General features: G+C 44.7%; 2 protein-coding genes and 1 pseudogene across 2 annotated transcripts; 2 read left to right on the top strand and 1 right to left on the bottom strand.

Moving 5' to 3' along the window:
- Positions 1-14,948: 14,948 nt before the first annotated feature.
- Positions 14,949-15,327, top strand: LOC123155920 (hydrophobic protein RCI2A-like). Its single transcript, XM_044574073.1, has 2 exons — positions 14,949-15,076; positions 15,181-15,327. Exons 1-2 carry the CDS (start codon positions 14,984-14,986, stop codon positions 15,316-15,318), a joined length of 231 nt encoding a protein of 76 aa, XP_044430008.1. The 5' UTR covers positions 14,949-14,983; the 3' UTR covers positions 15,319-15,327.
- Positions 15,328-23,687: 8,360 nt separating this feature from the next.
- Positions 23,688-30,942, top strand: LOC123158473 (patatin-like protein 2). Its single transcript, XM_044576450.1, has 5 exons — positions 23,688-23,915; positions 24,027-24,199; positions 24,526-24,711; positions 30,121-30,274; positions 30,403-30,942. Exons 1-5 carry the CDS (start codon positions 23,709-23,711, stop codon positions 30,940-30,942), a joined length of 1,260 nt encoding a protein of 419 aa, XP_044432385.1. The 5' UTR covers positions 23,688-23,708.
- Positions 30,943-34,629: 3,687 nt separating this feature from the next.
- On the bottom strand, positions 34,630-41,893 carry LOC123158471 (patatin-like protein 2; annotated as a pseudogene).
- Between the last annotated feature and the right edge of the window lie 30,196 nt (positions 41,894-72,089).

The following is a 72,089-nucleotide window of genomic DNA, read 5'->3' as shown; positions in this document are numbered from 1 at the left end:
TCTTGAAGGTAAACATGAATGATCACATAATCTTCTTCTTCAAGACATGCTTGCAATAAGCTCAACACTCACATGACCAATCTTTGGATAATTCCTTAATAGCACCTTGGTCAACTCATAAACTCCTTGAAACCAACACATGGACTTCAAGAAAAGCCTATGGAAAAAACCTTTAAATATAACTCAAGGCAACCATTAGTCCATAGAGATTGTCATCAATTACCAAAACCAAACATGGGGGCATCGCATGTTCTTTCAATCTCCCCCATTTTGGTAATTGATGACAATCACTTTCAAGAGAGTATATATAAGGAATTATGCATCACCATGCAATACAACAACCAATAGTGCATGCAAATGAGATGCAAATGCTAAGGAACAAAACCAAAGCAAGAGGAGACAACTCTCTAAACTTCTCCAGACAACTCTCTGAAACTTCTCCCCCATTGGCATCGATTGCCAAAATGGGCTAAAAGCTTAGAAGGCCAATATAAAATGTGTTCCTCCATAAATTGTGTATTTCTCAACAAGAGAGTGGAATGCAATACACATATCCAACGGTAAATACTTGGAGGAAGACAAACTATATTGAGGCCCAAAGATTGCAAAAGGAAGATATGCCACAAAGACATAATCAAAGAGAGAAACACGCAATCAAGCAATCAAAAGATACCAATTGAAGCAAGCTATCAAAAGATACCAATTGAACCAACTAGGCCAATGATCCTACGAGCCATATGAATAAAGGATATTATGATAAGAGCGGAGCAGTGTTCCAAAGAAACTAGAGAAGCTCCCCATGATTTGTGCACATCAAGAATTTTTGTATTTGGATACAAAGTGCACAAAATAGGATCATAGCTCCCCCAAAATCAATAGAAACTTACAACAAGTGCAAAGAGAGCATATAGGAAACTAAGCCTAGTACTTGCAACAAACACATGGTTAAGCAACAAGTAAGAGAGGCAACTTAAGAGTGGGCTCAACCAAAAAGATGTGTGTGGCTCAAGGCAATGCACTTGAGAAGACTAATGTACAGAAGAGCATTAAGCAACAATAAAGTCTTCAAAGAATGAGGAACACGGTGCAAGGCCTATCATTCCCACACACAACTAGCGAATGGGTTCACAAACTTACTAATAAGCATATAGAGAACCTATGCTTGTGACAACCCGCGGTGAAGATAGAAGATGAGAGGCTCATCAAGACGAGGGATACCAAAAAAAGATGGCAAAAGCCTCGTAAAGATAAGCAAGAGGAAAATAATCTTCACCACACAAGATGCAACGAGATAAGACCCGCACTCAAGCCACACACTTTCACGGAGCCACCAAAGAAATAACATGAGAAAGAAATGATGGACATGAAAGAAAGGGATATCAACTAGAGATGTACCTTCTATCAAGTGTAAAAGATTCTAGGTAGATGAAAATCATGATGATATCAATCCACAAAGAAGGATATACACATGAAATAGTTACAAAAAGGAAAGAACAAGATATCCACAAGGAAGTCATAAATATACCAATAAGAAATTTGCTTAAGAGCATAGCACATGGCTAGATATGGTCTTATTGTATATAAATGAATTCCAACCACACGAACATCAAAGACATCACAACTACCAACAAGAGATCATTGTTGGGATGCTTTGAGAAAGGAAACAAGTAACACAAGAAAGAATGAATAGCATGCCATGATACAACCTACACAAGGTTGATGCAAGAAATGTGTGCATGAAGTAGATGATGATACTTGTTACCGAGATACCATTGGAAGGATGTAGTAGATACCAATTGAAGGTAGATGGTAGTTCATTGATCATCCTAGCTTGACTCCAATAAGCACATGGTGGAAACACCTTCCTTGTGAGTGAGCCGAGCATTCAATGCATCTCCAAATGTTCCTAGAAGAACAACACAAACTAAACAGTACCCAAACTCATCGGGACCAAATAGTTAGAAACACCAATACATAGGACAAACTCCACATAAATATGTGCATATAGATATGAAAATGAATTTCATGCACATCTCATCCAAATTGATACTAGGTGGAGTTTCCGCTATATATTGAGTCAAAGAAATAAAGCATGCCAAATGAAATACATGAAGTAAACATGCATGCTCAAGACTTTCAAAACCCAAAACCAAAAGACAAGGAAATGCCAAGTGAAAAGGATACCAAATGGAGAAATCATCACTTGGAAGATATCATTAAAGATACATCAAGGAATGAGATATCCATTGATACACACTAAACTAAAGATGTCAAACTCCCAAAGAGAGGATGGTTCCAAACAAACCAAGCTCTCAACAAAGTTTCATGATGGCACAAAGTACCAAAAAGAAATGGCTTTCCTTCCACCAAAACACACTTGATAAGGATCACAAGAAGAGTGTTCTGAAGAAAATAGAATAGCTCCCCCACGAGTTGTGCATTATATAGGATTTGTATTTGAATACAAAATGCACAAGGTGGGATCACCGCTTTCACTATATCTAGAAAACACTAGACAAGAACAAGAAATAAACAAGATCCACAAGTGGTATGGAAGACAACGGGAGTTGACACAATCCTTGGCAAGAGAAAAGGCAAGTAAAACAAAAGCCAATGTAAAGATGATCAATAAATTCTACCACACATAAATGACTACCAATTGTCAAAAGACAAGAAGTAGATGGAAAGAATTCCCGGTGGTAGATAGTAAGGATATCCAACATCATCTTCACACCACACACAAGCAAATTGCAACTTGTAGAGCTAACATGCCACCTAGGAACAAGATAATCTACAATATCAACACTAGGTGACAACATCTCAAATGTACACATTTTCTAGGTTTATAATATGCACTTAGCATATTACTCCCCCATAAAATGATACCAATAAGAACTTAACAAGAGGCAATAAGAGGAACAAACAAGAGATAATTAATGGACTATTTAGAATTTGAATTTCTCACGAGAAATATACCACCAAGCGACTAGATAATCTTGTAATATCAATACTAGATGGTATTCCTCATGTACACACATTTATAGGATTGTGAGATGCACAAAGCATATCACTCCCCCAAAATGGGATATTCCATTAATCTCTCACATGAGCCAACTAGGATACAAACAAGAAGCAAAAAGGCTCAACGCACGACGCACATGTACATGATGTGCAAACCAACACACACATCTTGATTGCTCAAGATAAGCAAGTTGGAAGCACAACATATACAAAGACATGCAAGGAACAAAACCAAAACATGCAAAGGGGCAAGTAACTTTCAATGTAAACAATTTAAGTACAGGTTACCGCAAGGAGGCACATTGGATATAAGATAGAAACTTGACAACCCAATTGACTTGGCTTGAGACAACAAGAAAGATGAAGTCCCCTTAATTCTTCATAATGTAGCCAAGTCTCCAATGACCTCCAACAACACCTATTGATCAAGTTTGAGCTAGTTGGTCCCCAACCAAGTTGGGTCCTAAGAGATTAGTCACAATAGGCTTGGCTACCCAAATGGTCCTTTGCTTCAAACCATTTTGAGTACCAACAAAATTGGCAACCACATTGCCAACCTTATCCTTCCCAAGAGAATAGACATCATCAATAATAATTGGGTTGGATGAGTTACCAGTAGTGCATGAAGAAGCGAGGTGACCTTTCTCACGGCATAGGTAGCAACGTCTACTCTTCACTTTCTTCTCGCTTGGTTTCTCAACTTGAGAAGCATTAACTTGAGTCTTCTTGGGAAGAGGCATTTCTTCAACTTGAGGCTGAGCATGTGGTTGAACTTGTCCCCTCTTTCGTTGTTGCTTGACACTAATGGCCTTCTTCTTCAATGGGCAAGATCTAACATGATGCCCTTCTACTTTGCACTTGAAGCAAACAATCTTGGCCGAATTCTTGACTTGTTCTTGGCCCTTCTTTTTGTTCATCTTGGACTTCTTCTTCTTATTGGAGTTGAATCCAAGTCCACCTTTGTCATTGGGGGATTTTTGCACACTCAAGATATTGTTGAGTGTGGATTTCCCTTGATGACACTTTTCCAAGTCTTTCTTCAAAGAAGTGACTTGGGCCTTGAGCTCTTTGATTTCCCCTACATGGTTAGTCTCAACACAAGTACTAGAGGAAGTATAAGCTTCATCGTTAGAGCAACAAGGCAAGGAAAGCAATTCATCACAAGATGTGCCAACATTGTGAGTAGATGAATTACAAGGACTAGCACATGGCAATGTACTATTTTGACTAGAAGTAGTGCTAGTATCCACATGAGGCTCACTAGATGTTACCTTAGCAATCATGGCCTCATGAGCTATCTTTAGCACACTATGGGATAATAGAAGATCATCATGAGAGCTTGAGAGCTTTTCATGACTTTCTTCCAATTTCCCATAATTGAAAGATAGCACCTCAAGTTGAGCCCGTAGCTCAACATTCTCCTTCAAAATGGATGCTTCACAAGTAATAGAATTAGTAGCACAAGCATCATCATTAACAATAAGAGGAGAAGGCAACTTGGCAAGCTCTTTTAAATAAGAAGCTTCAAGTTGAGCATGAGACTTGGTGAGTTTGATGAGCTCACCCTTGATGACCCTTGAGCCATTTTCGAGGTGCTCAAAATCCTCAAGGAGTCTAGCATGAGCAACTTCAAGCTTAGCATTTTTAGTTTCAAAAACATTGGCCACCTCAAGAGCTCTATCAGTAGATTCCTTCACTCTAGACAATTCTAGAGCAAAAGTCTCCTCAAGAGATTCCTTGGTGGTTTGTTCAAGTTCAAGAGCTTGAGAGAGATCCGCAATCTCATTAGCGTAATCACGCCCATGACCTTCCATTTTATCAATGGTGACCTCATGCTCCTCAAGACGAGAATCCAACTCATCAATATATTTCTTGCTCTCAATAGCAATGGACATAATTTCCATGAAGTTGGAACGAGCAATTTTATTTTTATGAAGAGCTTTAAAAACCATTTCCCCCTTAATTTTTAAGGAGGCAACATTATCATTCTCTTCATCATTATCCTCATCATCATTAGCATCAACATCATCATCAAGAGACATATTGGGGTACAAAGTAGGAGATACCTTTGACGCCTTAGCCATAAGGCAAAACGCAATAGATGATGATGTAGGATCCCTTGAGGCACCATTAAACACCACATCTTGTTCCATGGAGTGTTCGGTTTCCTCTACATTGTTAGCACAACAATTCGAGGAAATAGATGCATTTTTATCATGGCAACAAGACATAGCAAGCATATCATCATGATATTTAGTCAAGCAATTTCTACATGATATGCAAGGACTATCAACACAAGCATGTGAAACATTTGGAGTGCTCGAAGTGTTAAAGCCCAAAGAGGGAGCATTGCAATAATATAGTGATGAAGGATCATCCACAATAAGCATACTATCATCATTGCAATGACCAACACTACTCACCATATCATTACCTTGTGGCAAACCACATGTAGGTGAAGTAGAAGAAGTTGAGAATACTATATGACCGGAGGTGGAGGGAGAACAACCATCCCCACAAATCTTGGACACACCATATTTATCTTGAAGCTTTGTTCATAACTCATGAGCATCCCGGAACGGCATGAGTTGAAATATAACTACATTGCTCAAAGCATCGAAAAGCACATTAGAGGCTTGAGCATTGAGATAAGAGTTTTTCTCATCCTCTAAAGATAATGTTTGGGGATCCTTTGGAGGAGAAAAACCCATATCTACAATTCGCTCTAAATTTGGGTCCATGACCCTAAAGAGATTAAGCATGCGAATTACCCAAACATCAAAATTTGTGCCATCGAAACTAAGAGTGTCAGAGAATCCTAATCCCCTAGTCGACATCTTTACTCTCTAGGTGGTAAAGCCTAATAAAGAGAGACGAGGCCCTGATACCAATTGAGAGATCGTGGATGTCGCCTAGAGGGGGGGGGGTGAATAGGCGTTTTAAAATAATTACGGTAGAGGCTTGAACAAATGCGGAATAAACCTAGCGGTTAATTTGTCAAGCACAAAACCTTACAACAACTAGGCTCACCTATGTGCACCAACAACTTATGCTAAGCAAGATAAGCAACTATGTGATAGCAAGATATATGACAAGGAACAAAATGGCTATCACAAAGCAAAGTGCATAAGTAAAGGGCTCGGGTAAGAGATAACCGAGGCACACGGAGACGATGATGTATCCCGAAGTTCACACCCTTGCGGATGCTAATCTCCGTTTGGAGCGGTGTGGAGGCACAATGCTCCCCAAGAATCCACTAGGGCCACCGTAATCTCCTCACGCCCTCGCACAATGCAAGATGCCGTGATTCCACTAAGGGACCCTTGAGGGCGGTCACCGAACCCGTACAAATGGCGACCCTTGGGGGCGGTCACCGAACCCGTACACTTTGGCAACCCTTGGGGGCGGTCACCAGTACCCGTCAAATTGCTCGGGGCGATCTCCACAACCTAATTGGAGACCCCGATGCTTGCCTGGAGCTTTACACCACAATGATTGAGCTCCGAACACCACCAACTGTCTAGGGCGCCCAAGCACCCAAGAGGAACAAGCTCAAGGGTACCAAGCACCCAAGAGTAATAAGCTTCTCAACTTGTAACTTCCACGTATCACCGTGGAGAACTCAAACCGATGCACAAATGCAATGGCAAGGGCACACAAAGTACCCAAGTCCTTCTCTCTCAAATCCCACCAAAGCAACTAATGCTAGGGAGGAAAGTAAGAGGAATAACAAGAAGGAGAACACAAAGAACTCCAAGATCTAGATCCAAGGGGTTCCCCTCACATAGAGGAGAAAGTGATTGGTGGAAGTGTGGATCTAGATCTCCTCTCTCTTTTCCCTCAAAAACTAGCAAGAATCCATGGAGGGATTGAGAGTTAGCAACCTCAAAGAAGGTCAACAATGGGGGAAAAAACGAGCTCAAGAGATAGGGAACCATTGGGGAAGAAGACCCCCTTAAATAGGTCCCCACGAATCTGCCCGTTATGTGCAGAATAACATAGGAGCGGTACAACCGCTATGAGCACCGGTACAACCGGTAACAGGCAATAAGCGGTATAACCGGCCCACAACCGCCCAACAACCGCACCACAACAGAAGCTAGTCCAGTGGTAGAGCGGTACATGGCCGGTACAACCTCCAGACCAATTCTGGAGCGGTACAACCGCTCCAAACACCTGTTGTACCGGTTAACCGGTACAACCTCTCTATGGGGCGGTACAACCTCTCTATGTAAACAGGCAATATCAAAACAGCCACAACTTTCGCATACGAGCTCCGAATTCGATGAAACCAAGTTTGTTGGAAAGCTAGCAACAAGGGCTAACACAATCTTGATAGAAATATCAATAAGATGCAAATGATAAAAGGCCCATAAGAAAATGGTGAGAACCCTTCCTTGGATAAGACCGGTAAAACCTCCAACACCGAAAACATCATAGAAGACGCATGCGAACTCCATTTTCGATGAACTCAAGCTTGTCATCAAGATGACCATAAGCTCTAAGACTCACAAAGAGAACCAAACAATAACAAAGAAACATGATGCAAGGATGCAATGGTTTGAGCTCTCTACTAACGATACGATCAAGCTACCAACTTGAGAGCCCCCCTTGATAGTACGGCAAACGATCCTATAACCCGGTCTCCCAACTACCACCACGAGACCGGTAAAATAGAAAACCTATCAAGGGCAAACCTTTGCCTTGCACATGGTCCACTTGAGCTAGATGAAGACGATCTTGACTCCCTCAAGTTGGACCACCTTTCTTGATTGCGTTGGCTCGATGAAGACTAGATGATTGCTCCCCCATAGTCCACTATGGGTGAGCGACTCTTCGGCACATCTTCACAAGTCCATTGACACCACAATGGATGGCAAGATTCAAACTTGATTGCTCCCCCATACTCCATTATGGGTGAGCCACTCTTCGTGTTGCTCCACTTGAACTTGCACACAGCGAACTTGATGATGATCACCACTTGATGTCATCCTCCATGGGTTGTATGGGATCTTCCTCTTGACACAAGACCATGGAAACATACCTAACCCCACAAAGAACTCTCACGTAGACCATGGGTTAGTACACAAAGCGTAATGGACAATGCTTACCATACCATGGGAACACTTGGTCCCTCTCGGTACAACTTGTGCGCTTTGTGTGTTGATCAACTTGAATCACTCTCTGTACTTAGGCTAGATCAACCTTGAATCTTTCCAACTCTCTTTATTTGGCTGATGTCTTGAAGGTAAACATGAATGATCACATAATCTTCTTCTTCAAGACATGCTTGCAATAAGCTCAACACTCACATGACCAATCTTTGGATAATTCCTTAATAGCACCTTGGTCAACTCATAAACTCCTTGAAACCAACACATGGACTTCAAGAAAAGCCTATGGAAAAAACCTTTAAATATAACTCAAGGCAACCATTAGTCCATAGAGATTGTCATCAATTACCAAAACCAAACATGGGGGCATCGCATGTTCTTTCACCAGTTGTCTTTGTATCTCATATATTCTTTGGTGAAGTTTCTCGAACTTGACACCAAAGATGGTCCTCTCTTGAATTCTGTATGGACTATTTCTCTCTATATGCACTAGCAAACAAATCAGTCCACACATGTTTCTGTCAACAATCTCCAAAACATAAAAGGGCAAATATTGCACCAGCACATACTATTCTTTAGCACTTTACAATGACATAACTTATACCAAGAAGTAACATACTAGCTCTAAAAATAGGGTGTGCAATCGATAATTTTGTATTTAGTGTTCAAGTGTAATAAGGTGAACAAACCATGCATCAAAGTGCATTTATTACTCACGCTAACCGAATACGGTTAGCGATTCTTATTTAGTTTTGCTAGAGCAGAGGGAAGGACGATGACTTGGATTAGGTCGGGTCCCCCTGATGTGATAGAGTTGGCTCTACTAGATTAGGACATTCCGATTGAGTAATCGAAGGTTTTTCACATGCAAAAAGGAGAGTTTTTACTCTAAAGTTTGAAAAAATGTGATGTCTAAATAATTACAACCTCTATTTCGAAATAATTGAAGTTCTACTTTTGTCCTAAGTCAAACTTGTTTATGTTTGACCAAATTTATAGAAAATATAGTAAGATATACTAAATTAAATATACATAGTTTTGACTTAGGACAAACATATAACTTACATTTAACTTAGGACAAACAAATTTCGAAATAATTGATATATTTTCTACAAATCCAATCAAATTTAAGCAACTTTGACTTAGGACAAACTATAACTTACATTATTTTGACACGACAGAAGTATTTTGTTAAAGATGCTCTAGCTAACTAGAGTACTAATTTAGTTAGAGGTTTGTTTATCGGAACGAACAACAATGATACGACAGGAAGATCGGCTGTATCTCCGAGACCTCCTGTTTAGCGCTTCAAGTGCTAGACGGCCAACTAGCGCACACGCGTGCCTCCCTGGCTGGCTGGCCCAACTACACGAGCAACTTTCTTGTTCGCTCGTTCTCACCTTTCGCTCGCACGGTTAACCAGTTGACTTAATAAACAAAAATAGATACAATATATAAGTTTGGGGATTTTTTTATAAAAAAGTTAAGGCATTTGAAAAAATAAAAATAAATTCTGAAAAGTCCATAAAATTGATTTTTTGTGAATTTGAGAAAAAATAATAAAATTGAAAAAAATCACAAATATTAAAAGGTTTCATAAAATTTGAAATGGTCCACAAAATTTAAATCTTGAGGATTTTAGAAAATTTTGCGATTTTGAAAAAGATGAAAATTCAAAGGATGTTGATGAAACTGAAAAAAGTTTATAAATTTTCAAAATGATGTGCAAACTTGAAAAGTTCATATATTTGAAAAAACACATGAATTTAGAAAATTCAAGAATTTATATAAAAAATTCAAGATTTTTTGATAAAAAATAAAAAGAGAAAACGTAAGAAAAACTAAACAGAAAAAAAAGAAAAATTAAAACTAAAACCGACCTAAATGCCAGTGAAAAAAGGCATGTAGCCTGTTTGGTAACCACTCGGGTAGGGGAATGGAAGTTTGCCCAATGGTGTTTGTGAAGGGATTATGAATGGGAAGCATATGATGGGAATTAGCATGGGATAAAACTCTGCTCGCGAATTAACATGGTTCCGTGGGAAGAAATCGATGGGAATTTGCTTCCTTAACTCTCATTTCCTTTCCCATTTATACTCTCATTCGCTCTAGTGAAACATTGAACTTTTAATCTCCTTACCCTACAACTCTCATTTGCCATTTCTAATTCACGAACTAAACACACAGAAAATCCCACTAATTCCCACGAACCAAACACACTGGAAATCCCAGCCTAGAAATGGATGGTAACCTCGTAAAAGTGACCTCCTATGTGACGCATTTTGCGTCAAACAGCAGCTCGACGCACAGGGTTGACGCTTGACTGGGCCGGCCCACCAACCCGATCTTTCGTTTCCCGAGCGCGACAAAAAGAGCTTTAAAACCCACCAGCGAATATCAGGAATCGATCCAACAACCTCAGACTCCAACCACGAGCCATTAGCCACTACACTACACGCCTCCATCTGTACATAAAAAGTGCAGAAATATATAAGAACAGACAGTAGCGTTGAGATTTCGAAAACATTTTGAAAATATTTCTTGAAAATTGCGAGCAGTTTCAAAATGCCGTTTTTTTCTTATTCCATCTTTTTGGAAAAGTGAAGATGTTTTTCTAATCTGATTCAAAAATGAAACACGGATAAAATTTGCAAATCCCAAACAGATTCCAAAACCTGAACAATTTTCAAAAATGTTTCTGATTTTTTTTACGAAAAACACGAATATTTTTTGATATCACGATTTTTTTTGTTTTAAAAAAATGGAAAACAGGAACATTTATTTAATTCAGAAACAAAAAAATAAAACAGGAACTTTTTAAAATGCGAACAAAATTTGTATTGTACGCTTTTTTGAAAATGTGAACAAAAATTTAAACATGGCAATTTTGTTTTTGAATTTGCGTGTATTTATTACAAAATAATATATTTTTTGAAATTGCATACAAAATTTGAAAACTGGAACATTTCTGAAAACACGAAAAAAATTTGGGACCTCAAACAGTGGTGAAAAAACGAACAAAATTGAAAACAAGAACATTTTTCGAAATTGTGATTTAAATCCCGAATATCTTTTTGAATTTTGAGAACAAAATTTTGAAAATGAGAACAAAATTAGAGCATCATCATTTTTTAAAGAACAAACATTTTTTCAATCTCAAGAACAAATTTTGAAACGGAGAACAAATTTAGAAGAGCGGACAATTTTTTAAAGCATGAACATTTTTTTTCGAATCTTGGGAACAAATTTTGAAACGAGAACAAATTTGGAAACGCGAACAATTTCTTAAAGCAAGAATATTTTTTGAATATTGAGCACAAATTTTGAGACGGAGAACAAATTTGAAATATCCTGAACAAATTTGGAAGCGCGAACATTTTTTGAAAACGTGAACAATTTTTTTGTAAATCTGGTACATTATATGAATTTCGAAAGTTTTGCACTTTTTTGGGTAACGAGAACAAATTTTGAATTTTGAGAACATTTTTTTTGAAAACTGAACATTTTACGGAAACACAAACAAAATTTGAATATTTTAATAAAAAGTGGAGAAAAGAAAATGAAATAACAAACCAAAGAAAGGAAACAAATAGAAAAAACAAAAAAAGAAAAGAAATAAGAAACAGAAATAACTAAAAACGAAAAGAAGAAGAAAAATTCGAAAATTCAAAAAGAACATTTTTTAAAAGCAAGAACATTTTTTGAAAATTAAGAACAAATCTGAATATGCACTTAGTTTAAAAAGATGAAATAACATTGAAAAAAATAACAAGAAAACAAAAACGAAAAAAAAGAAAAGAAAGAAGAAATTAGAAAAAGAAACAGCAAAGAAAAAAGAAAAAAGAAAAAATAAGAAAAGAAAAAAAGAAAAACCGGTTTAGGGAACCTTCTAGAAGGTTCCCAAAACCAAAAAAACCGGCTGAGAATCTCTAGAAGTTTCCCAAAACCGGGAACACTAGAACACGTTAAATGGGCCGGCCCAAGGGAAGCGCTCGATCGCTGGCTCTGTGCGATGCGTCGACTGTTTGATGCAACTCCAATAGGAAATTCCCTCGTAAAAGGTTCCAACCAATGAAGAGAAGACAACGTTTCGATGGCCCACGTAGACTAGCGAACTAGTGGGGGTATTCGTCCCATACGGTTGCACTCTATTTGATGCCTAGGATTCATCGGAGACCTCCTATAAGACGCATTCTGCGTCATGTAAGAACCTGACACGGAGGGGGGCATACAAACTGGGCCGGCCCACATACAGGAGGTGGAAAAATAACGAAAGAGAAAGGAAGCCGGCGAGATTCGAACCTGCGACCGCCCATTCATGTGTGCGACCTATTTGCCAACTTGTCTGTCGAAGTCTATTGACCCAGTAAATGCAATGCTAAAACACCTAAATACGGACGCAAAATTTAACAATTGAAAAACAAATCACAGATAGATTTTCCAAAATTGGAGCAAAAGATTGAACTTGCGACCAACTTAAAAAAACAGAATAGATTTTAAAAAATACTGAATATTTTTTAGTTTTCAACAATATATGACGCATGAGAACAAAAATTTTCAAAATATTTAACATTTTAGGAAAAATGCGAACATTTTTCTAATTTAGAAAACAAAAAATTTATGTTGAGAACAAAATTTGAAAATGGGAACAAAAATTTGAAAAACCTTATCAACTTTTGAATTTAGAGAACAAAATTTGAAAGTGAGAACAAATTTTTTGAAATTGAGAACAAAATTTCAACATGGGAACAAAAAATATTTGAAATCCCAAACTTTTTCTGAAATATTGAACATTTTCTAATTTAGATAAAAAATCAAAATGAAATCGAGAAAAAAATTTGAACATGGGAACAAGAAATTGAATATCCCGAGCATTTTTTGAATCTACAGAACAAAACATTAAAATCAAGAACAATTTGAAAAATCCTAAACAAAATTTGAAAATGATCATAGTTTTTAATAGAATTAAATATGGAATTAGTGTAAAAAATTTGAAAATTTCAAATGTTTTCAAGTTTTAGAACAGTTTTTTTAAAATGAAGTAAACAATATTTGAACTTCTGGACATTTATTGAAATTTGTGAACCAAATTTGAAAAAATGAAATAATTTTTTGTATTTCTAAATATTTGTTAAAAATAAAAAGGAAAAGGAAAGAAACAAAGAAACAAAGAAAATAAAAAACGAAAAAGGAAAGAAAACTGAAAGAAGTATGGAAAAACCAGGAAAGTAACATAAAAGAAACAGAGAGAAACATAAAACTGGTTCACGAACCTTTCCTTACCTTCTAGAAGGTTCCTAACACGAGAAAAACCGACTGGAACCTCACAGAACCTTTCCAAAACCGCCCTGCACTGTAGCACATACTTTGCTAATAATTGGGCCGGCCCATGTTGATTGCTGGTCACTCCCCTCTGCGAAGTGTAGACAGTCTGCCGCAAAATGCGGCAGATAGGATTTGCCGATACATCGGCATCTCCGGCCAAACAAAAAACAGCGAAATCACTAGTTAAGGAGTATTCATTGTGAAGATCATTCCAATTTTTCAGGTTGTGACAAGTGGCGCGCTGCACGTGCGCCACTTATCGCAACCTGGGAATTTTCCCTTTTTTCGTAGATCCATTTATTCAAAACGTTTTATCTCTTAAACCGTGCGTCCAAATCTCGAACCGCTTTCGCCGTTAGATTCCTCGCGTCGAGATCTTCAAAACTGGATCCCATGTTGATAGTTTTTGACGATTTTTTTCACGAAAAAAACCAAAAAACTGGACGAAAAAACCGAACCGGGAGCACGGGTTGTTCCCTTTCCGAAAGAGGCACGCCCGTGCCTCTGACGAAATCACAACCGTGCCTCTCGCGGAAGCAAAACCGTGACTCTCGCAAAAATAAAATAAAATAGAAAACGCATTTTTTCCATTTTCGAGGAGGCACGACCGTGACTCTCGCGAAAGCACAATCGTGCCTTTCGCAGAAACAAAACCGTGACTCTCGCGAAAAAAAATGCGTTTTTTTCGTTTTCAAGAGGCACGGCCGTGACTCTCGCGAAAGCACAACCGTTTCTCTCGCGGAATAAAATTCGTGACTTTCGCGAAAGGAAAAAAAAACAAAAAACGCATTTTTTTTCGTTTCCAAGATGCACGGCCGTGTCCCTCGCGAAAGCACAACCTTGCCTCTCACGGAAACAAAACCCTGACTCTCGCGAAAGGAAAAAGAAAAAGAAAACACGTTTTTTTGCGCAATTTTTTTTTTTGAAAATTGTGTTTTGGTTGAAAAGCTAGGGAAGACCGGTGGAAACCAAAACATTGAAAAATCAGGGGGAAAACCATTTAAAAAGACGAAAACGCGTGCGAAAAAACAAAAAAAAAATCCGGAGGGAGCGCCCAGAGCGCAACACGTGGCGAATGGCTGAGAGCGCGCAAGTGACGTTGATCGTTGTGAGGCTCCCGAAGGAGCGCTCGTTAGTTAATTAGTTGCTCCCAAAAAACCGCTATCCCTCCATCTCAAAATCTGCATCTAGATAAATCTAAGAAAAAACTATTTGAGCCTGAGGTAATATATACGAGGAAGTGGAATATTCCATAAATTCGCACACAGCTACGTGCGGCCGCCGTGACGGCAAGGAACGGTCCCTCCGGTCAGTCAGCGACCCCAAGAGGCTCGCGGGTAATCGGCATATTCTTCCCACAGCCATCGTCCGGTTCCGCATCATTCCCGTCGGCATCGGCATTTGCTTGCTAGCGGCTGCCTCCTCTGGTTTAAAGCTCGGAAGACTTTGCTGAACTGAACCGAGCTTGCTTCTGCCGCCAGAGTTAGTTTTGCAAAGCCTGGGCAGGGGCAGGGCCGGGCAGGATGAGCTCCGGCGGCTGTTCGACGTGCCTGGAGACCGTCTTCGCCGCCGTCCTCCCGCCGCTCGGCGTCTTCTTCCGGTACGGCTGGTGCAGCGTAAGCACTGATGCTCCTTTCTGATCCACTTAACTCCACACCAGTTTTGCCTGAGTACGTCGTAATGATTGATTTGCTGAACTTTGTGCTGCTGACGCGTGCAGTCGGAGTTCTTCATCTCGCTGCCGCTGACCTTGCTCGGCTACGTTCCCGGTGTCATCTACTCCCTCTATGTCATCCTGAAGACGCCGCCGGAGCTGCCGAGCATCGACGGCGACCGCCCCTACTACATCCTCGCCTGAGAAGCTCCTTCCAGCATAGCGTGCGTACATGCTACTGTAGTTTAGCTCGCTCGCTGCATACTGTGTCGCCATTGGTTGAATTGGAGATGATTTGTAGTTAAGCTGTGTGTTACTTAGTGTGTAGCCGTACCTAGGAATTAGCCTCTGTTCTTTCTTTCTTGATTGGATTGGTGGTGTGCTGTATAATTGGTTCGGCTGTTGAAATTAACAGCTACACTCTCCGTCCCATAACGTATGACGTTTTTTGACACTACTAAGACTAATAGTTTGCAATGGATGGGTGTGAATCACGTTCGATGTGTACAAAGTGAAACAAATAGTTATTGAACTTTGTTCCGGTCTCTATTTGAATCGACGAACTCTTGTGGGAGTTCCGGTCTCTATTTGAAAAACTACACGAATACATTTTTTACATCTCACGAACATGTTTTAAACTTTTTCTGAATGGTCTGAACATTTTTTCAAAATTACGCAAAGAAACTTTTACGTTTCTTAAACTTTTTTTAATCTGCAATGCGCAGTTTTAAAAATTGAGTAAGTACTTTTTTTGAATTACATATATATGGAGTATATGCATATGTTTATATATAGTATTTACATAAATAAAAGTAAAACAGAGAGAAAAGAAAGAAAATCAAATCAAACAGGGAACAGAAAGACTGTCTTGCAACTTCTAGTGGGTTGACCCACTGGAGGCTCCTTGATTGACGAAGTGAATGAGCCCAATAAGACTGATATGAGTGGTTTTGGGAAGCTTCTGAGGAACGGTTCGTGGAACTTTCTTCGGTTTTTGCCGGTTTCTGGGAAGATTCCATTCGTTTTGTCCGAATTCATTTCTGTGTTTTTCTTATTGGTTTCTTCCTTTTATCTTTTTTCTTTATTTTTGTTTCTTTTTGTCTTTTTGTTCTTTTCTTTACTTTTCATTATTTAAAATACACCTTTACCTTTTTTCACACACATTGAACGTTTTTCATATATAGGTCGAATATCTTCTAGATAGACATTGAACAGCTTTTAAATTCATGTCGAACATTTTTTAGATACATGTTGATCATTTTTTAAATCCATGTTGACCATTTTCCGTATATAGATCAAACATTTTTTTAAATACATGATGAACATTTTTTAAAGAAATTTTAAACATCGATTGAAACACATATTGAACATTTGTAAAATGTACATATTTTTTAAACACATGTTCAACATTTGTCTAAAATTGCGTGAATTTGTTTTTCATTTTAATGATTTTTGTAAAGGTGATGAAAAGTTAGCTGCCATACCACATCTTTTTTTCCCAACAGATCCGAACCCACTCAGTGCCACCGAATTTGATTCAAACGGCTGCGCATGTCCCGATCTAATGGGTCGATTTTCTGGTGATCCTTGCACGCCCACCTCGATCCTTTTTTCCGCTCATCCTGTTTCGTTCGATTCCTTTCACTTCTCCTGCTCGATCGATTTTCTGCTTGTCACATCGATCAATTCCACTTCTCACTTCGATCAGATCTACAGGCTACGTATGTTTTCTCGCTTTTCCTTTTTCTATGTTTTTCGCATGATATTTGTTCATTTTTGTAGGAAAACAGTATGCAAATGTGGGGAGTTGAACCAACCAAACTAGATTTATTTTTGAGATCCAACTTATATACAAGTAAATCCCGTTTGAACTATGTGAACTAAGCGTTAGGCCAATCCAATGCCATTTTTCGAGACGATATAAACTTGTCGATTGAGAAACGGCTGAACTTAGAGCCTGGCCGAATTTGTCATTGGTCCGACTTTTTAAACTTATGTTTTGCTGGTGGTGGATAGTGAACAAGGAGTGGAGTTGCTATAGAAAAATTTACATTGGTGTCCCGAGGAATAGGTGGTTGTCAATGACGCAATTTTTTTTCCAAAAATATAACCCAGCAAAATTTGTATAAATAGCATGGTGGGGAATTGTTGAAACATACGCCGATAACTTCTGTGTAAATAACACAGTATTTTATGCATCAGATACCTGATAATTTACATACAAACAATATGGTAACTTTGACTCGAAGGGAAACTCGTTCACAACATACTCCCGGTAACTTTTGCGTAAATAGCATGGTAATTTTCTACGCACCACAGACATGATAAATTACATACAACACCGTTGTAAGTTTGACCGGGGAGAAAAGAATTATCCAATTGGAAATTTTTGACCCAGGAAAAAAGTTGTTGAAACATACACCGGTAATTCCTGTGCAAAACGCGTGGTAACTTACGCACCCTTAGGCGTGATAACTTTTTAACCTGAAAAAAGTTGTCAGAACATACCAACATGAGATCTAGTTTTGAAGGACTCGTCGCAATGGATTTTTTAATGTGAAAATGGATTTTGAATCAGACCGATAGTTTGAGATACAAAATATTTTAAATATTTGAATTGAAGAGAATTTAGGATGAGACCAGCTTTTGTCCTCTAGCATATGCATGCATGTGCATGTGGGGAGAATTTGGATGAAACTTTTTTATGCCTTAGTAATTTATTGGTAAACAACATTATAATTTAGGCACCACAAGCATGATGGCTTTTGATCTGGAATTTTTTTTGTTAGAATATATCAACATGGGATCTAATATTGAAGGTGTTGTTACGATGAGATTTTTATGTGAAAACAGATTTAGAATCTGATAACCGATCTAAGCTATATAACATTTTGAATTTCAAAATAGAAAGAATTTAGAATGACATCAACTTTTTATCCAACAGTGCATGCATAATTAGAGGAATAAGTGCATGTGGGAGGAGAGGGAGTCATCGCAGAAAATGTGTGCATGTAATTAGAGGGTAGGAGGGAGTCATTTCTATAGCTACGCTTGAAAACATAACGATTGGGAGTTACTGTAGTCGTATTTTTGAATGTGAAAAAAAGTGTCATAACAATTTTTAGAATGGTAGGAATATTTTTTAAAGACTACGTGAACAATTTTCTACATTTTCAACAACATTTAAAAAATTATGACCAACATTTTAAACGTGTGAACATTTTTTAATTGTCAAGTATAGTTTTTGAATGTATGGATATTTTATAAAATCTCCGCAATATTTTTTTACATTGTATGGAAATTTTGTAAATGTGCGATGAATGTTTCTAAAATTGAAGTAAAATGTTTTCCATTGCAGAAATATGAATGAAAGTAAGAAAAAACAAAATAAAAGAACGAAGCAAAGAAAACAACCTAATGAGAAAACTAACTATTATTCGGCCGGCCCACTGCAGATACTGTGGAGGCGAGGCAGACGTGAGTCTTGCAGTAGGCCAGACGTAGCACGACCGACCCTATCAGGAATCACCTGCATTGAGCGGCTATCGGCTGACCCAATACTGTATAGCTTGAGTTTATTTTCTTTTGTTTTTCTTAGGTTTTTCCATTGTTTGTAGCAAGGTTTTCCTCGTTTTTTTTTCTGTTTCTGAGCCTTTTTTTTGATAACCATATATCTAAAAAAATCATACACATTATACATTTTTCATATACATGAGGAACATTTTGTATACATGTTTAACATATCTCAAATACATGATTAACATTATTTCAAATATATGTTTTGATCATTGTTGAGGAAATCGTTAACTGGTAACTGCTCGGTTGGCTGGCGAGTAGGGAATTAATAGTCTAATCGACAAGTTAATCAGCCATTTAATCAATTAATTGGATGATTTATCAGTTTATTGGCTACTCGGTGACCCTATGAGTAGGGATTAATTGGCAAGTTAACTGGTTAATCGGATGAATTCTTGAACAGGGGTTTTAATGCCTACTTTTTTGACACACAGTGTACATTTTTCGTACACCTACAGCATTTGCTTATATATATTTATCATTTTAAATACATAATTAGAATTTTCTTCATGTACTTGTCTTGAACACAAGTTGATACATTTTTATGATACAGAATATTATTGTTAAACTATGTGAAGATTTCTATACAGTGGATAAACCTATTTTTAATGTCACAACATTTTGTATGAAACACGCGAACATTTTTGTAAAATCTAACATACAATTTTAATGGTCTAAAACAACTGTTTTTCAATTACATATATATTTTTTAACATTGTATAACACTTAAAAAATATGCCGCGTGCCGCCGGGTCACCGGGGCGCAGTCACTGTCCGCGGTGCAGTGGCTTCAGGGAGACGACCATGCTTATCATAACCATGCCCTGCAACCATGTTCGTCCTATAAATAAATTTTCTGGACTCGGCTGGAGAGGAGATGATTTTCTGGCTGGATTTACTGACCACGAGGTATATGAGCGAGGCGACGGTGAAGGTCCAGAAGCAGCCGAGGAAGGCGTCAGCAACATAGGCTCCGACGATGGGCGTCATCCACACCGCCCCTGTCCAGTTGTTGACGCTGTGCACCGACCACACCATCTCCTGCCGCATCTATGGCGTCAGGTACACCACCAGGTTCGACACCACCCCGTATAATAACTCCATCCGCTTGAACGCGTCGTACCCTGCGCGTGCACGCGTGCCTTCATCAGGAAATCAGATCGATCGAAGGCCGGACGGACTCCGACGTGCATGTATGGGAAAATAATTCCGTACCTTGTAAAAAGGAGCACACCTTCCACTGGCCGGTCCGGGAGGCGACGATCGGTTGGCCGCGGAGGTCAACGGAGCCATCCTTGGTGAACTCCATTGGTGGTCGATCAAGCGACGTAAAGTGTCTCGTGGTGTGTCGAAATCGGCTTGGCTGGAGCAGAATAATTGGACCTTGATAAGTGCTGCATGTGTGGCACGAAGCAATTTCGCAATTTTTGTTTAGATGACAAGTTTCAGTTTTTTTGGGGGTTTCGTTTTCACAGTGTGACACTTATCAGTTGGAAAATAATTTAGTTTATGTATAGAAAGAGAGTGGCAGGTGGCTACTTGGTAGAGTGATCGCTACGGATGAGATGCACCACCAAGTCACCAACCTTGGGCCGGCTCGGTGGCGGGGTGTAGCCGTACCCTCTTGCTTTGATAGTGCAAATTACTTTTCGCTTACAAAAACATTAACAAAATTCCAATGCCAACACATACGGCGCTAGCATAGACAAGTTCAGCGCCGGAAAGATTGACGTTGAGCAAAAGGGTTAGATTTGGATACTATTCATGAGGGTTATCTTTTGGCCAATTTCCAAAAAATGGTTCATTTTGTCAGTTTCAAGTTTCGACGTGGCTCCATGTAACAGCCCGTAGGCAACGTTGCTGGGAATCATGCACGCCGAGAAAGAATGGGTCACGTCCTAAGGAGGGACCTACCTGCAAGTGAGTAGAATTAGTCACTGCTATATAGAGAGCTCCTGTTTATTGTTTTGGGCATCCGGTAGATCACCAATTCTATAACTAGGACCATGGCAAGGGCGGCTCCTCTATCCCCAAATCCTTCTCCCTTCTCTAATCTGTACCTTTGATTCCAGGAATCGATCCATCGAGAGAGTCGTTCCTTGCTGTGTTGAGATTGTTCCTTGTTACAAAGAGGACCGTAACACTCCATGTTTGCGTTCGTCCCCTGTTGGTACCACGTCATGGGTTTCAGCAGAGCAACACACCCTGGCGGTTGGAGGGCCGAGTTCCTTCACGACCGGTGTCGTAGTCCTCAGGCATAGCTACCGGAGCTGGGCTTTATCAGTCGTCTAATCACCAGGATAGGCTCCATCGAAGACACAATGTCCAAACCTGCTGAATTAGGAGTGTGCTATAACCTTTCTTCCACTAATTTGGATTTAGGCGGAATGTTTTGTACATGCAAATTCAATATGGTATTAGTGTCAATATGTCTTTGATTAAAGACTCTGGCCAACACATTATTCATAAAAAATAGTTATATCGACCCCATGTCTAAGGATTTAGTAAAGCCTAAACAAGGGGTACTAAAATATGTTGACGACCTTTCTTCATGAGTTTGGACCTTGTATGAATTGGCTACCGCATGTAATTGCACATGTTACCAGAGCCATCTCGAGTCCAGACCCAGGTAGGTTCATTACCACCAATAATGTGATGCGTGAGTGCTGATTCTTATCCAAGTCTTTTTCACACAAAGTGGGTAACATTATTTTGTAGATGATCAAAGGGGTAAAATCAACCACGATAGATGTAGCCAAGTCTTGTGGCGACAAGTGTTACTTCGAGGCTGGTCCCAGATAGAAAATTACCGGATGTCTTGGTGTAACAACATAAGATCACACATATTTTCCATCATGTTACTCGTTGTATCAAATATGAAAATTACCACGCTGAACTTGAGTAAGCCCCTGGACACTTGCAAGTTGTAACATACATCTAATAGTATGTACAATATGTTTTTTTTTGCTAAAAGGATCAGATCTATTATAAAATTTCATCAGAAGTACAAAATATTTCAAATACAATAAACATTATATCGAGATTCCGGAACTATCGAACGACCACTACAGTGGTCAAAACAAGTCGCTGACGTGCCACTGTCGCCGCTCCCCAAGCCGACTTGACCTTGTCGATGACAATCAGGAGTTTTCGTAGATGTGCCCCTAAGGACCAGCGTCCTGGAGCCGCTATCATCGCCGTTGAATCCTTGTATAGATCTGAAGCACACCAAATCTCGCCACATGGTGAGTAACCCTACCCTCATCGCCCCAAAGAGATGACAGGAATATACGCCGGAGCTCCGTTGACTACGTCCAAATGAACAAACTCGAGGAGGATCGGAGCCTGAAAGACTAACTCGAATAAGAAGGCGGCCATCCCCCCGAGTGTTGCCCGCGAGGACTAAAAGAAACCTAATCTTAAACAATAACCTCCTCTCCGCCACCGGCCACTAGAGCGGCAGGCAAAGGGAAGGTGAACCCACGGTCTCACCGGTGAAGCCTGGAGGGAAGAGTTTGTTCTAGCCTCCTAGAGTTAGGGGAGGAAGACTAGAGGAAGTCTAGTATGTTGTTCTGAAACTACCTAGTCAGATGAGCACCACCATATTTGGCATGCGCACGTGCGGTATGTGCAAATGCTATTCACTAGGCTAGATCGTAAGTTCCATTGGCATTGTTCGTGTGAGCTTCTAAATGTTTTTTTCATTAAAATACCATTTGTTGTGGAAAGAGGGGAATGTGTAAAGTATCATACCGTGTTGCGTGAGTGCTGATTCTGATCGAAGCTTTATGTAACCAAAGTAGGTCATTTTTATTCTCAAAAAAAGAAAGTAGGTCACTTGTTGAGGGGAGCACGGTGTTTCTTATGGTTGGAGTTAAGTGGAGTCATCCACATGAAGCAAATCTTGTTGCCATGTGTCGTGAACTCATGTTGGAATCCAATCATTATGCGGATATGCATTATGTGCCTCCGTCTTATTACTCGTCCATTTACAAAGTTCATGTGTGCAGTGGACTATGAGATGTAACATACTGTATAATACAACATAAAAGGTGCTACGCCACCTACAAATTTAGATCATACAGACGTGACCTCACTGAATTTTGCTTTAAAAAAGAACCAAAACTATCTCTGGCGATTACTGGTCTAGCTCTTGGGGGGGAGGGCTGCGCAAATAGGAGCGCACGTTCATCCGATATTCCAACCGCGACGGCTATGGGTTCGAGTACCGATGAGGAAAAGATAACGTGTCGCTTCTTAAAACGTGTATGTCCCATGGAGTAAACACAAAGAGTGAAGAAAGCTAGTGGCAGGTAGGACATGCCATGGAAAAGGGGGAAGAAGATTGAAATTATAATCGGCCGCCACGCGTGTTTCTTCCATGCATCAACATCATCCTGCGTGCCGGTGCTTTCTGCGGCCATCGTCAGGTCGATGATGCAAGCGGTGCCTGGCATCGGTCGCTCCTTGAGTTCAACTTCTTCATACCCACTTGTACTTTTTTAGCATAAGAAGAGACTACCTTTCCAATTTCTCTACTACTACTACTACTACTACTACTACTACTACTAATACTACTATACTACTTAAAAAGAATGTAAAGTTTTATATTTTATCTTTTTACCTAACATACATTCGTCCAACATTCTTCATATGATAATCAATCATGTTAATTTACTTACCTTTGGAATCAATTTCACTCTAATTTACTTTTCAAATTTCTTGTTGAACTATTTTCATCATCCTAAAATAAATGTCTTAACTTTATATCAACTTTAGTACAAAGTTGTACTAAACTTGGAACACTTATTTTGGGACGAAGGGAGTATAAGATAAATCACCGACATAATTTGATATACATCTATTTGCATAATCACATTAACATGAGTAGGTAAATCACAAACTAACATATTAGACTATTTATATCGGTTGGAATGCAATTATCTCAGTCTATTAAAGAAACCTTTTGTAAAGCCAAGGGATCTCGGCCCTTACAAGTTCGGAGCTAGAGCGGAACCATGCCGATCATGCAAGCGCTGGGGCGGAGCACGGGGCCAGTCCACGTGGCGCGGCGCCTGCTGAGCAGCCGCGCGTTGTCGCTGTCACCGCCCGCCTCCCCGCAGCCGCGCTACGGGAGCATCATCACCGTTCTGAGCATCGACGGCGGCGGCGTCCGAGGCATCATTCCAGGCACCATCCTCGCTTTCCTCGAAGAGAAGCTCCAGGTTAGTAATAACTAAGTTTTCCAGATAATTTAGGCAATCATCCTGCTTGCACTTGCACGCATCCATCGTTATATATGGTGTGATGAGCAGTTGTTGGGGGTGCTTGCGTAGGAGCTTGATGGGCCGGACGCAAGGATCGCGGACTACTTCGACGTGGTCGCAGGGACGAGCACCGGAGGCCTGGTGGCCACCATGCCCAACCCCAAGGGCCGCCCGCTCTTTGCCGCCAAGGACATCAACAAGTTTTACCTCGAGCACTGCCCGAATATCTTCCCTGCCATCTGGTGAGGAGATGATTACTGTATGCATACTTTTAAATAGCGCGCTATCACGCAGAAATGCGAACTAGTGCTCGCGGTGCTATAGCCTTTGGAGAAGCATCATGCTAATCCATTTAACTTCATTTCACACCATTTGTCATGCTATAGTGTCAACTTACCGCGCTAATGCTTCGGTCGCTATTCGCCCTTCTATTTAGAAGTTGAACTACTACTCTGTGAACACATATAAGACGACTTATATTTGTTTACAGAGGGAGTACATGACAGGCGGCCTCGTGCAACTACGCTCAGTGAAAGTACTCATGAGCTATTTACAATCTGTTCTGCAGCAAACGGCCTATGGGTTGGCTCAGGAGCATGATGGGGCCCAAGTACAACGGCCAGCACTTGCACTCGGTCGTGAAGGAGCTGCTCGGCGACACGCGAGTCCATCAGACTCTCAAGAACATCGTCATCCCCACTTTTGACATCAAGCTCCTCCAGCCTACCATCTTCTCAACCTATGATGTACGTACGTAGAAGAGCACAAACAGATCCATAGTGGCATGTCATTCAAATTCAATTATTTTGGTTGCCATTGTTTTTACATAGCTAATAAAGTACGATTGTGTACATCAAGCGATGCAGTGACCGGAGGTTTATCTGTCTTTCAAAATAATAATAATATTAATAACATATATATGAAACGAAATTTGTACAGGCCATGAGTGTGAAGATTGAGGCTGAAGCGTATGCCGCTAAGCAGGGACGCGCACGTGTTATATAGAGGAAAAGAGATTACAAGCGGTAGGCGGTTAGGGCTGTGGATTGATCTACAAGAAACTAGCTAGGCAATCTCAACAGCCCAACCGATCCTACCTTCGGATATACACAACACGTACGCTACAAACGGTTTATACAACACCGCATAATACAACGCTTAACACTACCCCTCAATCATAACTTATCTAAGTTATGATTGTGTCGAAAAGCTTCTAGCTGCCTCAAAGAAAGGGGTTTAGTAAACCCATCTGCAACCTGATCGCCTGTAGGCACAAACCGAACTTTGAGTAGTTTATTTGCTACCCGTTCGCGAACAAAGTGATAGTCGATCTCTATATGCTTTGTTCGAGCATGAAAAACAGGATTAGCAGTCAAATACGTGGCACCAAGATTGTCACACCAAAGTGACGCAGCTCGAGGATGAGGGAGACCCAACTCTGTCAACATATTCTGCACCCAAATTACCTCTGCAGTGGCATTAGCTAAGGCTTTGTACTCAGCTTCTGTGCTGGACCTGGAAACAGTAGCTTGCTTGCGAGCACTCCAGGACACTAAGTTGCTTCCAAGAAAGACTGCAAATCCACCTGTGGAGCGTTCTATCATCAGGGCAGCCTGCCCAATCAGCATCAGAAAAAGCACTAACAAGCATGTAATCGGATTTGCAAAGTTTGAGGCCAAGGCCTGGCGTCCCTTGAAGATATCTGAGGATCCTTTTTACTGCAGTCCAATGAACAGAAGTAGGAGCATGTAAAAATTGACAGACCTTATTAACTGCATAGGAGATATCAGGCCGAGTCAAGGTAAGATACTGCAGTGCTCCCACCACACTCCTGTACCGAGTGGAGTCATCTGACGTAGGAGGTTCTCCATCATGAAGTGACAACTTCTCAGTGAGAGCCAGATGTGTAGATGAAGGTTTGCAACCTTTCATCCCAATGCGCTGAAGGATTTCTTGGACATACTTTTCCTGTGACAACAAAATACCACTTGCAACCGGCTTAACTTCAATGCCAAGAAAACGATGCAGAGACCCTAGATCTTTGAGTGCAAAGTCCATGTGTAAGTCCTTAAGAAGGGCCTCAAGTGCTGAAGGAGAGGAGCTAGTAACAACAATATCATCAATATAAATAAGCATGAAGATAATAATGCCATGCCGACGATAGAAGAATAGCGAGGTATCCCCTTTGGATGCAACAAAATCAAGGGACTGCAACTTGGAATATAACTGAGAGTACCAAGCTCGGGGTGCCTGTTTCAAACCATATAGAGCTTTGTCAAGCTTGCAAACATAATGTGGTGATCTTGAACTTTCATACCCAGGAGGTTGCCACATAAAAACTTCCTCTTCCAGAACACCATGCAAAAACGCGTTCTTAACATCTAGTTGTCGAATGCACCAGTTTCTAGAGACTGCAACGGAGAGAATTAACCGGATGGTGGCAGCCTTTACTACTGGACTAAAAGTGTCCTCGTAGTCAAGTCCATACCTTTGCTTGAAACCTTTGGCAACCAAACGAGCCTTGTACCTGTCAATGGTGCCGTCAGATCTCCGCTTTATTTTATACACCCATTTGCAGTCAATGACATTGCTATCCCTGACTGGTGGAACCAAATGCCAGGTTTTGTTGTCCATGAGTGCAAAGTATTCCTCATCCATGGCCTTTTCCACCTTGGATCACCAAGTGCTTCACATACATTCGTTGGTTCACCTGCAGCACAAAAAGAGCCCCAACGAACACATCCATCCTTATACACTTTAGGTTTGACAATACCACTTTGTGACCTGGTTTGTGAGCGCACAGGAGGAGGCGGCGCAGGTTGATCAGCGCTAATTTGCAGCCGGTTTTGTGAAGCAGAAGTTGCAGAATCAGTAGTATCCGCAGAAGATCCCGAGCCGACCGCAGCCGATCCCGAGGCAGATCCCTGGGACGGGTCAGCGAGATGCAGCGCAGCATCCCATGGCGAACTGCCAGGTGGCAGATCCGGGCTGGTTGCGGGAGAGCGCGACCGCGGGGAAGCATCCGAGGCAGCTCCCGAGCCGCCACATGGGGCCGCAGAACGAGGAAGGGGCCCGCCTGGCCGACCGGGAGCGCGTGGAGCTGGCCCGCCTGGTCCAGACGCGCGTGGAGCGAGCCCGCCCGAGGCGGCTGCGGATGACGGGCGACCGGGGGACAGCGCGCCAGAGGGCCCGCCTGGCCACCCGCCTATTGCATCTGGCGGGGCGGATCCCGGAGCGGATCGCGCTGCGGTTGCGTCAGGGGGTGATCCCGAGGAGATACTCCCCGCCCAAATCTTCTCTGGGAGCTGCGTCCGGATCCTCTGCGGCAGGAGATCCCGACTGCATAAAATTAGGGTTATTTTCTGCTGTTTCTTCACTGATTTCGTGACCTGTTGCCTGCACACTGTCAGCAGAATAATCATCAAGAGTATTAGATACAGACATAGGGCCAGCAGCGGTGTCCACTCCTTGGAGATAATTAGGTGGCAAAAGATGAGGAGGTAAAAGGACAAGTTCTTTCCGAAGTTGCGCACTGGCATTGGAATGGAGTTTGGCGAAGGGAAAGACTTGTTCGTCGAAAACAACGTCACGGGAGATGTAGACACGCCCGGAAGAGATATCAAGGCATTTGTACCCCTTGTGAAGACTACTATAGCCCAAAAAAGCACACTGCTTAGAGCGAAACTCGAGCTTGTGCTTGTTGAAAGGACGTAGGTTGGGCCACACAGCACACCCAAAAATGCGAAGGAATGTATAGTCTGGTTTGGTTCCAAAGAGACGTTCTAGAGGAGTTTGATTTTTAATGACACGACTAGGAACACGATTGATAAGGTAGACAGCTGTGAGAAATGCTTCGTCCCAAAACTTAAGTGGCATGAATGCATGGGCTAAAAGGGAGAGACCAACTTCCACAATGTGTCTGTGTTTTCTTTCTGCAGCTCCATTCTGTTGATGGGCATGAGGGCAAGAGACATGGTGAGTAATACATATGCGCTCAAAAAACGGGTTGAGCTTTTGGTATTCACCTCCCCAGTCTGTTTGCATAGCTAGAATTTTACGATTGAAAAGGCGTTCAACATGAGCTTGAAAGGAGTGAAATTTCTCAAACACATCAGATTTATTTTTGAGCAAATAGATCCAACTAAACTTGCTGAAATCATCAATAAAACTGACATAGTACTTTTGCCTGCCTACAGAGACGGGTCCAGGACCCCAAACATCTGAATAAATAAGCTCTAAAGGAGCTTTGGCTCACTGTTCGAGCGGGAATAAGGTAGCTGATGGCTCTTGGCCATCTGACATGCATCGCAAACCAAAAGATGGTCTTGTTTATTTGACATAGGAAGATGAAAGTCTCTGAGAATTTTCTGGACTACCGGAAGGGAAGGATGCCCTAGACGCTTGTGCCACCGAGATGTGGATGGTGTCGATGCTGCAAGCACTTAACGTTGAGGAGCACCTTGCCGACCAGTAACAGGGAACAAACGCCATTTACTCTTGTTTTGAAGAATGGTTCTCCGGGTAGCCTGATCCTTGACAAGAAAAGTTTCAGGGTGAAGTTCAATAAACACATTGTTATCTTTCATAAGTTGATAAGCAGAAAGGATACTTTGTTCGGCACTAGGGACATGAAGGATATTGTTTAAGTTCAACGAGCCAGAGGGAGTGGACAAAACTGAATGGCCAATATGTGCAATATCCATACCTTGACCGCTAGCGGTGTGAATCTGTTCATTGCCAGTGTAACGATCACGGATGGCCAGTTTCTCTAACTCGCCGGTGATGTGATCTGTAGCGCCAGTGTCGAGATACCAGTTGGTATCCATGCCATAGGAGTGAGCTGCATTGGCAGCGCGAGGTTGGCCACCATTGCCACCACCGCCGCCGCCGTTGTTGTCGCGACCACCACCACCAGCCGGGTTGCAGACGTTGTTGTTGTAGCCCTTGTCATACCGCTTTTTGCAGCGCCACGCCCCATGGCCCTCCTCCTTGCAGATCTGACAGCGTTCGTGATCACCGCGGTCACCACCCTGGTTGCACGGCGAACCACCAGAGGAGCCACCACCGGAGTTGTCGTTGTAGCGTGGTGGCCCGGAGTTGTTGTTGTAGCCGCCACGTCCACCTCCGCCGCCACTACTGCCGCCTCCACGGCTGTAGTTGCCGCCACGGCCGCCGCCGCGCGACGCGAGATTGGCGGAGTGATTCGGCGAGAACGTTGCCTGCTGAGCAGCGATGCGACCTTCAGCCGCCAGGAGCAACGAGAAGAGCTCCGTGAGCCCGATCGGTTGGTCCATGGCGGCGCGCGTGGAGATTGCTGAAACAAAACCGTTGTAGTCCGGTTCATGCACCAGGCCCTGAAGGATCTGATCGACAAGATCATCTTCTCCAAGGGGCTTCCCGGCAGCTGCGAGCTCGTTAGCAATGCCCTTCATCTTGGTGAAGTAGGCTGCTGCCGACATGTCCCCCTTGCGCGTATTACCTAGGGCAGACCGAAGCTGGAGAGTTCGTGCCCTAGATTGCGATGAGAAGCTTTGCACCAGGGCTTGCCAGATGCCAGCAGATGTAGTATGGTTCGAAACTTGCATGAGAACATCACGAGACAGAGATGCGATCAAGAACGTAAGCACCTGTTGATCATGTGTCTCCCAGACGGCGTGCTCGGGGTTCGGCGTGGAGACGGTTTCCTTCTTCCCGTCGGCGAGGTCCCTCTCGGTGAGAAGAACGGCGGCTGGCTCCTTGCGTGATCCATCAAGGTAGCCCATCATGCCTGCGGCTTTGATGTGTGGCAGGACTTGCGCCTTCCATACCAGGAAGTTCTCCCTGGTCAGTTTCTCTGTGATCGTGTGACCAAGGGATGCGAGGGAGTGGGAGGCCATGGCGACGGGGGAGGAGGAGGATGACATGACCTAGATGCGTTGGAAGGGTTTGGCTCTGTATACCATGTGAAGATTGAGGCTGAAGCGTATGCCGCTAAGCAGGGACGCGTACGTGTTATATAGAGGAAAAGAGATTACAAGCGGTAGGCGGTTAGGGCTGTGGATTGATCTACAAAAAACTAGCTAGGCAATCTCAACAGCCCAACCGATCCTACCTTCGGATATGCACAACACGTACGCTACAAACGGTTTATACAACATCGCATAATACAACGCTTAACAATGAGGGATATCTCCAAGAATGCTCTTCTGTCGGACGTCTGCATTAGCACGTCCGCCGCGTCGACCTACCTCGCCGGCCACCATTTTGAGACCAAGGACAAAGACGGCAAGACCCGGGCCTTCAACCTAATCGATGGAGGCGTCGTGCCTAACAATCCGGTAACTCGTGAGCACTCACACGGCAAGCCAGCTTGATGGGAGCTTGCTAACATAATTTTGATCTGTACTAGCTAACTTATGTGATGATGATGTGTGCCTCACTAACTTATATAGACGTGCATGCGCAGAAGCTGCTGGCGATGACCCACGTAAGCAAGCAGATCCTGATGGGAAACCTGGACTTCTTCCCCGTCAAGCCAACGGGTTACGGCAAGTTCATGATCCTTTCGCTAGGCACCGGCACCGCTAAGATCGAAGAGAAGTTTGACGCAGCTGAGTGCGGCAAGTGGGGCCTTCTCGGGTGGCTCTACAAGAGGGGTGCCACACCGATCATCGATAGCTTCAGCGAAGCTAGTGCCGACCTCGTTGACATCCAAGCATCCATTGTCTTTCAGACCCTGCACTGCAACAAGCGTTATCTCCGGATCCAGTACGACGAGCTCACCGGCGAAATGGCCTCCGTTGACGTGTCCACATCGAAGAACCTCAACGGGCTTGTTGGCGTTGGCAAAGCGTTGCTAAAGAGACAGGTGTGTAAGATGAACGTCGAGACAGGCATGAACGAGCCCGATCTAAAGAGGGGCACCAACGAGGAGGAACTAGTCCATTTTGCCCGCATGTTGTCGGAAGAGCGCGAAACTCGGAAGGTGGGCTACAAACTTGGATAGTATGAATATTTGCCTCTGTCTATATTTGATGACCCTTGCATGTTGGATATTTATGTGGCTTTCGAGATTTGTTCAGATGGTTATTGTCTAATCTGGAATTATTCATATAATTAACTCGACAAAAAGAAGGTGGAATTATTTTTTTAGGGAAAGGGCAGATGTACTGCCAATGCATTTCAGAGGAGAGGCAGAAAAAGTGTCAGTTACAGGTTACAAAGCGTGTAATCGGGGTTCCCGACGCCCGCGAAGGAAATAAAATGGTTAAAGGTGGAATTTTACTTAAGGAAGTAATACTCGTGGTTTCGAGGACGGTTGTGCTTTTCAGAGCAGTACATGGCGGAAGAGTTTTTCTTTTTGCAGGTTGTTAACCCACGTGTTTAGATTGGAAATTGGCCACACGTGCACACTCTAATTATATATGCTAGGAATATATTTTCAGTCTCTGCCTGCATGGCAAGGTCGCAGGCACGGAAGACGCGGTTGCAGACATGGGAGGCATGGTCGCAGACACGGGAGGCACGGTACGACACGGCGGCCTCGACGACAGCGATGACGTCCTTGCCGCCGTGCTCCCCGCCGTGCCGGCGTGGAGCAACTTGCCACTCCTCATCAAGAGGATCTGGAGCAGCGAGTTGCTGAACCACGCGCCGGCTTGGGACTGCAACTTGCTCCGCCAAGTCAGGTGCGGGTGGTGCAGCAGGAGCTGCCTCGCTCGTATCCGACGGGCTTGATGGACTACCAGCCGACTTGTATGCCAAAGAACGGCTATCTGGAAGCCATCAGAAGAGCGGTGAAGGAGGAGATGGGGGCGATGGAGGGGTGCGATTCTTGCCCGGCGTCTGGCCTCGCTTAAATAGAGGGCGGACGAGAGGAGCTCAGCCTGCATTGCGTTTAATGCCAGCCCGCTCACGAGTGGACGTGTGGCCGGAGTAGGTTTCTCGGCTCCCACGCGTGTTTAATGGAGGCATATGAATGCGGCGAGGAGGCATGTTCAGCTGGGTGTGCAGCGGGCGGCGCCCTCGGCCGGCGAGCCACTTCAATGGCATAGCCAGTGAGAGGTCGCGTCCGTCCTGAGCCGCCTTCAATGCAGAGCGGTGCGCTCTACAGCGGCATGAATGCGGGACGCTAGCGCTAGGCAAGATGCGCGCACGAGGGGGAAGGTTTTTTGGTGGGCCACGGCGGTCAGAAACGGGCTTGGGATCGGTCCGGACTCCCGCAAACCTCCCCCATTTTTTCCGGTTTGCGGGAGAAATCACATCCGGACCGCCCCGCGGACCTATACAGGTCAACCTTGGATGGTTTACGCGGTGCGGACAATGCATTCCGGGTGGTTGCGGATGGGCGTTGGAGATACCCTTAATACACTACTCCCTCCATCCCATAATGTAAGACTTTTTTGACACTACATCTATAATGTAAAACGTTTTTTGACATTACACTAGTGTTAAAAAACGTCTTACATTATAGGACGACGGGGAGTACTTTCTAGCCCACATAATTGAATTGTGCATGTGAGATCATTTCCAGTCAAATCACGTGGGTTAACAGCGTGCAGAGTTGATTTTGCAAAACAAAACCAACTCTTTCGCCATATATACTGCTCTAAAAATACACATACTTACATATAAAATACTCAATTTGCATGTGTTTATTCTCTATTCAATCCTAGCATGACCATCTTCGGCACCTTAAGAGTATCTCCAGCCGTTGGCCTCCCAGGGGGCGCCTAAAATAGCCACCTGAGGGTGCCCCGGCGCAAAAAATGGGCCTGGGACGAGTTGGTCCCCAGCCGCCGCCCCAGGGCCGCCCCCAGGCCCGTTCAAAAAATTAAAAAATATAGCAAATTTAGCCAAAGTTCGGCGAAATTCGGCTAAACACGACAAATTTCGGCAAACTTGGGCATATACTCCCTCCGTCCGAAAATACTTGTCATCAAAATGGATAAGATGGGATGTATCTAGAACTGAAATACATCTAGATACATCCTCTTTTATTCATTTTGATGAAAAATATTTCCGGACGGAGGGAGTATTAGACATGTTCGCGGATTTTCATTACATGCATAGTAAAACTAATCTAAAGAAAAAACTGGCTGGTCGTCGCCGCTATCGTCGGCCTTCTCCTCTTTGACGCGGGCGCCCCTGCTGGACCCCTCCCCGGCGTCGCCATGGCGGATTGGTGGCGGTGGCGGCGCGTCGTCGTCGTCGCTGTCATCGATGATGACGACTCCTCCTTCGTCGCGGCCTCGGCGGCGCTGCGCGAAGCGCCGCAGGGTGGCGCACTGGCGCTCCCTCGCCATCTTCAGGAAGTCCTGGCGTGCCCATTCAAGGGCCGCGTCGTCGTCGAGCTCGACCTCGCCGTGCTCCCTCTTCACCGGCACCAGCCCCGGCTCCGTCTTCACTGGCGTGAGCCCCGACTCCGTCTTTGGCTTGACGAAGCGCGGAGGAGGAACTGACGAGGAGGCGCGCCGGCCGCCCTCGTTGATGACGATGCCGGCGCTGCGAGTGCGCCGGCCGAGCGGCGTCTCCGCCGCGGGCTCAGCCTCGAGGTGCGTCAGCACGCCCTCAAATGTGCAGCCGGGGGCGCCCCTCGCTGTTCTTCAGGCCGCCGACCACCGGTGCGCCGTTCGTGAACGCCAGCCGCTGCTGCTGACGGCGCTCGAAGTATGCCGCCCAAGCCGCGTGGTTGTCGGCGGCGTACTGTGGGAGGGAGAGCTGGGCGTCGGTGAGGGAGGCACGCACGACCTCGACCTCGTCGGCGAAGTACGAGGGTTTGGCCACGGTGTCGGGTAACGGGGGAATGGGCACTCCCCCGTTGCTAAGCCTCCAGCCCGTCGGCCCGGCGCGCATGTCCGACGGTGCCGGGATGTTCGCCTGGAACAGGAGCCATGACTCCTGTTCGCGGAGCGAGCGGCGGCCGAAGCCGTTGGCCGCCGCCTCGTCTCTGAGGAAACGCTCGGCCATCGGGAAAGGGGAGGGAGATGGAGGGGCTGGGCGGCGGCTCACGGGAGAGGGAGGGCTGGGGGAGAGCTCGGTGGCGGCGCTCGGGAGAGGTAGCGCTCACACAGAGGCGAGCGAGGCCATATATAGCCGCGCCGCACCCGTGTGTACGCGTTCGAGGGAGGGGAGGCGTCGACGCGCCGTCCCGTGACGCGTCTCCCATGAGGAATCAATGGCAAAGCTGACCGGCGGCAGCCTTGCCATTGATTCCCCGCGGGAAACCAAGGCGTTGGGAGAAGACGAGGCGGTGTCGCTGACGCGGCTGGCCCGCGGCTCTTTCGCGCCCAAAATGGTTTGCTCGGCGCCCCCGAGCTTCCTCCAGCGCGCCGGGTTTGGGTTGGGTCCGCCGGCACCAATTTCGGCCGAGCCGGCAAAAAATGGGCCCTTGGGGGCGCGACTGAGCCGATTTTTTGACGCCGGCGGCCGAAAAGTCGCCTGGGGGACCTTGTTGGGGGCGCGGCTTGAGATGCTCTAAGTACTACTTCCTCGAGTAAAATTCCACCTTCTTTTCCTCGCGTTAATAATATGAATGATTCCATATTACATATGTTAATCATATGAATAATGCCACATTGGACAATAAATATATGAAGTAATGTTGAAAGCCATATAAATATCCATCAGGCATACATACGTCGTAAAATCCAAACAGGGGCAAATACTCAAACTATCCACCAAGTTCGTTGGCCTACTTCTGAAATCTGGCTTTGCGCTCTTCCGACAGCATGCGAGCGAAACGGGCCAGTTCCTCCTCGTTAGTGCCCCTTTTTAGATTGGGCTCGTTCTTGCCGGTCTCGACGTTCACCATGCACACCTGCCTCTTTAGCAGCGCCTCGCCGACACCAATGAGCCCGTTGGGGTTCTTTGATGTGGACACATCAACGGAGGCCATGTTGCCAGTAAGCTTGTCCTGCTGGATCTGGAGGTAGTGCTTGTTGCAGTGTAGTGCCTGAAAGAGCACAGATGCCCGGATATCAACAAGGTCGGCGCTGGCCTCGCTGAAGCTGTCAATGATCGGCGTGGCTGTTCGCACACGAACACGTCACCGTGTACCCTCGACGCCGGGGGTGATACACGGCAGCTCACGTCGAAGGAGACCCACCGGAAGCGCAGTACGCAAGACAATCCGGCGGACGCTTTTGTAGACCCGAAATCCCACACGCCCGGGAGGGACCCCGTCAGGACGCGCGGCGGCTATGGGTTGCCCTAAGTCGGCCTGACCGCCCCTAGGGCCTCGAGGTTCGCCGCCCTGAAATGAATAAGAATGAACGAAGAACGAGGAAGAAGAAGAACGAGGAAGAAGAAGAACAAGGGAGAAGGAAAAGTAAAGGTAAAAGATGTAGATAGATTTGTTCGATTTTGTGTTGTTCAATCGGCCGTCACCTCTCATCTATTTATGAGGCGGCTGGACTTCCCGTACAAGAAAAAGACTAAAAAGTCCATCCAAAACGTCAAAAACCCTAACCTAACTCGGACAGGAATCTTTGGCAATTTCTCGGACCAACTTGGTCTCACCGATTGGTTCATTTCGGTCCTACCGAGTCAACATTGCAAACTCTCTGGTAAATTTTCGGACCAACTCGGTCTCACCGATCAAATCAACTCGGTCGGTCCGAAATGACTCTGCAGCTTCTGTTTCTGACCTTATTTTGCCTCCACAGGTTGCATACGACCTCGGATTAAGACGATTTTTATATCAGAATTGTCCGTTTCAACTTGACGAAGAACTTTGTAGTTGTAACTTTTTCCATCCGAGGCCTTCTTAATTAAGTTCCATGCCATTCTTTAATCAGGTGTCAACACGAGTATCTCCGAAATTGTCATATCTTTTGCACTTGAGCTCCGTTTGATCCATCTTCATATGTATTTTGATCATCTTGATGAGGCCCATCAAATGGTGACATGAACTCATAATTTTAACCTCATTTCATTATAGACTCAAGTCACTCTTTGCGATCATGCCATTTTTGAGCGTCAACACATGCCCCCCTGTTTTTGGGCAAAGGTAGCATGCCGAAAAATAACTTGTACTGTGCTGGTTCTAAGGACGATGTCAACACTCCATCGGCCACTTTGCATGTGCTTGGGCGATAAATATATATCGGCCATTATTTTTTTGAATCATTGATGCAAAATTGGATGAAACCTTTCAACTTCCTTAACAATCCGATGATAAAGCTCCATAGATATGTATCTCAAGGTCATCCTCTGAATCATATTGTTCACCCTTTTGCTAGGATTTTGCAGATAATCAACAATAAACTTTCTCCAATCCTTACTTTCGCCTTCGGCTTAATTGTTTGTTGCTTTCATTATTTTCCTTCTCCACTTTTATTGTACTTGTTGCAATAGAAGCATGCACATCATTTTTGTCTTGATTGATTTTCTTGGGAACCCATGCCATGTTCTTCTTTTTCAGCTCCTGTGCACTAAGATTTTGTAATTTCTTCTTTTGCCAATATGATAAGCCGAGTGGGCATCTCGGCTGTGATTCTGTTTTGACCAATGGCAATTTTTTTTGGCTTTGTGCACTCTCAACTTCTTTTCTTCAGATTTGGCACTCTGATTTTTATCAATTGATTGCTTCACTTCTTTGCCTTTTGTAACCAATGTCAACACTTTAATTGGCTCTTTGTTATTTGAGATCAAATTTGAAGCAGCACACTTACGACCATCTCTTTTCACTCGGTGAACTTGCTTTACCACCTCTTTCTTCTTCCTTGAGCTCTGGACCGATTCCTTATGATTGATACGGTCTTTGACGCGTGATTGTTCAAATGTTAATCTCCTTGGAGCTGCATAGTATTGGTGAGATGGTCTAGAATAAGATGGAGAATGTGCCCTTGTATCATACCTGTCCCATGATGAATATGTATCTATATGAGCATAGGAAGGCATCCACGGCATTGGCATTGGTGGCCCAAAATAAGGATGTGAATATGTTGCATTAAAATTATCACTTTGGCAATACCAATCCTCATATTTGCGCCTTGGGGGTGATCTTGGTTTCTTTGCATGATTTGGCCGATAAGCATTCTTCTCTTCACTCTTCTTTTGATATTTATCCAATAATTCAGCGAAGGTGATTTTGATCTCTTACACTTGCGCTTATTCTGGCCTTTGTTTTCTTTTGGTTTGCTTTCATCGATCATTGGATTTGCTTGCTGCCCCCCCAGTCCTTGGCGTCTCCATTGTAGCTTCGATGGAACTCTCGCCCTCAAGATTATGCTCGTTATGCTCTTCAACAACTTCTTTACTTGAAAGCCTGATCCCATCATCTACAACTTTTATATTCTCTTTAAATGGATCGGCTTGAAGCAGTCGATGCAAAAACTTTTTGCCATCGGGACCAATCAAAATAGACTGGTCATCTCTTGGTGTTTCAACAAACTTCAATCGTCCTTTTTCAATGACCGATTTAACTATTTGACGAAACATATTGCAATCCTCAAAACTATGCTTGAACGAATCATGCAACTTACAATACATTTGTCCTTGGATTGATGGCTTGACATGGTGATCAAGAATTCTTATGTAATTATTTTTAGCAACAAATCAAATATTTGATCACACAAGCTTGAATCGAAGGTATACCTTTTGTTTTCTAGCCAATCTTTTTGTGAGAACGACTTTGGAGTTAAGCAAACGAATGGTTCAGATTTGGCATCTTCCCATTCGGCTATGAATTCTCTTTCGCATTCATTTTCCGATGTCCTTACATAAGAAACTATACTAGCATCAGTTTTTCCAAAAGATTTTAACCTTGGCTTTAAATTTCTGAAACGAAGATATTTAGAACATACATGTCTCATTTGAGACCAAGCCAAGTACAAAATAAGCAAAGCTACCCAACTAGATATGAACTTTAGACAAAGAAACACGAAAAGCTTTGGCTTTAACAATAAGTCATTATCGGTCTTTATAAATGGCAAATGGGTTGACCGATATGTTCCGTAACAATTTTATTGCTAACAAGTAAATTACTCTTCTTCATTGGTCTTTCAAAATTACTTATCAGGATTTTTCTAATAGATGCATCAACAATAAAGTTCTGACCAAATATGAAAATAGGTAAATTACTCGCTATGCATACCTCTTCAAATATGTTGGGAGAGCATGATGGTGGTGCCACTTGAAGAACATTTTGCTCCGTCTTTGGATGGCTCCCCAACACCTTGTCATCATCTTTTTCTTTATTCCGTGCATCATTACCTTGAAGATCCTTATCAGTCAAACTTTGTTCGGCTACTTGCTCTTGTGCTTGAGGCTTGTCAATTTCTACGGCACGGAACTCATAGGGCAGGAAGTAGGTTCTCTTAACTTCAGAAAAATCAAGCACGGTCGTTTTGCTATGCTTGCGATGCCCTTTCTCAATAATGTTTGCCGCTTTGGGTTTGATGGATTCAGAATATAAACTACTTGATTCGGCTTTTTCAACCGAAGCACCTTCATGTTCCGAATCATCCTTCTTTTCATTGATTCTACCAATTGGCAATGCTTCTTTTATTTGAGCCAATTCCTTCTCGATTTGTTTATGGCGGCGAGCGGCAAAATTGGCTTGAAGTTTTTTCTCAATTTCAGCCCACTTCGGATATGATTGCCCCCCAATGCTTTTAGATTCTTTCGGCAATGACACACGGGTGTTGCCGAAATTTTGCAATAGTGTAGGGGGTGTATAATATGATATAGTACCAGGTGAAGGCATATGCATTGTTGTAAAACCATTTTTTTGCTCGCCAATTTTATCAATTGGCAAAGATTCATCTTCTTGCAAAACTCTAGCTTTTATTGCAGTATAATCAGGAAATAGCCCTTTTTCATGTTGTTCAAGGTAAATAGCACTAATCCTCTTATTTTGGGCTAAACTCTTCAATGCAGCCACCACTACCTCCTCTTCTATAATATTGGGCACGACCGCTCCTGTAAAATTTACATTTATTCGACTATGACCAGGAAGGTGTGAAGCCGAATTATGAACATCTACAGTTCTGTATGGTGCTGAAAAATTACTAACATGAGGTGTAGCATATGATGGTTGAGAATAACTTGTCGAATAGCTAGTAGTAGCATGGCCAATTTTCTCATTCATCAGCATGGTTGGATTCACATATTGCAAATTAGTTGCCGATGAATAAAAAGGTGAAACACTTTCTTGTATGCTATTGGAAATTTTAACATGAGGTGTTTCAAGTTGATTAACCAAACCCATCATGTTGTTCATCGGCATATGGATTTGTGGGGTTGCCTATGCATGAGAGTTTGGATACATATGTTGTATGTTGCTAAAATCATAAGAATTTGAAGCATGAAGATTGTTTTGCATCGGCCCTTGCGCATAATTAGATGCATGATTGATAAAACTAGCTAGCCGATACATCATGCTCATTAGATGATCTAGCAATAATATATGCATTATTTGCATCTACATATGTGAATTGGGTATTCATATTACCTTTGTAGATTACAAACCCTAGATGACGATCTCTTGTAGCAAGAACAGGACGGAGACCGTTCAAGGCTTCGTCCCCAGTGGAGTCGCCAAAAAGTGTGTTCGCACACAAACACGTCACTGTGTACCCTCGACGCCGGGGGTGATACACCGCAGCTCACGTCGAAGGAGACCCACCGGAAGCGCGGTACGCAAGACAATCCGGCGGGCGCTTTTGTAGACCCGAAACCCCACACGCCCGGGAGGGACCCCGTCAGGGCGCGACACGGCTATGGGCTGCCCTAGGTCGGCCTGACCGCCCCTAGGGCCTCGAGGTTCGCCGCCCTGCAATGAATAAGAACGAACGAAGAACGAGAAAGAAGAAGAACAAGGGAGAAGGAAAAGTAAAGGTAAAAGATGTAGATAGATTTGCTCGATTGTGTGTTGTTCAATCGACCGTCACCTCTCATCTATTTATGAGGCGGCTGGACTTTCCGTACAAGAAAAGGACTAAAAAGTCCATCCAAAACGTAAAAAACCCTAACCTAACTCGGACAGGAATCTTTGGCAATTTCTCGGACCAACTTGGTCTCACCGATTGGTTCATTTCGGTCCTACCGAGTCAACATTGCCAACTCTCTATAAATTTTCGGACCAACTCGGTCTCACCGAACAAATCAACTCGGTCGGTCCGAAATGACTCTGTACCTTCTGTTTCTGACCTTGTTTTGCCTCCACAGGTTGCATACGACCTCGGATTAAGACGATTTTTATATCAAAAATCGTCCGTTTTAATGAGACAAAGAACTTTGTAGTTGTAACTTTTTCCATCCGAGGCCTTCTTAATTTGGTTCCATGCCATTCTTTAATCAGGTGTCAACACGGGTATCTCCGAAATTGTCATATCTTTCGCACTTGAGCTCCGTTTGATCCATCTTCATATTTATTTTGATTATCTTGACGAGGGCCATCAAATGGTGACATGAACTCATAATTTTAACCTCATTTCATTATAGACTCAAGTCACTCTTTGCGGTCATGCCATTTTTGAGTGTCAACAGTGGCACCCCTCTTGTAAAGCCACCCGAGAAGGCCCCACTTACTACACTCAGCTACGTCAAACTTCTCTTCCATCTTGGCGGTGCCGGTGCCCAGCGAAAGGATCATGAACTTTCCGTAGTCTGCAGACTTGACAGGGAAGTAGTCCGGGTTTCCCATCAGGATTTGCTTGCTTACGTGGGTCATTGCCAGCAGCGTCTGCGCATGCACGTCCATGTAAGTTAGTGAGGCGCACATCAGCATCACATAAAACAACTAGTACAGATCATATAAGCCTAATATAGCTTTAGCAAGACGCCATCAAGGTTAGCAGGAGTTACCGGATTGTTAGCGACGACGCCTCCATCGATGAGGTTGAAAGCCCGGGTCTTGCCATCTTTGTCCTTGGTCTCGAAATGGTGGCCAGGTAGGTAGGTCGGCGCTGCGGACGTGCTTATGCAGACGTCCGACAGAAGAGCGTTCTTGGAGACATCCCTCATGGCCTATAAAAGATTTCCTTATTACTCTAGGTTTCCTTTCTTGTAATTCAACTCTATTGCATGAATCAACTTGTTCCTCTAACATGGATGCACATGAATCTTTTTTTCTGCTCTTCTACACACGTACGTCATAGGTGGAGAAGATTGTAGGCTGGTGCAGCTTCATATCGAAGGTGAGGATGACGATGTTCTTGAGCGTCTGATCGACTCGCGTGTCGCCAAGCAGTTCCTTGACGACCTTGTGCAGGTGCCGGCCGTTGTACTTGGGTCCCAACATGCTCTTGAGCCAGCCCAGAGGTCCTTTGCTGCACGACAGAGTACATAGTTCATGAGTACTCTCGTTTGAGATTGATTCCGGGACTGGAGTCATATATGTAATCCTCACCACGCGGCAGGGAAGATATTCGGGCAGTGCTCGAGGTAGAACTTGTTGACGTCCTTGGCGGCGAAGAGCGGGCGGCCCTGGGCGTTGGGCGCGGTGAGCATGGCGGCAACCAGGCCTCCGGTGCTCGTCCCGGCGACCACGTCGAAGTAGTCCGCAATCCTCGCGTCCGGCCCATCAAGCTTGTACGGACACCCAAGAATTCATTGCCGATTTGTACTTATAGTGGATACTTCCTCCGTTCGGAATTACTCGTTCAAGAAATGAATGTATCTAGATATATTTTAGTTGTAGATACATTCATTTTTATGACAAGTAATTCTGAACGGAGGGAGTAGGGGCAAGTGCAAGCAGGATGATTGCCTAAATTATATGGAAAACTTAGCTAGTCACCTGTAGCTTTTCTTCGAGGAAAGCGAGGATGGTGCCGGGGATGATCCCGCGGACGCCGCCGCCGTCGATGCTGAGCACAGTGATGATGCTCCCGTAGCGCGGCTGCGGGGTGGCGGGCGACGTCAGCGACCACGCGCGGCTGCTGAGCCCACGCCGCGGCACGTTCACTGGCCGGCCCAGTGCTCTGCCCCGGCGCTTGCATGATCGGCATGGTCCCGCTCCGACCTAGGAAGACCGGATATCCCTTAACCCTTGTTGGCTTTACAAAAGGTTTCTGGATGTTGCATCTGCAGCCCGGATGGTGCAGTAGCTTTAAATGGTTGGATGGATGCGCTCAAGCCTCACGGACTTGTTCAAAAGGAAAAAACGCTCACGGACACCGTATGAGTCGTGCTCTCCGGTGGCAAATTTGACTATTTTGACCTGTGGAAGAAATTAATTCATAGAATGAACTGGGTGTGAAACTATTTCACATCTATGACCCTTTTGTGTAGCGCCCGCGACGCCGGCGCCACACCCTACGGTGCAGCGTCTAGCCGGCGGACGTTGCACGGCAGTCCACCGTGGTAGCCCTGGACCCCGCACCCAGCTGTGCAACGCCTAGCCGCCGGGCGCCACACTTTTAATGTGCAGCGCCTAGCGCTTGGACGCTGCACTGTGACTTATCCGGCTGCCCCCCCTCCCCCACTCCCCCACACCACACACTCTCCCACCCCCAACCCGAGCTTTGCCCCCTCTCCCACTCTCTCCCCCTCTCAAATCCTCTCCTAAAACTTGCAAATCTGAAGAATTTGTCCGTGGATTTCGAAGTCAAACCCTCCCTCAAGGTAATCTTCTCTGATCCCCTTCTTTTGATCCAAGTAATGTTATCAAATTGTTCATTTGTTGCTAGTTTGGGAAACCCTAGTTTTGTTTGGATCTAGAGATTTGCATGGAGATGTGAGATGTTTGTTTGCCATTTTCCTATGATTAGGCTTTGTTAGTATGTTAGGGTTATTCTTATGGGTGTTCTTATGTTGGTGCTAGGGTTAGGTTTAGGGCTAGGGTTATGGTTTTGGTTAGGGTTATGGTTAGAGTTAGGGTTGTTGTTTCATATATATATATTAGGGTTTGTATCCTTGGATTAGTACTCATGGAAGCAATGTTACCTTGTGTTCTTTGAATGCTTATAGGGATGGAAAGAACATGTGTGTTTGTTCATCATGGGGACAAAGACGCCTTCTTGAAAGGCAATATTGAACCGGACCCGGATGAGCTTGACATGGTGTTTGATAGTAGTCCTAGCTATGCGGAGCTCTTGCAACAAGTTAGGAAAAATTTGAATTGGATGGACCCTAGTGATATCGTTGAGTTGGAAGGAAGGCATAATGTTGGTTTTGGAATGCACATCCGTTGGAAGACAATGCGTGTCAACTCGGAGCAACGTTGGGTTGCATACAAGGAGACGGTGGCCAAATCACTAGACAAGGCTCTTGAGTTATTTGCAACGAAGAAGGTTGATTCAAGGTTGCATTTGGACTTGAACCGGAGCCCTTCCCCTTTGGTTGCTAGTAGCCCCCCACCCTTGAAGCGAGATGAAATTGTTGAACCTCTTTTGACCCAAGAAGTGAGGCCAACATTGAGCCCGTTTACAAGCAACCACCATGAAGCTTTGCAAGAGGAGAATGATGAGTATGCGGACGATGACAATGAAGTTGATCTCCATGACAACAATGTGACAAATATCATTTGCAAGAGACAATGGACCATTCCATCCCTTTTTCCCGTGCATATGCATCGGACTCGGATGACGATGGTCCCGACGAACAAGTTGATGCGGAGGGGTTCACGGTGAAGGAGGCCGAAGCTTTCGAGAAGGTATTCAGTCGTGATCATCGGACTACATTGTTCAAGGATGTTAGTCTCGCGGATGAAGCCGTGGTAGATGGTGGCCAATGTATATCTGTTGGGGTTAGGCCAAGCTCTCACCGTGATTTGGGAGATGACAAGAACCGGATTGCAAAAGGGTCTAAGTTCGAAACATTCTTGGAATTGAAGATGTGGCTCGACAACTACTCGGTTACGCATTATCGTCCACACAAGGTGGTGCACTCGGACGTCAATGTGCGCTACACGGTTGCATGTGCATGTGAAGATGAAATATGTCCGTGGATTGTGCGTGTAAGACCATGGAAAGGAGGTCCCACTTGGCACGTAGTGAGTTGTGTGCCAACTCACATGTGCTAAGGCAAAAGGGTGGATGGCAAGATTGTGTCCTAAAACCACAAACAACTCACGTCCGAGTTCATCGCTTACAGGCTCTCCAACTCAATATCCACACTTCCAACAATGAGCGTCCAACATGTCATTGACCTTGTGAAAGCCATCTTTCATTACAAGGTGAAGTACGGCAAGGCATGGAAGGCGAAGCAATCCGCATTTAAGATGTTGTATGGTACTTGGGAGGAAGCATACAACCGAATCCCTAGGTTGTTGTTAGCCATGGCCGCGACAAACCCGGGCATGGTTCATGTGGTCGAGCCTCATGGGCACCAAACAACGGTTCATGAAGGAAGGAAAGTCCGAGTATCTGGCCGTGCATTTTGGGCGTTCAAGCAATGCGTGAGGGCTTTCGAACATTGTAGGCCGGTCATCGTCATTGATGGCACGTTCTTGACCGGACAATACAAGGGCACCTTGTTGGTTGCGATAGCAAGTGATGCCAATAACCGGGTGTTGCCATTGGCATTTGCTTTGGTTGAGGTGGAGAACAATGACAACTGGGAGTGGTTTTTGCGTCTTTTGAGGACGAAGGTGTTACCCGCTCAGAGGGAAATTTGTGTCATATCGGATCGGAATCAAGGTATTCTTAACGCGGTGGAGATTGACATTCCCGGGCATGCTCCGTTGCACCATCGATGGTGCATGAGGCACTTTTGTTCGAACTTCTATAGGGCATGTGGCCTTAAGGAGTTGGCCGATGATCTTCAAGATTGTTGTCTCGCTTTCTCCGACAAGCGCTTCACCACTTTGTACAACAAATTACTTGCACACAAAAAACATGATCCCGGGGGTCAAGACTTTCTCCATAGGCACATTCAATACCGGAACAAGTGGGCACGTGCTTTTGATGAAGATGGCCGGAGATACGGTCAAATGACAAGCAATATGGCCGAATGCTTCCATAGGGTGCTCAAAGGAGCACGTGGATTACCCGTGACGGCAATAGTTCAATACACATTTGACAAGATGAATGCGTACTTTCTAAAATACTCGATGGAAACGGATGCACAGATAGCGGGTGAGAACCCGCGCAAGTACAAGTACAAGTTCCCACCCAAGGTTGATGAATGGTTGGTATTTCAATCACGGAAGGCGGACTCAGAAGAAGCTATATTATATGACAATGAAGAGTGGAAGTACGAAGTGAAAGAGCCAGGAGGAACCACAAACGATGGCCGCCAACATGGAGGTCGTGCTTTCGAGGTGTCGTTAACACAATGTGATTGCTCTTGCGGGAGGCCATTGTTGCTTCATCTTCCATGCTCACACTTGTATACCGCCGGTCGCGTTAGGAATGTGGACATCAATCACCCATGCACCGTGAGGGAGTCGGAGTTCTCAATCATGACGGTCAAGAAAACATGGGCTCCCCGCTTTCACCCATATCTTGACTAATCACAATGGCCGGAGTACCATGGTGTTCAACTATGGCTGGATCCGGAGTTGAAGGTTGTTAAACGGGGTAGACGTCAGACAAAGCGTCTTAGAGGCGACATGGACGGATGGGGCCATGGTGGCTGCCGTGAAGCGGGCAACGACCAATTCCAAGAGCCTCGTGAGAGCTCCCGTTGTGGGGAGTGCAAAGGTCATGGCCACAACAAAAGAAAATGTACGAAACCAAGGAAAAGGTCCAAGAAAAATGATGCAAGTACAAGCCAACAAGGAGCTACACAAGGAAGCCCACCAAGTGGTAGCCAACAAGTGCCAAGCCAACCAAGTGGTAGCCAACAAGTGCCAAGACAACCAAGTGGTAGCCAACAAGTGCCAAGCCAACCAAGTGTTAGCCAAAGAGGATCTAGGCAACAAAGAGGTCGGCAACTAGGACTTACAAGAGGCCATGGTGGTGGTAGAGCTCGTGGTGGTGGTGTAGGCCATGGTGGTGGTAGAGCTCGTGGTGGTGGTCTTGGCCGTGGTGATGGTCTTGGCCGTGGTGTGAAGGAAATATGCACTAGAGGCAATAATAAAGTTATTATTTATTTCCTTATTTCATGATAAATTTTTATTATTCATGCTAGAATTGTATTAACCGAAAACATAATACATGTGTGAATACATAGACAAACATAGTGTCACTAGTATGCCTCTACTTGACTAGCTCGTTTATCAAAGATGGTTATGTTTCCTAGCCATGGACAAATGAGTTGTCATTTGATTAACGGGATCACATCATTAGAAGAATGATGTGATTGACTTGACCCATTCTGTTAGCTTAGCACTTGATCGTTTAGTATATTGCTATTGCTTTCTTCATGACTTATACATGTTCCTGTAACTATGAGATTATGCAACTCTCGTTTACCGGAGGAACACTTTGGGTGCTACCAAACGTCACAACGTAACTGGATGATTATAAAGGAGTACTACAGGTGTCTCCAAAGGTACATGTTGGGTTGACGTATTTCGAGATTAGGTTTTGTCACTCCGATTGTCGGAGAGGTATCTTTGGGCCCTCTCGGTAATGCACATCACTATAAGCCTTGCAAGCAATGTGACTAATGAGTTAGTTGCGGATGATGCATTATGTAACGAGAAAAGAGACTTGCCGGTAACGAGATTGAACTAGGTATTGGATACCGACGATCAAATCTTGGGCAAGTAACATACCGATGACAAAGGGAACAACGTATGTTGTTATGCGGTTTGACCGATAAAGATCTTCGTAGAATATGTAGGAGCCAATATGGGCATCCAGGTTCCGCTATTGGTTATTGACCGAGAATAGTTCTAGGTCATGTCTACATAATTCTCGAACCCGTAGGGTCCGCACGCTTAAGGTTTCGATGACAGTTATATTATGAGTTTATGAGTTTTGATGTACCGAAGGAGTTCGGAGTCCCGGATGAGATCGCGGACATGACGAGGAGTCTCGAAATGGTCGAGACGTAAAGATCGATATATTGGACGACTATATTCGGACTTCGGAAAGGTTCCGAGTGATTCGGGTATTTTTCGGAGTACCGAAGAGTTACGGGAATTCGCCGGGAAGTATATGGGCCTTATTGGGCCATACGGGAATAGAGGAGAGAGGCCGAAAGGAAGGAGGCGCGCAGCCCCCCTCTAGTCCGAATTGGACAAGGGGTGCGGCCCCCTTTTCCTTCCCCCTCTCCCCCTCTTTCCCCCTTCTCCTACTCCAACAAGGAAGGAGGGAGTCCTACTCCCGGTGGGAGTAGGACTCCCCTTGGCGCGCCCCTCCTAGGCCGGCCGGCCTCCCCCCTTGCTCCTTTATATACGGGGGCAGGGGGGCACCCTAGGACACACAAGTTGATCTACGGATCGTTCCTTAGCCGTGTGCGGTGCCCCCCTCCACCATATTCCACCTCGGTCATATCGTCGCGGAGTTTAGGTGAAGCCCTGCGCCGGTAGAGCATCATCATCGTCACCATGCCGTCGTGCTGACGGAACTCATCCCCGAAGCTTTGCTGGATCGGAGCCCGGGGATCATCATCGAGCTGAACGTGTGCTGAACTCGGAGGTGCCGTACGTTCGGTACTTGGATCGATCGGATCGTGAAGACGTACGACTACATCAACCGCGTTGTCATAACGCTTCCGCTTACGGTCTACGAGGGTACGTGGACAACACTCTCCCCTCTCGTTGCTATGCCATCACCATGATCTTGCGTGTACGTAGGATTTTTTTTGAAATTACTATGTTCCCCAACAGTGGCATCCGAGCCTGGTTTTATGCGTAGATGTCATATGCACGAGTAGAACACAAGTGAGTTGTGGGCGATACAAGTCATACTGCTTACCAGCATGTCATACTTTGGTTCGGCGGTATTGTGAGATGAAGCGGCCCGGACCGACATTACGCGTACGCTTACGCGAGACTGGTTTCTCCGTTACAAGCACTCGTGCTTAAAGGTGGCTGGCGGGTGTCTGTCTCTCTCACTTTAGCTGAATCGAGTGTGGCTACACCCGGTCCTTGCGAAGGTTAAAACAGCACTAACTTGACGAACTATCGTTGTGGTTTTGATGCGTAGGTAAGAACGGTTCTTGCTAAGCCCGTAGCAGCCACGTAAAATTTGCAACAACAAAGTAGAGGACGTCTAACTTGTTTTTGCAGGGCATGTTGTGATGTGATATGGTCAAGACGTGATGCTATATTTTATTGTATGAGATGATCATGTTTTGTAACCGAAGTTATCAGCAACTAGCAGGAGCCATATGGTTGTCGCTTTATTGTATGAAATGCAAACGCCCTGTAATTGCTTTACTTTATCACTTAGCGGTAGCGATAGTCGTAGAAGCAATAGATGGCGTAACGACAACGATGCTACGATGGAGATCAAGGTGTCACGCCGGTGATGATGGTGATCACAGGTGCTTCGAAGATGGAGATCACAAGCACAAGATGATGATGGCCATATCATATCACTTATATTGATTGCATGTGATGTTTATCCTTTATGCATCTTATCTTGCTTTGATTGATGGTAGCATTTTAAGATGATCTCTCACTAATTATCAAGAAGTGTTCTCCCTGAGTATGCACCGTTGCGAAAGTTCTTCGTGCTGAGACACCACGTGATGATCGGGTGTGATAGGCTCTACGTTCAAATACAACATGTGCAAAACAGTTGCACACGCGGAATACTCGGGTTAAACTTGACGAGCCTAGCATATACAGATATGGCCTCGGAACACGGAGACCGAAAGGTCGAGCGTGAATCATATAGTAGATATGATCAACATAATGATGTTCACCATTGAAACTACTCCATCTCACGTGATGATCGGACATGGTTTAGTTGATTTGGATCACGTGATCACTTAGATGACTAGAGAGATGTCTGTCTAAGTGGGAGTTCTTAAGTAATATGATTAATTGAACTTAAATTTATCATGAACTTAGTACCTGATAGTATTTTGCTTGTCTATGTTTGTTGTAGATAGATGGCTCGTGCTGTTGTTCCGTTGAAATTTAATGCGTTCCTTGAGAAAGCAAAGTTGAAAGATGATGGTAGCAATTACATGGACTGGGTCCGTAACCTGAGGATTATCCTCATTGCTGCACAGAAGAATTACGTCCTGAAAGCACCACTGGGTGCCAGGCCTGCTGCTGATGCAACTGACGACGTTAAGAACGTCTGGCAGAGCAAAGCTGATGACTACTCGATAGTTCAGTGTGCCATGCTTTACGGCTTAGAACCGGGTCTTCAACGATGTTTTGAACGTCATGGGGCATATGAGATGTTCCAGGAGTTGTAGTTAATATTTCAAGCAAATGCCCGGATTGAGAGATATGAAGTCTCCAATAAGTTCTATAGCTGCAAGATGGAAGAGAATAGTTCTATCAGTGAACACATACTCAAAATGTCTGGGTATAATAATCACTTGAGTCAACTGGGAGTTAATCTTCCTGATGATAGTGTCATTGACAGAATTCTCCAATCACTGCCACCAAGCTACAAGAGCTTCGTGATGAACTATAATATGCAAGGGATGGACAAGACTATTCCCGAGCTCTTCGCAATGCTAAAAGCCGCGGAGGTAGAAATCAAGAAGGAGCATCAAGTGTTGATGGTTAACAAGACCACCAGTTTCAAGAAAAAGGGCAAAGGGAAGAAGAAGGGGAACTTCAAGAAGAACAACAAACAAGTTGCTGCTCAAGAGAAGAAACCCAAGTCTGGACCAAAGCCTGAAACTGAGTGCTTCTACTGCAAGCAGACTGGGCACTGGAAGCGGAACTGCCCCACGTATTTGGTGGATAAGAAGGATGGCAAAGTGAACAAAGGTATATGTGATATACATGTTATTGATGTGTACCTTACTAATGCTCGCAGTAGTACCTGGGTACTTGATACTGGTTCTGTTGCTAATATTTGCAACTCGAAACAGGGACTACGGATTAAGCGAAGATTGGCTAAGGACGAGGTGAGGATGCGCGTGGGAAATGGTTCCAAAGTCGATGTGATCGCGGTCGGCACGCTACCTCTACATCTACCATCGGGATTAGTTTTAGACCTAAATAATTGTTATTTGGTGCCAGCGTTAAGCATGAACATTATATCTGGATCTTGTTTGATGCGAGACGGTTATTCATTTAAATCAGAGAATAATGGTTGTTCTATTTATATGAGTAATATCTTTTATGGTCATGCACCCTTGAAAAGTGGTCTATTTTTATTGAATCTCGGTAGTAGTGATACACATATTCATAGTGTTGAAACCAAAAGATGCAGAGTTGATAATGATAGTGCAACTTATTTATGGCACTGCCGTTTAGGTCATATTGGTGTAAAGCGCATGAAGAAACTCCATACCGATGGGCTTTTGGAATCACTTGATTATGAATCACTTGGTACTTGCGAACCGTGCCTTATGGGCAAGATGACTAAAACGCCGTTCTCCGGAACTATGGAGCGAGCAACTGATTTGTTGGAAATCATACATACTGATGTTTGTGGGCCAATGAATGTTGAAGCTCGCGGCGGGTATCGTTATTTTCTCACCTTCACAGATGACTTGAGCAGATATGGGTATATCTACTTGATGAAACACAAGTCTGAAACATTTGAAAAGTTCAAAGAATTTTAGAGTGAAGTGGAAAATCATCGTAACAAGAAAATAAAGTATCTACGATCTGATCGTGGAGGAGAATATTTGAGTTACGAGTTTGGTTTACATTTGAAACAATGCGGAATAGTTTCACAACTCATGCCACCCGGAACACCACAACGAAATGGTGTGTCCGAACGTCGTAATCGTACTTTACTAGATATGGTGCGATCTATGATGTCTCTTACTGATTTACCGCTATCGTTTTGGGGTTATGCTTTAGAGACGGCCGCATTCACGTTAAATAGGGCACCATCAAAATCCGTTGAGACGACGCCTTATGAACTGTGGTTTGGCAAGAAACCAAAGTTGTCGTTTCTTAAAGTTTGGGGCTGCGATGCTTATGTGAAGAAACTTCAACCAGATAAGCTCGAACCTAAATCGGAGAAATGTGTCTTCATAGGATACCCAAAAGAGACCATTGGGTACACCTTCTATCACAGATCTGAGGGCAAGATTTTTATTGCTAAAATTGGATCCTTTCTAGAGAAGGAGTTTCTCTCGAAAGAAGTGAGTGGGAGGAAAGTAGAACTTGATGAGATAACTGTATCTACTCCCTTGTTGGAAAGTAGTTCATCACAAGAACCGGTTCCTGTGACAACTACACCAATTAGTGAGGAAGCTAATGATATTGATCATGAAACTTCAGATCAAGTTTCTACTGAACCTCGTAGGTCTACCAGAGTAAGATCCGCACCAGAGTGGTATGGTAATCCTATTCTGGAAGTCATGTTACTTGACCATGATGAACCTAGAACTATGAGGAAGCGATGGTGAGCCCAGATTCCGCGAAATGGCTTGAGGCCTTGAAATCTGAGACAGGATCCATGTATGAGCACAAAGTGTGGACTTTGGTGGAGTTGCCCGATGATCGGCAAGCCATATTGTATAAATGGATCTTCAAGAGGAAGACGGATGTTGATAGTAGTGTTACTATCTACAAAGCTCGACTTGTCACAAAAAGGTTTTTGACAAAGTTCAAAATGTTGACTACAATGAGATTTTCTCAGCTGTAGCGATGCTTAAGTCTGTTCGAATCATGTTAGCAATTGCCACATTTTATGAAATCAGGCAAATGGATGTCAAAACTGCATTCCTTAATGGATTTATTAAAGAAGAGTTTCATATGATGCAACCAGAAGGTTTTGTCAATCCTAAAGGTGCTAACAAATTGTGCAAGCTCCAGCGATCCATCTATGGACTGGTGCAAGCATCTCGGAGTTGGAATATATGCCTTGATGAGTTGATCAAAGCATATGGTTTTATACATACTTTTTGAGAAGCCTGTATTTACAAGGAAGTGAGTGGGAGCTCTGTAGCATTTCTAATATTATATGTGGATGACATATTGTTGATTGGAAATGATATAGAAATTCTGGATAGCATGAAAGGATACTTGAATAAGAGTTTTTCAAAGCAAGACCTCGGTGAAGCTGCTTACACATTGAGCATCAATATCTATATAGATAGATCAAGACGCTTGATAAGATTTTTCAATGAGTACATACCTTGATAAAATTTTGAAATAGTTCAAAATAGAACAGTCAAAGAAGGAGTTCTTGCCTGTGATGCAAAGGTGTGAAGTTGAGTAAGACTCAAGACCCGACCATGGCAGAAAATAGAAAGAGAATGAAAAGTCATTCCCTATGCCTCAGTCATAGGTTCTATAAAGTATGCTATGCTATGTACCAGACCTATTGTATACCTTGCTCTTTATTTGGCAAGGGAGTACAATAGCGATCTAAGAGTAGATCACTAGACATTGGTCAAGAATATCCTTAGTGAGGACTAAGGAAATATTTCTCGATTATGGACGTGATAAAAGAGCCCGTCGTAAAGAGTTACATCGGTGCAAGCTTTCACACCGATCCAGATGACTCTAAGTCTCAATCTGGATACATACTGAAAGTGGGAGCAATTAGCTAGAGTAGCTTCGTGCAGAGCATTGTAGACATAGAATATTTGCAAAATACATGCGGCTTTGAATGTGACAGAACCGTTGACTAAGCTTCTCTCACGAGCAAAACATGATCATACCTTTGTACTCTTTGGGTGTTAATAACATAGCAATGTGAACTAGATTATTGACTCTAGTAAACCCTTTGGGTGTTGATCACATAAAGATGTGAACTATGGGTGTTAATCATATACAGATATGAATATTGGTATTAAATCACATGGCGATGTGAACTAGATTATTGACTCTAGTGCAAGTGGGAGACTGAAGGAAATATGCACTAGAGGCAATAATAAAGTTATTATTTATTTCCTTATTTCATGATAAATGTTTATTATTCATGCTAGAATTGTATTAACCAGAAACATAATACATGTGTGAATACATAGACAAACATAGTGTCACTAGTATGCCTCTACTTGACTAGCTCGTTTATCAAAGATGGTTATGTTTCCTAGCCATGGACAAATGAGTTGTCATTTGATTAACGGGATCACATCATTAGAAGAATGATGTGATTGACTTGACCCATTCTGTTAGCTTAGCACTTGATCATTTAGTATATTGCTATTGCTTTCTTCATGACTTATACATGTTCCTGTAACTATGAGATTATGCAACTCCCGTTTACCGGAGGAACACTTTGGGTGCTACCAAACGTCACAACGTAACTGGGTGATTATAAAGGAGTACTACAGGTGTCTCCAAAGGTACATGTTGGGTTGGCGTATTTCGAGATTAGGTTTTGTCACTCCGATTGTCGGAGAGGTATCTTTGGGCCCTCTCGGTAATGCACATCACTATAAGCCTTGCAAGCAATGTGACTAATGAGTTAGTTGCGGGATGATGCATTATGTAACGAGAAAAGAGACTTGCCGGTAACGAGATTGAACTAGGTATTGGATACCGACGATCAAATCTCGGGCAAGTAACATACCGATGACAAAGGGAACAACGTATGTTGTTATGCGGTTTGACCGATAAAGATCTTCGTAGAATATGTAGGAGCCAATATGGGCATCCAGGTTCCGCTATTGGTTATTGACCGAGAATAGTTCTAGGTCATGTCTACATAGTTCTCGAACCCGTAGGGTCCGCACGCTTAAGGTTTCGATGACAGTTATATTATGAGTTTATGAGTTTTGATGTACCGAAGGAGTTCGGAGTCCCGGATGAGATCGGGGACATGACGAGGAGTCTCGAAATGGTCGATACGTAAAGATCGATATGTTGTACGACTATATTCGGACTTTGGAAAGGTTCCGAGTGATTCGGGTATTTTTCGGAGTACCGGAGAGTTACGGGAATTCGCCGGGAAGTATATGGGCCTTATTGGGCCATACAGGAATAGAGGAGAGAGGCCGAAAGGAAGGAGGCGCGCAGCCCCCCTCTAGTCCGAATTGGACAAGGGGTGCGGGCCCCTTTTCCTTCCCCCTCTCCCCCTCTTTCCCCCTTCTCCTACTCCAACAAGGAAGGAGGGAGTCCTACTCCCGGTGGGAGTAGGACTCCCCTTGGCGCGCCCCTCCTAGGCCGGCCGGCCTTCCCCCTTTCTCCTTTATATACGGGGGCAGGGGGGCACCCTAGGACACACAAGTTGATCTACGGATCGTTCCTTAGCCGTGTGCGGTGCCCCCCTCCACCATATTCCACCTCGGTCATATCGTCGCGGAGTTTAGGCGAAGCCCTGCGCCGGTAGAGCATCATCATCGTCACCACGCCGTCGTGCTGACGGAACTCATCCCCCAAGCTTTGCTGGATCGGAGCCCGGGGATCGTCATCAAGCTGAACGTGTGCTGAACTCGGAGGTGCCGTACGTTCGGTACTTGGATCGGTCGGATCGTGAAGACGTACGACTACATCAACCGCGTTATCATAACACTTCCGCTTACGGTCTACGAGGGTACGTGGACAACACTCTCCCCTCTCGTTGCTATGCCATCACCATGATCTTGCGTGTAGGTAGGAATTTTTTTGAAATTACTACGTTCCCCAACATGGTCATGGTCTTGGCCTTGGTGGTGGACTTAGCCGTGGTGATGGACAAGGACAAGGTCGTTATAGAGGAATGTTTGGTTACCTCGATGGACCATTTCCATATGTTTCTCACTAACTATAATGTTTCATATGTTCTTATTTTTCATATGTTCTTCTTTTTCATGTGTTCTTGTTGCACATGTTCTTCCATTTGTTTTTATTGTCTTTACTGACCATTATGTTTCACTCATTGTAGGTATGGCGGCTTCCCAACCCAACAAAGCAACAATGAAGGAGGATGGCGAAGATGAGATGGCGGGATGGTGGGAGAAGGCTGCGAAGAAGCTTAGAGATGAGGATGAAGCCGCACTAAAGAAGAAGAAGGAAGAGGAGCTTGAGAAGGAGAGGAAGGAAAGAGAGAGAGAGCATCATGTGCGATGCGGGCTAGGGAGCGTGCGTTGGTGAGGAAATGTGAGGAGGTACAAAAGAAGCGTCAAAAGGATTTTGAAGAAAGAACCATGAAACTTTGGGCATTCGCAGCTGAAAAAGAGGAGAGGAAGAACAAGGTATTCATGGAGAGGGTGGTTAAGGAGGCTCACCTCATAAGGAAAAGGGAGGAGGAAGAGGAAGAAGAGAGGAAGAAGAAGAAGGGAAAGGGGCCTTGCTCTACGCAATAGAGCTATGTCATCTTCAACTTCAACTTGCTTGTGGACGATGATCGTGTTATCCTCTAAACTATGCTCTTCGATTTGGTTGTGAACTACTATGTGTAATGGCCTACTATGCCTCCTCCTCGATTTGGTTGTGAACTACTTTGTGTCGTGAAGTACTATGTGTAATGGCCTACTATGCCTCCTCCTAAATTTGGTTGTATGAACTACTCCTCAAGTTGAAGTACTATGCGTTATGAACTGCTATGTGTCGTGAATTAGTTTGTGCATATGTTGTCTTCACAGTTCTTTGCTTGCTAAGTATCAATACTACTTCACATCATCTTACTGTGTCTGCATATGCAAAAAAATTACTAAGTCCAAGTGCAGCGCCTAGCATGCGGGCGCTGCACTGTCCAGTGTGGCGTCTGGGGGCTAGGCGTTGCACATGTCTATAGCAGTCTAGAGAACAACAGAAGGGTTTGCAAGTTATAGACCTGTGCAGCGCCTAGCACCCAGGCGCCACACTGGACAGTGCAACGCCTAGCCCCTGGGCGTTGCACTGTCCAGTGTGGCGCCTGCAGGCTAGGCGCTGCATAGGTCTATAACTTGCAATACTTCTATTGCTCTCTGGACTGCTATAGACCTGTGCAACGCCTAGCGCGTAGGCGCCACACTGGACAGTGCAACGCCTGGCAGCCAGGCGTTGCACTGTCCAGTGTGGCGCCTGGGGGCTAGGCGTTGCACTGTCCAGTGTGGTGCCTGCTGGCTAGGCACTGCACAGTCTGTAGCTATCCTTGTCGCTTTATGTTGACCTTCATAATATTGCTCAAACTTGGTCATTTTAAGTCATAGATAGTTGCATCACAGAATAAACAGTAATTTCAACACTATTATGAGCTAAGTTCAACATCGTGTGACCATCATGACAAGTTCAACATTAATAATAACTTCAAGTTCAACATTACCTAGAGTAGAGTGACCATCACGACAAATTCAACATAGAGTTCAACAAGGAGCTACAACAAACATAGAGCTAGTTCCTTGAGCTACAACCTAGAGTGACCATTACAAATAAAGGACGATGACTAGTTCCTTGAGCGCTTGTTGGCTCCTCCCCCCCTCTTGACTCCTATCTTCTTCACCTTCCTAGGAAGAGGAACCCGTGCCGGCTCTGGCGCCTCCACGTCATCCAAATCGTCCTCCAAATAGTCATCCAAAGCCTCCATCCGCGAGGTGCCGACCGTCCTTTTGCCTCTTTGGGTGAAGTCTTCAGGTGTGTATTTTTTGATTCCCTTCCTAGGCTTTAACTGGTATGCAGACCGAACCTGGTACGTCCCCTCATCCTCATCCTCATCAGCAGCCTATGCATTAACAAAAGATATGGAAAGACCGTGTGTAAGGATATAGTATGCAATGCATCAACAATTGGATATATGCTCATGCCATACCTGTTGGGTGATCACCCACATCCTCATCCTCCAAAGGATCACCATGGCCCTGGCCCGAAGTGGGATCTGATGGTGTCGCCAACCTAGACCGTTCTGGTGATACATACTCCGGGTCACGACAACCGAAAAGGTTTGATAGCCACCTTAACTTTTGGCCCTGGCGCTGCAACTTGTACAAGTGAATGAGACATCGAACATAGCAAAACATGTTAAGTGCTAGTTTGAAGGAGATGTGAACCTTAATAAATGCTCGAAGTGCACCTTCCCCATCGCTTTTGCCAACCGGGGTTGTTTCCAGAATAGTCTCGGTCTCATCAGCTGCTTTCTTGATCTGGGCACACTATGAACAGAAACGGTATTAACGTGTTAGGCAAGCAAAAATGAGAATAGTGCGAATGGAAAAGAAAAAAGGGCAAATACCACAAAGTTCATCATTGGCCCCGCAGGGATCACTGAGTTGCCTTTCCTGACTAATGAGTTGTACTGGTGCTGGGCTAGCTCATCAAAAACGGTCGGTTCTGTTGGGGAACGTTGCATAAAATAAAAAATTTCCTACGTTCACCAAGATCCATCTATGAGTTCATCTAGCAACGAGAGAGGGGAGTGCATCTACATACCCTTGTAGATCGCGAGCGGAAGCGTTCAAGAGAACGGGGTTGAGGGAGTCGTACTCGTCGTGATCCAAATCACCGGAGATCCTAGCGCCGAACGGACGGCACCTCCGCGTTCAACACACGTATGGTCAGCGTGACGTCTCCTTCTTCTTGATCCAGCAAGGGGGAAGGAGAGGTTGATGAAGATCCAGCAGCACGACGGCGTGGTGGTGGATGCAGCAGGGTTCCGGCAGGGCTTCACCGAGATTCTGCAAGAGGGAGAGGTGTAGCAGGGGAGAGGGAGGCGCCAAGACTTCAGGGTGCGGCTGCCCTCCCCCCTTTATATAGGCCCTCGGGGGGGGGGGCACCGGCCCTAGGAGATGGCATCTCCAAGGGGGGCGGCGGCCAAGGGGGAGGCTTCCCCCCAAGGCAAGTGGAGGCGCCCCCCACCCTAGGGTTTCCAACCCTAGGCGCAGGGAGGGCCCAAGGGGGGGCGCACCAGTCCACCAGGGGCTGGTCCCCTCCCCACTTCAGCCCACGGGGCCCTCCGAGATAGGTGGCCCCACCCGGTGGACCCCCGGGACCCTTCCGGTGGTCCCGGTACAATACCGGTGACCCCTGAAACTCTCCCGATGGCCGAAACTGCACTTCCTATATATAATTCTTTACCTCCGGACCACTCCTGAACTCCTTGTGACGTTCGGGATCTCATCCGGGACTCCGAACAACTTTCGGTTTGCTGCATATTCATATCTCTACAACCCTAGCGTCACCGAACCTTAAGTGTATAGACCCTACGGGTTCGGGAGACACGTAGACATGACCGAGACGGCTCTCCGGTCAATAACCAACAGCGGGATCTGGATACCCATGTTGGCTCCCACATGCTCCTCGATGATCTCATCAGATGAACCACGATGTCGAGGATTCAAGCAACCCCGTATACAATTCCCTTTATCAATCGGTATTTTACTTGCCCGAGATTCGATCGTCGGTATCCCAATACCTCGTTCAATCTTGTTACCGGCAAGTCACTTTACTCGTACCGTAATGCATGATTCCGTGACCAGACACTTGGTCACTTTGAGCTCATTATGATGATGCACTACCGAGTGGGCCCAGAGATACCTCTCCGTCATACGGAGTGACAAATCCCAGTCTCGATCCGTGTCAACCCAACAGACACTTTCGGAGATGCCCGCAGTATACCTTTATAGTCACCCAGTTACGTTGTGACGTTTGATACACCCAAAGCACTCCTACGGTATCCGGGAGTTACACGATCTCATGGTCTAAGGAAAAGATACTTGACATTGGAAAAGCTCTAGCAAACGAACTACACGATCTTGTGCTATGCTTAGGATTGGGTCTTGTCCATCACATCATTCTCCCAATGATGTGATCCCGTTATCAATGACATCTAATGTCCATAGTCAGGAAACCATGACTATTTGTTGATCAACGAGCTAGTCAACTAGAGGCTCACTAGGGACATATTGTGGTGTATGTATTCACACGTGTATTACGATTTCCGGATAATACAATTATAGCATGAATAAAGACAATTATCATGAACAAGGAAATATAATAATAATTCTTTTATTATTGCCTCTAGGGCATATTTCCAATAGTCTCCCACTTGCACTAGAGTCAATAATCTAGTTACATTGTGATGAATTGAACACCCATAGAGTTTTGGTGTTGATCATGTTTTGCTCGCGGAAGAGGTTTAGTCAACGGATCTGCGACATTCAGATCCGTATGTACTTTGCAAATATCTATGTCTCCATCTTGAACATTTTCACGGATGGAGTTGAAACGACGCTTGATGTGCCTGGTCTTCTTGTGAACCTGGGCTCATTAGCAAGGGCAATAGCTCCAGTGTTGTCTCAGAAGAGAGTGATTGGCCCCTACGTGGGTATGACTCCTAGGTCGGTGATGAACTCCTTCATCCATATTGCTTCATGCGCTGCCTCCGAGGCTGCCATGTACTCCGCTTCACATGTAGATCCCGCCACGACGCTCTGCTTGCAACTGTACCAGCTTACTGCTCCACGATTCAACATATACACGTATCCGGTTTGTGACTTAGAGTCATACAGATCCGTGTCGAAGCTAGCATCGATGTAACCCTTTACGATGAGCTCTTCGTCACCTCCATAAACGAGAAACATGTCCTTTGTCCTTTTTAGGTACTTCAGGATATTCTTGACCGCTGTCCAGTGTTCCTTGCCGGGATTACTTTGGTACCTTCCTACCAAACTTACGACAAGGTTTACATCAGGTCTGGTACACAGCATGGCATACATAATAGATCCTATGGCTGAGGCATAGGGGATGACACTCATCTCTTCTTTATCTTCTGCCGTGGTCGGGCATTGAGCCGAGCTCAATCTCACACCTTGCAATACAGGCAAGAACCCTTTCTTGGACTGATCCATATTGAACTTCTTCAATATTTTATCAAGGTATGTGCTTTGTGAAAGATCTATGAGGCGTCTCGATCTATCCCTATAGATCTTGATGCCTAATATGTAAGCAGCTTCTCCAAGGTCCTTCATTGAAAAACACTTATTCAAGTAGGCCTTAATGTTGTCCAAAATTTCTATATCATTTCCCATCAAAAGTATGTCATCTACATATAATATGAGAAATGCTACAGAGCTCCCACTCACTTTCTTGTAAACGCAGGCTTCTCCATAAGTCTGCATAAACCCAAACGCTTTGATCATTTGATTAAAGCGAATGTTCCAACTGCGAGATGCTTGCACCAGCCCATAAATGGATCGCTGGAGCTTGCATACCTTGTTAGCATTCTTAGGATCGTCAAAACCTTTCGGCTGCATCATATACAGTTCTTCCTTAAGATAGCCGTTAAGGAATGCCGTTTTGACGTCCATCTGCCATATCTCATAATCATGCGGGAATTGCTAACATGATTCGGACGGACTTCAGCTTCGCTACGGGAGAGAAAGTCTCATCGTAGTCAACCCCTTGAACTTGCCGATAACCCTTAGCGACAAGTCGAGCTTTATAGATGGTAACATTACCATCCGCGTCCGTCTTCTTCTTAAAGATCCATTTGTTTTCTATTGCTCGCCGATCATCGGGCAAGTCTGTCAAAGTCCATACTTTGTTTTCATACATGGATTCTATCTCGGATTGCATGGCTTCAAGCCATTTGTTGGAATCTGGGCCCGCCATCGCTTCTTCATAGTTCGAAGGTTCACCGTTGTCTAACAACATGATTTCCAGGACAGGGTTTCCATACCACTCTGGTGTGGAACGTGTCCTTGTGGACCTACGAAGTTCAGTAGCAACTTGATCCGAAGTACCTTGATCATCGTCGTTAATTTCCTCTCCAGTTGGTGTAGGCACCACAGGAACATTTTCCTGAGCTGCACTACTTTCCGGTTCAAGAGGTAGTACTTCATCGAGTTCTACTTTCCTCCCACTTACTCCTTTCGAGAGAAACTCTTTTTCCAGAAAGGATCCATTCTTGGCAACAAAGATCTTGCCCTCGGATCTTAAGTAGAAGGTATACCCAATGGTTTCCTTAGGGTATCCTATGAAGACGCATATTTCCGACTTGGGTTCGAGCTTTTCAGGTTGAAGTTTCTTGACATAAGCATCACATCCCCAAACTTTTAGAAACGACAGCTTAGGTTTCTTCCCAAACCATAATTCATCCGGTGTCCTCTCAACGGATTTAGACGGAGCCCTATTTAAAGTGAATGTAGCTGTCTCTAGAGCGTATCCCCAAAATGATAGCGGTAAATCGGTGAGAGACATCATAGATCGCACCATATCCAATAGAGTGCGATTATGAAGTTTGGACACACCGTTACGCTGAGGTGTTCCAAGCGGCGTGAGTTGTGAAACGATTCCACATTTCCTTAAGTGCATACCAAATTCGTGACTTAAATATTCTCCTCCACGATCTGATCGTAAGAACTTTATCTTTCGGTCACGTTGATTCTCTACCTCATTCTGAAATTCCTTGAACTTTTCAAAGGTCTCAGACTTGTGTTTCATCAAGTAGACATACCCATATCTACTCAAGTCATCAGTGAGAGTGAGAACATAACAATATCCTCTGCGAGCCTCAACGCTCATTGGACCACACACATCAGTATGTATGATTTCCAATAAGTTGGTTGCTCGCTCCATTGTTCCAGAGAATGGAGTCTTGGTCATTTTGCCCATGAGGCATGGTTCGCATGTGTCAAATGATTCATAATTGAGAGACTCTAAAAGTCCATCAGCATGGAGCTTCTTCATGCGCTTGACACCAATGTGACCAAGGCGGCAGTGCCACAAGTATGTGGGACTATCATTATCAACTTTACATCTTTTGGTATTCACACTATGAATATGTGTAACATTACGTTCGAGATTCATTAAGAATAAACCATTGACCATCGGGGCATGACCATAAAACATATCTCTCATATAAATAGAACAACCATTATTCTCGGATTTAAATGAGTAGCCATCTCGTATTAAACGAGATCCAGATACAATGTTCATGCTCAAAATTGGCACTAAATAACAATTATTGAGGTTTAAAACTAATCCCGTGGGTAAATGTAGAGGCAGCGTGCCGACGGCGATCACATCGACCTTGGAACCATTCCCGACGCGCATCGTCACCTCGTCCTTCGCCAGTCTCCGCTTATTCTGCAGCTCCTGCTGTGAGTTACAAATATGAGCAACGGCACCGGTATCAAATACCCAGGAGTTACTACGATTACTGGTAAGGTACACATCAATTACATGTATATCACATATTCCTTTAGTGTTGCCGGCCTTCTTGTCCGCTAAGTATTTGGGGCAGTTCCGCTTCCAGTGACCCTTCCCTTTGCAATAAAAGCACTCAGTCTCAGGCTTGAGTCCATTCTTTGACTTCTTCGCGGCAACTGGCTTACTGGGTGCGGCAACATCTTTTCCGTCCTTCTTGAAGTTCTTCTTACCCTTGCCCTTCTTGAACTTGGTGGTTTTATTGACCATCAACACTTGATGTTCTTTCTTGATTTCTACCTCTGCCGACTTCAGCATTGAAAATACTTCAGGAATAGTTTTCACCATCCCCTGCATATTGTAGTTCATCACAAAGCTCTTGTAGCTTGGTGGGAGCGACTGAAGGATTCTGTCAATGACGGCCTCGTCCGGGAGGTTAATGTCCAGCTGGGACAGGCAGTTGTGCAACCCAGACATTTGAGTATGTGCTCACTGACAGAACTATTTTCCTCCATCTTACAACTATAGAACTTGTCGGAGACTTCATATCTCTCGACCCGGGCATGAGCTTGGAAAACCATTTTCAGCTCCTCGAACATCTCATATGCTCCGTGTTGCTCAAAACACTTTTGGAGCCCCGGTTCTAAGCTGTAAAGCATGCCGCACTGAACGAGGGAGTAATCATCAGCACATGACTGCCAAGCGTTCATAACATCTTGGTTCTCTGGGATGGGTGCATCACCTAGTGGTCCTTCTAGGACATATGCTTTCTTGGCAGCTATGAGGATGATCCTCAGGTTCCGGACCCAGTCCGTATAGTTGCTGCCATCATCTTTCAGCTTGGTTTTCTCTAGGAACGCGTTGAAGTTCATGTTGACATGAGTGTTGGCCATTTGATCTACAAGACATTTTGCAAAGATTTTAAGACTAAGTTCATGATAATTAAGTTCATCTAATCAAATTATTTAACGAACTCCCACTTAGATTTGACATCCCTCTAGTCATCTAAGTGTTACATGATCCGAGTCGACTAGGCCGTGTCCGATCATCATGTGAGACGGACTAGTCATCATCGGTGAACATCTCCATGTTGATCGTATCTTCCATACGACTCATGTTCGACCTTTCGGTCTCTGTGTTCTGAGGCCATGTCTGTACATGCTAGGCTCGTCAAGTTAACCTAAGTGTTTTGCATGTGTAAATCTGTCTTACACCCGTTGTGTGTGAACGTAGGAATCTATCACACCCGATCATCACGTGGTGCTTCGAAACGATGAACTTTAGCAACGGTGCACAGTTAGGGGGAACACTTTCTTGAAATTATTATGATGGATCATCTTATTTACTACCGTCGTTCTAAGTAAACAAGATGCATAAACATAATAAACATCACATGCAATTAAATAGTAGTGACATGATATGGCCAATATCATATAGCTCCTTTGATCTCCATCTTTGGGGCTCCATGATCATCTTCGTCACCGGCATGACACCATGATCTCTATCATCATGATCTCCATCATCGTGTCTCCATGAAGTTGCTCGCCAACTATTACTTCTACTACTATGGCTAACGGTTTAGCAATAAAGTAAAGTAATTACATGGCGTTAAATCATTGACAAGAAGGTCATACACTAATTAAGACAACTCCTATGTCTCCTGCCGGTTGTCATACTCATCGACATGCAAGTCGTGATTCCTATTACAAGAACATGATCTCATACATCACAATATATCATTCATCATTCATCACAACTTTTGGCCATATCACATCACAAAGCAATTGCTGCAAAAACAAGTTAGACGTCCTCTAATTGTTGTTGCATCTTTTACGTGGCTGCAATAGGGTTCTAGCAAGAACGTTTTCTTACCTACGAATAACCACAACGTGATTTGTCAACTTCTATTTACCCTTCATAAGGACCCTTTTCATCGAATCCGCTCCAACTAAAGTGGGAGAGATAGACACCGCTAGCCACCTTATGCAACTAGTGCATGTCAGTCGGTAGAACCTGTCTCACGTAAGCGTACGTGTAAGGTCGGTCCGGGCCGCTTCATCCCACAATACCACTGAAGCAAAATAAGACTAGTAGTAGCAAGAAAGTTGACAACATCTACGCCCACAACAGATTTGTGTTCTACTCGTGCAATAGAGAACTACGCATAGACCTAGCTCTTCATTCCACTATTCGGGAACGTTGCATAAATAAAAAAATTCCTATGTTAACTAAGATCCATCTATGAGGTCATCTAGCAACGAGATAGGGGAGTGCATCTACATACCCTTGTAGATCGCGAGCGGAAGCGTTCAAGAGAACGGGGTTGAGGGAGTCGTACTCGTCGTGATCCAAATCACCGGAGATCCTAGCGCCGAACGGACGGCACCTCCGCGTTCAACACACGTACGGTCGGCGTGAGGTCTCCCCCTTCTTGATCCACCAAGGGGGAAGGAGAGGTTGATGAAGATCCAGCATCACGACAACGTGGTGGTGGATGCAGCAGGGTTCCGGCAGGGCTTCGTCGAGCTTCTGCGAGAGGGAGAGGTGTAGCAGGGGAGAGGGAGGCGCCAAGACTTCAGGGTGCGGCTGCCCTCCCTTCCTCCCTTTATATAGGCCCCCGGGGGGGCGCCGGCCCTAGGAGATGGCATCTCCAAGGGGGCGGCGGCCAAGGGGGAGGCTTGCCCCCCAAGGCAAGTGGAGGCGCCCCCCCACCCTAGGGTTTCCAACCCTAGGCGCAGGGGGGGCCAAGGGGGGGGGGGCGCACCAGCCCACCAGGGGCTGGTCCCCTCCCCACTTCAGCCCACGGGGCCCTCCGGGATAGGTGGCCCCACCCGGTGGACCCCCGGGACCCTTCCGGTGGTCCCGGTACAATATCGGTGACCCCCAGAACTCAACCGATGGCCGAAACTGCACTTCCTATATATAATTCTTTACCTCCGAACCACTCCGGAACTCCTTGTGACATTCAGGATCTCATCCGGGACTCCGAACAACTTTCGGTTTGCTGCATATTCATATCTCTACAACCCTAGCGTCACCGAATCTTAAGTGTGTAGACCCTACGGGTTCGGGAGACACGTAGACATGACCGAGACGGCTCTCCGGTCAATAACCAACAGCGGGATCTGGATAGCCATGTTGGCTCCCACATGCTCCTCGATGATCTCATCGGATGAACCACGATGTCGAGGATTCAAGCAACCCCGTATACAATTCCCTTTGTCAATCGGTATTTTACTTGCCCGAGATTCGATCGTCGGTATCCCAATACCTCGTTCAATCTCGTTACCGGCAAGTCACTTTACTCATACCGTAATGCATGATCCCGTGACCAGACACTTGGTCACTTTGAGCTCATTATGATGATGCACTACCGAGTGGGCCCAGAGATACCTCTCCATCATACGGAGTGACAAATCCCAGTCTCAATCCGTGTCAACCCAACAGACACTTTCGGAGATGCCCGCAGTATACCTTTATAGTCACCCAGTTACGTTGTGACGTTTGATACACCCAAAGCACTCCTACGGTATCCGGGAGTTACACGATCTCATGGTCTAAGGAAAATATACTTGACACTGGAAAAGCTCTAGCAAACGAACTACACGATCTTGTGCTATGCTTAGGATTGGGTCTTGTCCATCACATCATTCTCCTAATGATGTGATCCCGTTATCAATGACATCTAATGTCCATAGTCAGGAAACCATGACTATTTGTTGATCAACGAGCTAGTCAACTAGAGGCTGACTAGGGACATATTGTGGTCTATGTATTCACACGTGTATTACGATTTCCGGATAATACAATTATAGCATGAATAAAAACAATTATCATGAACAAGGAAATATAATAATAATCCTTTTATTGTTGCCTCTAGGGCATATTTCCAACAGGTTCTTCCAAGATCTCATCAGCATAAGCCGGCTTGCATACTTCCACACAGGTATTTTCAAGAAACCATGTGAGATAGTTGTTGACCGCGATCGGGCAGTGCTCACGAAGCTGGGCTCGTTTTCCAGCCCTAGCTTGCTCCACACTAAGCGCGAACTCTACGACATACTTCCTGTGATGCTTGGCCCAATCCTTGATCTTACGCTGCTTTTTCCTATCCAACCTGCAAGTTAGAAACATAATATTACCACCATTGAAACAGCCGAGAAGCCGTTAAGTGCTAGTTAGAAACAGAAACTTACTCGTGTAGCACCTTGTCCGTGTCTTGCCACTCCGGCGGAAATGACTGGAACAAACCAAACTGACGGAACACCCGATGTGGCAGGTGAAGCTCAACCGCCCAGTTGCATATGAGTGGGCACCGCATATGCTAGAGATCCCTATCCCTACTGCACATCGGATTCAGACTGAACTCTGGCGTGCAACCAAAACTCTCTCCTTTTCCATACGGCTCCCATTCCACCTGCAAAAATGGGATATAATGCAAAATTGATATCGAGTTACGATAGAAGCATGATAATCACTTATGCAATGTCCATTCACCTGCTCAGGAGTGATCGCGTCCAGCTCGCTCTTGTACAACTTGTACATGACCGACGGATCATCCGTCGTGTCATTTAACACATCCCACTTGTAAGCCTAAGTGGGGCGCCGTAGTGGGTCGTGTTTGTCGTCCCAATCCTCGTACTTAACGATCTTCGGCTGTCCAACCGACAAACGCTCCCAGCTCCATATGGAAAGTGCGAGCATACAACCACCAATACCTCCAGATGGCCTACAACAGGCTTCGTCCAGCTGCACATAAAAGAGAACATGATTGAATTAACAACAAGATAGCATTGATAATGTAGCAATGAAGTGAAAAGGAAACAACTTCGTACCTGTCGATACAAGTAAGCTAGTGTCGCCGAACCCCAACTCCATTTGCTATCGAAGATGGTCAACGCCTTCAGCCACATCCATGGAGCATTCTTGCCTATGCCATCAGCAAACATAGTCCTGGATATCACGTACCACATGTACACACGAGCATATGTCTTCACCGTGTCCTCATTAGCATCCTCATGGCAAGTACTAAAGTTCGATTGAATCCAAGTGAGAGGAGCACCGGTTGCGACTCTTTCCTTCTTCTTGTCTCCTGCTTCTGGTTCACGAGGCTCCGGAGGAACCATACCAATAAGGGCATGCATCTGCACGCGCCACCCATCAGAATCGGTGTTCATACACAAAGGCTTCCCATCGATAGGAAGACCGGTGATCATAGCCGTATCCTGGAGCGTCACGGTCATCTCCCCGGTCCGAAGATGGAAAGCATGTGTCTCCGGCCTCCAATGATCAATAAGCGTGGTGAGTGCTGCAGCATTGTTGGGTGGCGTCCACCGGCTGACCAACTGAATGAAAGGGAGAAGTCCTGTCTCCCTTACATACGGTGTGTACTGCTCATCATAGCGCATCCACCCAAGGGTGACCCCGTGAGACCGAACCTTCAAAGGTGCAAGATCCTACAAACAAACAAACAAATCATTACATATGGGCATTTGTGTTTGAAATAAACATTAAATTCATAACATCAGCAACTTTCATTATTACCCGCTGCTCCGCCGACATAGTATATGACCGGTGTTGTTTGTCCCAGTGATCATCGAGAAGCCAAACCATCCTAACAATTTTAAAAAAACTTTCTTGTCAACACAATTATCTTTCGAATACAAATAAACTAAACTACGCTTACTAGATGCAAAATTCAAAGCATATGTATCCAAAGCATTCTTGTCAAAACAAATATAAGTTCAACACAAATAAACTGAACTAGGCCTACTTCATGCAAGATTAAATACAAATCTATTTTCCATATAAAATAACATGTCAACCTATGTATCCAAACCATATCTTTTCAATAAAATATACTAAACTAGGGCTGCAAAATTAGGTATCTAATACATGCAAGATTCTAATACATGCAACATTCTAATCTAACAAGGGTTCCCCAAATCTAATACATCCAAGATTCAAACAAGGGTTCCCCAAATCTTCAAAATAACATACATTCTATGGATAGAAAGAAGGGGATCAGAGAAGAGTACCTTCTAGGATGGATTGGTGAAGGAATCCACGGACCAAATTGTCAGATCTCAAGGATTTGGGAAAGGGGATTGAGAGGGGGTGAGGAGAGGGCCGCCGCCGCTGTTCTGTAATTGGCAATGGATGGGGTGGGTTGGGGAGGGCTAGCGCGCGGGCTGCATCTAAGTCATAGTGTAGCGCCCGAGGGCTAGGCGCTGCACATTACATGTGTGGCGCCTAGCTCGGAGGCGCTGCACTGCTGGGTGCGGGGCCCAGGGCTGCCACGCTGGACAGAGGTGCAACGCCCCCGAGCTAGGCGCTGCACCGTAGGGTGCGGCGCCGGCGTGGCGGGCGCTACACAAAAAGGTCAGGGGCGTGAAATAGTTTCACGGACACTTCATTCTGTGAATTGATTTCATCCCAAGGTCAAAATTGTCAAATTTTCCCTCTCCGGTCGCTGGCTAAACGTCAGTGCAAGTAGTTAAGTGCGACTGAAAAGGTTGACTTGAAGGAGCGAACTGTGCACGCGCGGTGATGCATGGAAGAAAACACAAGCGTCGTCTAAACCATCGGGGGTGGGAAATTTTTAGGTGATACGGTGATACGGGCTTTTGGTCGTTGGATCTCAGATATGATGGCATCTGAGGAGGAGCTCTTGTACCTAAGCATAATTTTAGGGTTCTTGGATGGCTTTTGCAAAATGTTCAGGAGCTCCCGGGGGCATCGCAGCTGAGATCTAACGGCTCTCAGGAGCCCGTATCATGGTATCACATGATATTTCTCCGCCACTGTCGGGGTCCCTTTCCAACTCCTGTCCTATCACTAGCTTTCTTCAGTTTCCTAGTTTTTTTTTTCCTTTTTTGCACACAGTTTTTTCTCAAAGGGAAGCCAGTTGGCACTTTATTCAATAATCGACAGGGTTACATCGATGAGTACATGCTTTAGGATAAAAATCGGGGGGCTCATCCTCCCAAGACAAAACGAGCTTAGAACCGTAAGCATGTCTAGCTATTGTATGTGCCAAGCGATTAGCATCCCTAGGACAGAAAACAAACCGAAGATCTGATATTTCAAGTGCAAGCCGGAAACAATCCGCCATTATAGCTGAGTATGGTGCTCTAACCTCCGTCACACCATTGCAAGCTTCAATAATCTCCATGCAATCTGATTCGATGATCACCTTTGAACAGCCTAACCAATGAACCAGCTGTAGACCACGATGAAGAGCTAGAGCTTCCGTCGAGGCCGTGTCAGAAGTTTGTACTGGTTCTGCTTCGCCCGCCACAACTTGCCCTCTGGAGTTTCGGACCACTGCTGCAACTACACCCGATCCATCCTCAAAAAACGAGGCATCCGTGTTTACCTTGTACATGCCGGTGGGTGGTTTACTCCATCTAACCCTCTCCGAGGATTCCTCCGGCAAGTGTCCCGCATGGTTTGCCGTAATTGCATGGATCGAAAAGGCTGAGCTTGCCGGAGTCTTGACGCTAACTCCTTTCAGTGCCTCTCTTCTCACCCACCAAATGTACCATGCACCAACGACCACAGTTTCTTGAAAGCCAAGCTGTCTGAGGACCGGAGATTTCTGCTTGGGCCATCTTAATTGTTCTTCAAGTACCACAGATCAAGAACGATCAATAGCCAAAGCTCTATCTATCAAGTCCGAAATACCAAGGGCAGACAATACTTTTTGTGCGTGCATACATGTGAAAAGCAAGTGACGAATGTCTTCGGCCTCTTGCTGACAAATAGGACATTTGCGAGACACTTTGATGTGCCAGTGCGCCAAAACCCCCATGCCCAGGATCACTCCACGCAGAGCTCGCCACATGTATATTTTAACCTTGCTAGGGACATTGAGTTTCCAAATCACAGCCCATATCGGATTAGTACTCGCTGACCCCATGGTGCCGGTACTGCGGGAACCAAATTGGTGCTCCCATTATGTGTAACAAGCTGAACGAACTGAGAACGTAAAGGATTTTGTCCTATGACATGCCACAAAGTCCTCCTGCAAATGTTCTGAGGGTGGAATTGAAGGAAATATGCCCTAGAGGATATAATAAAGTTATTATTTATTTCCTCATATCATGATAAATGTTTATTATTCATGCTAGAATTGTATTACCCGGAAACATAATACATGTGTGAATACATAGACAAACATAGTGTCATTAGTATGCCTCTACTTGACTAGCTCGTAAATCAAAGATGGTTAAGTTTCCTAACCATAGAAATGAGTTGTCATTTGATTAACGGGATCACATCATTAGAAGAATGATGTGATTGACTTGACCCATTCCGTTAGCTTAGCACTTGATCGTTTAGTATGTTGCTATTGCTTTCTTCATGACTTATACATGTTCCTATGACTATGAGATTATGTAACTCTCGCTTACCGGAGGAACACTTTGTGTGCTACCAAACGTCACAACATAACTGGGTGATTATAAGGGTGCTCTACAGGTATCTCCAAAGGTACTTGTTGAGTTGACGTATTTCGAGATTCGAATTTGTCACTCCGATTGTTGGAGAGGTATCTCTGGGCCCTCTCGGTAATGCACATCACTATAAACCTTGCAAGCATTGTAGCTAATGAGTTAGTTACGAGATGATGCATTACGTAACGAGTAAAGAGACTTGCCGGTAACAAGATTGAACTAGGTATTGAGATACCGACGATTGAATCTCGGGCAAGTAACATACCGATGACAAAGGGAACAACGTATGTTGTTATGCGGTTTGACCGATAAAGATCTTCGTAGAATATGTAGGAACCAATATGAGCATCCAGGTTCCGCTATTGGTTATTGACCGGAGATGTGTCTCGGTCATGTCTACATTATTCTCGAACCCGTAGGGTCCGCACGCTTAAAGTAAGATGACATTTATATTATGAGTTTATGTGTTTTGATGTACCGAAGGTTGTTGGGCGTCCCGTATGTGATCACGGACATGACGAGGAGTCTCGAAATGGTCAAGACATGAAGATCGATATATTGGATGACTATATTTGGACACCGGAAAGGTTCCGGGTGAGATTGGGACAATACCGGAGCTCTGGGAGGTTATCGGAACCCCCCGGGAGGTATATGGGCCTTATTGGGCCTTAGTGGAATGGAGGGGAAAGGAGCAAGGGAGCCCCCCCAAGCCCAATCCGAATTGGGAGAGGGGCCGGCCCCCCATTTCCTTCCTCCCTCCTTCCTCTTCCTTCCCTCTCCCTCTCCTAATAGGTAAGGGGGGAGTCCTACTCCCGGTGGGAGTTGGACTCCCCCCTAGGGCACGCCACCCCCCTTGGCCAGCCCCCTCCTCCACTCCTTTATATAAGGGGGAGGGGGCACCCCATAGACACAACAATTGATCATTGATCTCTTAGCCGTGTGCGGTGCCCCCCTCCACCAAAGTCCTCCTCGATAATGTCGTAGTGGTGCTTAGGCGAAGCCCTGCAATGGTAGAACATCATCATTGTCACCACGCCATCGTGCTGACGGAACTCTCCCTCGACACTCTGCTGGATCAGAGTACGGGCCGGGGGACGTCATCGAGCTGAACATGTGCAAGAACTCAGAGGTGTCGTAGTTTCGGGGCTTGATCGGTCGGGCCGTGAAGATGTACGACTACATCAACCGCGTTGTGCTAATGCTTCCGCTTTCGGTCTACGAGGGTACGTGGACACACTCTTCCCTCTCGTTGCTATGCATCACCATGATCTTGCGTGTGCGTAGGAATTTTTTTGAAATTACTACATTCCCAACAGGAATTCTGAAGATACTTTCTGCATCAACTGTTATAAAAATGCTTCTTATCAACTGTTTGTCCCATGATCCGGTGTATGGATCAATAAGTTCATCCACTGTTCTGAGAAGAGTGTTACCCTTCCTGGTATATGTTGGGGAACGTAGCAGAAATTCAAAATTTTCTACGCATCACCAAGATCAATCTATGGAGATTCTAGCAACAAGAGAGGGATAGGATGAGCATCTTCATACCCTTGAAGATCGCTAAGCAGAAGCTTTACAAGAACGCGGTCGATGGAGTCGTACTTGCGGCGATTCCAATCGCGGAAGATCCGATTTAGCGCCGAACGGACGGCGCATCCGCGTTCAACACACGTATAGCCCGGGGTCGTCTCCTCCTTCTTGATCCAGCAAGGGGAGAGGAGAAGTTGAGGGAGAACTCCGACAACACGATGGCGTGGTGGTGGT

This window comes from Triticum aestivum, chromosome 7B, assembly GCF_018294505.1.
Source record: "Triticum aestivum cultivar Chinese Spring chromosome 7B, IWGSC CS RefSeq v2.1, whole genome shotgun sequence".
In the NCBI taxonomy this organism is placed as follows: Eukaryota; Viridiplantae; Streptophyta; class Magnoliopsida; order Poales; family Poaceae; genus Triticum; species Triticum aestivum.
This window is presented reverse-complemented; position numbering and strand designations above follow the sequence as displayed.

Excerpts from the sequence above, each read along its gene's own strand:
- LOC123155920 (XM_044574073.1), top strand. The coding sequence starts at position 14,984 with ATGAGCTCCGGCGGCTGTTCGACGTGCCTGGAGACCGTCTTCGCCGCC. Across the intron at positions 15,077-15,180 it reads TCCGGTACGGCTGGTGCAGC|TCGGAGTTCTTCATCTCGCT; the intron begins GTAAGCACTGAT and ends TGACGCGTGCAG.
- LOC123158473 (XM_044576450.1), top strand. The coding sequence starts at position 23,709 with ATGCCGATCATGCAAGCGCTGGGGCGGAGCACGGGGCCAGTCCACGTG. Across the intron at positions 24,200-24,525 it reads AATATCTTCCCTGCCATCTG|CAAACGGCCTATGGGTTGGC; the intron begins GTGAGGAGATGA and ends TCTGTTCTGCAG. Across the intron at positions 24,712-30,120 it reads TCAACCTATGATGTACGTAC|GGATATCTCCAAGAATGCTC; the intron begins GTAGAAGAGCAC and ends CTTAACAATGAG.